The sequence below is a fragment of the Stegostoma tigrinum genome, chromosome 33 (assembly GCF_030684315.1).
Source record: "Stegostoma tigrinum isolate sSteTig4 chromosome 33, sSteTig4.hap1, whole genome shotgun sequence".
Taxonomy (NCBI): domain Eukaryota; kingdom Metazoa; phylum Chordata; class Chondrichthyes; order Orectolobiformes; family Stegostomatidae; genus Stegostoma; species Stegostoma tigrinum.
The window spans coordinates 11,031,535-11,103,623 of NC_081386.1; the positions used below are offsets into that span (position 1 = coordinate 11,031,535).

A 72,089-nucleotide genomic window follows, 5' to 3' on the forward strand; every position below is an offset into this window, starting at 1 on the left:
CATAATGTGTATGTGATGGCTTAACATACTAGAGCACTATTAATTGCTCCAATAATCAATAGAAGTTGTTGACAAGTGCCTTACTTATGGGGAATTGAAAGGTGCCTTTTGAATTACGCAATAAGTAAACATGCTACACAGCGCTGTATGTAAACCTTGGAGGCCAGCAGTATTAAATCTAGATTTTACCTTGATTTTAATTTCTAATACTGTAAGAAGTCACTGTAGCTCACATCAATATGGCACGGATCGTTCTTTTATTGACTACTTCTTGTTTAATCCTAAAAGTTTTAGGCAAGTTTCTATCTCCAATGCACAACATAGATACAAGGTGCGAGGATATCAAGCCACTTAATTTTGACTTCCTGTGACATTCCTAACTCAAAATGGCAATTTAGAAGGTTTGCAGTACTGTACAAGGCCCTTGGGATACTAGTTATAAAATTGTGATTGCTGCACTTAGGGAAGATCACCAGCCTCAGTATACTTCATCTAGACATTGTGTCTCCAATCCCATCTACGAAACTGATATTGTGCCTTGCGAACTGTTAGTTAAAGCATTGATTCAATTCATTTGGCCCTAACTGTACTAAATACAGCAAAATTACTGAACAAAAACTATACGCAAATAATTCAACTGATATTTATTTTAATATTTGACTTAATATTCATCAGTTTTAAAGATTTTGAATAGAAATACCATTCCTAAAGTGCATATTCAACATTCACTTCTGAACATGCTTTAACCACGGTGTTGCAATAAGGTTTTGGCGGAAATTAAATTTTACTTCTTGCAAAATTTCCAGCATTTTTTCATAATCTGTGGAGAATTTTAATAATATGGCTAAATTTTGCACCGCATGGGAGAGGAAATGTTTCCCTTAGGTATTTTCCAAGAATCTGCAGCTCTCCTGTATAGATAAGAAAGGAAAAGCAATTCATTATTCCAATGAATAAAATGTGAGGCTGGATGAACACAGCAGGCCAAGCAGCATCTCAGGAGCACAAAAGCTGACGTTTCGGGCCTAGACCCTTCATCAGAGAGGGGGATGGGGGGAGGGAACTGGAATAAATAGGGAGAGAGGGGGAGGCGGACCGAAGATGGAGAGTAAAGAAGATAGGTGGAGAGGGTGTAGGTGGGGAGGTAGGGAGGGGATAGGTCAGTCCAGGGAAGACGGACAGGTCAAGGAGGTGGGATGAGGTTAGTAGGTAGCTGGGGGTGCGGCTTGGGGTGGGAGGAAGGGATGGGTGAGAGGAAGAACCGGTTAGGGAGGCAGAGTGACTTCAGTTACACTTTTAAATGATCTTATACGTAGATTTGCTGTGAAATATGAGCACAGAACTTTTTTCTTTCGATCTTCAAGGAGTTTTTAACAAAATTTTGTACACATTAATCCAGTTCATACCCCGTTAATGTTCCTGTTATATATTTAATTCAAATATCAGCTATGCTCACTTGATACCACTCACATCTCTGAGCCAGGAATAAATCCTCTCTAGGACTTGAGTGCATATTCTAAACTATCACTCTAGTGCCTTTAGGAGGTATCCTGCATGCACTGGTGCCATCTCTCTGAAACTGTGCCCCAATCTGGTGGTTCAGGAATAATTAAACACAGAAGCATAGAAGATCAGAGCAGGATGATGCCCCTCAAGCCTGCTCCGCCATTCATCGGGACCATGGCTGATCATCCAACTCAATAGTCCAATCCTGCTTTCTTCCCATAACTTCTGATCCCATTCGCCACAAGTGTAATATCTAGTCGCCTCTTGAATACATTCAATGTTTTGACATCAACTGCTTCTTGTGGTAATGAATTCCACAGGCTCATCATTCTATGGGTGAAGAAATGACTCCCCATCTCCGCCCTAACTCGTCTACTCCAAATGCTCATACTGTACTCCTGGTTCTAGACACACCCACCATCTGGGACATCCTCCCTGCATCTACCTTGCTAGTCCTATTAGAATTTTACATCTGTCTTTGAGGTCCCCCCTCATTCATCTAAACTCCAGCAAAAACAATACCGACCTAGTCAATTTCTCCTCATATGTCCCACCATCCCCGGATTCAGCCTGGTAAGCCTTACACTATGCTCCCTCAAGAGCAACAGCACCCTTCCTCAAAAAAGAAGACCTAAACCATACACAGTATTGGAGGTGTGGCCTCACCGAGGCCCTGTACAACTGCAACAACATGTCCCTGCTCTTGTATTTGAAACCTCCCATAATGAAGGCCAACAAACCATTTGCCACCTTTACGGCCTGCTGCACTTCCATAATTACCTTCAGCGACTGGTGCACAAGGATACCAGGTCCTGCTGCACACTCCCCTCTCCCAACTTACAGCTATTCAGGTAGTAATTTGCCTTCTTGTTTTTGCTTCCAAAGTGAATAACCTCACATCTATCCAAATTATACTGCATCTGTCATCGATTTGCCCACTCACCCAACCTGCCAAGATCATGCTGAAGGATCTCTGCAAGCTCATCACAGTTCACCTTCCCACCCAACTTGGTATCATCTAAAAACTTGGATATTTTATATTTGTTCCCTCATCCAAATCATTAATATATATTATGAATAGCTGGGGTCCCATCCCTGATCCTGTGGCACTCCACTAGTTGCTGCCTGCCAATTTGAAAAGCAACTATTAATTCCTACTCTTTGTTTCTTCTCTGCCAACCAGTTTCCTATTCATCTCAATACACTTCCCCAAATCCCAAGCGCTTTAATCTTGCACATTAATCTCTTAAGTGGGACTTTGTCAAACACTTTCTGAAAGCCCAAATGTACTACATCGATTGTCTCCCCCTTGACAAAACTAATAATTATATCTTCATAGAATTCAAACAGGTTTGTCAAGCATGATTTCTCCTTCATAAATCCATGCTGACTCTGTCTGATCCCGCCATTGCTTTCTAAATACTCTGCTATAAAATCCTTGAAAATAGTTTTGAGAAATTTTCCCAATACTGATGTTAGGCTCAATGGTCTAAAATTCCATGTTTTCTCTCTCTACCTCCCTTTTTGAATATTGGAGTGACATTAGTCATGTACCAAGCTGCAAGGACTATTCCAGAGACAGTAGAATCCTGGAAGATCACCACCAATGCATCCACTATTTCTAGACCTACTCCCTTAAGTACTCTGGGATGTAGATTATCAGAACTTGGGAATTTATCGGCCTTCAATCCCAATAATTTTCCCAGCACCATTTCTCTAATAAAATTGATCTCCCTCAGTTCTTCCCTCTCACTAAATCTTACATCTTCCAACAATTCTGGTATCTGATTTGTGTCTTTTTTTTTGTGAATACAAAACCAAAGTATATACTCAGTTCGGCAGGTCTGGCAGCATCTATGAAGATAAAGTCACAGCTAGCATTTCCAGCCCAGTGACCCTTCCTCTAAGCTTCACTTCTAAGGAAGGGCCACCGGACCCGAAATGTTAACTTTGATTTTTTTTCTTCACAGGTGCTGCCAGACCACCTGAGCTTTTCCAGAAACTTTGTTTTTGTTCCTGACTTACAGCATCCACAGTTCTTTTAGTTTTTATTATGTATTTAGTTCCTTAACCACTTCTTTGTCCCCTATTTTACATTCTCTAGCTTCTGCATATAGGGGACCTACATTTGCTTTTACCAATCTTTTTGTCTTTGTGTACCTATTGAAACTCTTAGCATCAGTCTTTATGTTCCCGACAAGCTTACTTTCTTTCTCTATTTTAGACTTCTTAATCAATCCCTTGAGAGTTGGATTGAAAGATGTTATGCAATGCTTTGAACAAATTGGGATTTTAACCAGCTTTCTAGCTAAATGTTCTTTCTTCAACCAACTTCAACCAAAACAGAACAGTGGTGACCTCAATTACTGTTTGCAAGTACCAGCTGCATTTACCTATCTAACAGCAGTTACTGAAATTTGCAATAGTTATATTAGGCTATGAGTTCCCTGATTGGGGCTATTAACCGCTTTCAGTTAAGGAGCCCTGGCTAAAATTGTGATCAGAGGTCATGGGAACTGCAGATGCTGGAGAATCCAAGGTAACAAAGTGTGGAGCTGGATGAACACAGCAGGCCAAGCAGCATCTTAGGAGCACAAAAGCTGACGTTTCAGGCCTTGACCCTTCATCAGGAAGGGTCTTTCTGATGAAGGGTCTAGGCCTGAAACATCAGCTTTTGTGCTCCTAAGATGCTGTTTGGCCTGTTGTGTTCATCAAGCCCCACACTTTGTTATCAGGGAGCCCTGGCTGACAGGTATAAACAGGAATTTCAGACATTCTGTTCATGCTAGAAGCTGGCTCTGAGGAAGCTGGGCCAGTGTCAAGTCTGATGCACATGTAAATAAAAGGTGAGTTGGTGACTGGATACCAGCCTCTGTGGAGATATTTCACAAACAAAAACATTGCTAGAAAAGCTCAGCAGGTCTGGCAGTATCTGTGGAGATAATCAGAGTTAATGTTTCAGGTCAAGTGACCATTCTTCAAAACTAATGGAAAATGTCATCATTGGAAAATGTCAATTAATATGCAGAAGGTACATTGGGTGGAGGGAGTGAGGAATAATTGATAGGTCGGGGTAGAGCCCAAAGAGACAGAAGAACAGTGGAACAGACAAAGGAGTGGATAACGGTATTTCACCCTCATCTATGTTACTTAAACAGTGAAATTAGGTCCGACTGTCTCATTATGAAATCGCACAGTCGGATTAAACCTGATATATTACAGTGGTACCTGTTCTTGTTGAAGACGATAAACAGTAGCTGAATAAGTCAAAGAAAAGTATGCATTTGCATATGTGAGCACTTCCTCCCTCCCAGAAACCTACTGATGGCAGAAAAGCATGTCTGGCCTGAAGTTTCAACATCATATTTTTCTCAACAAGCAAATTTTGGTCACTTTTGGCACAATCCAAAAATATGTGCAAGACAACACTGATCACATAAAATGTTCTAAATGGTAGCTGATAGAGATTGGTGTTCTGAACTTACATAACAGAATCCACCCCTTAAAATCCAGATTAATCAAATAGTAATTGAATTTGACTGCAGAACCTCTTAGTTTAAGTGATGAAAGCTTCTGTAATATGAAAGAGATCCAACACCTCCACCAGGTTTCCAGTCTAAATGGTACTTACAAATTTTTTTAAATTTTATTTTTATGAAAGATTATTTAAGTCTTTCAGGCTTGAGTAATGAATCTTCTGCTGTTGCCAAAATTGGAGAACATTCTGCAAGGATGACATTACAGATCGGAAGATCACTGTATACAGGAAGTTAAGCTGAAGATCTGGTTCTGACCATATTAGTTTGTCCAGAATGCTACAGGTAAAGCCTTCTCCAGTTAAATGTCAAGGATAAACCTGGTAGGAATTACCTGTACCATGTCAAATAATGAAAACCTCCCCCAGCAGAAGCATAGGCTTGCTGTGCTTCTACATCGATCATTTGCAAATACAACATCAGTATTTTGTCATAGAAAAACAAGGAATCTTCTAGGTGTCTTCTGCAGTTTAACCACTGAACTCTTTGACTGAAAATAAACATTTAACTGGCTTTCAGATTATGCCATGATTGTTCTCCATGCAACATTGAACCAGCATCAGAAGTTTCCTTCTTCACTGTCAGCACATGCTCACTCACTTTCAGTTTTATTTCTATTGAATTATGTCAAAGTTTAGAAATCTTGGTAAGGAAGCAAGAAAGGATTTAATTTTACTAGATATCAGTGAAATATCAATTTTGGGAGTTCCGTGGAGCTCAGTGAGCTTCAGCAAGTTATTTTACACAGTTCTCCACTGCTGACCTCATTACGTATGCACCACACCTCTGTGCGACAGGTCTTGTGCTCACCTTCAGAGGATGTACGACACGGAAACAGACCTTTTGTTCCAATTTGCCCATGCCAACTAGATATCCTACATTAATCTATTCCCATTTGCCAGCATATGGCCCAAATCTCTCTAAACACATTCTACTCATGTAATCATTCAGATGCCTTTTATATGTTGGAATTGTACCCACCTCCACTACTTCTTCTGGTAGCTCATTTCGTACATGCAACACCCTCTGTGTGAAGAAGGTGCATCTTAGGTTCCGTTTATAATCTTCTCTCTCATCTTAAACCTATGCCCTCTAGTTTTAGACTCCCCTACCCCGGGAAGAAACATCTTGGTTATTCATTCTCTCTGAACCCCTCAAGATTTTATAAATCTCAATAAAGTCGCCCCTTTGTGTTTGACGTTCCATGAAAAAAAATATCTCCAGCCTATTCCGCCTCTCCCTATAGCTCAAACCTCCAACCCTTTTGCTACTCCTGGCTCCATACTTGTACCTCTGTTGTATACCAAGTTACTTGCTCAAGCCCTGAGTGATTTTATCACCAATTCAGTCCTTTTCGGAGGCTTTCAAACTGCATGCTTTGGCCACAAGGGCACAAGCTGGTACATTTTGAAAAGTTTGAATGTTTGTTGAAATGTGCATTGACTGGGGAATTGCTGGCTGGACTCAAATCTAGCACAAATAATTTTTCATTTTTAACATTCACTTTCTGTTATATCAGTGGTGGGTTAACAATGAATCATGGAATCATAGAATTTACAGCACACAAGGCGGCCATTCAACACATTATGTCATATCAGCTCCCAAAAGAGCTACCCAGCTAACCCCATTCTCCAGCCCTATCTGAGTAGCCCTCAAAATTTGTCACTTTCAAATATGTATCTAGCTCCCTTTGGAAGCCTTATTTGCAATCCACCTCCACCACTCTTCCAGGGTAATGCATTCCAAGTCCTAACAACTTACTTCGTAAAAATGTTTCTCTTTATGTCACTCCTAGCTTTCTTGCTCACAAACTTGAAATTGTGATCCCTACTTACTGACATACCAGAGTGAAAATAGCATATCTTTCTTTACCCATTATTATGATTCTGAACTTCTTAATCTTCATTGCTTCAAGGATAATAAGCTCAATTTCTCTCCTCCCGTGTCTAAAATTCCTCATTCCTGATATCGTTCTTGTAAATCTCCTTTGCACTGTCTCTGGGGTTTAACATCATTCTTTAAATAAGGTGCCCAGAACTGAACACAATGCTCCAATGATTTGTAGATGTGTAGAATCACCTCGTTGCTTTTATACTTGGACTGAAGGAGCCCATAAGCCTTCTTAACAACGATTTCAACTTGCCTGGCCACCTTCAGAGAATTATACACATGAACCCCAAGGTCCCTTTGTTTCTGTACTCCCCTCAAAGTTGTACCATTGAGCCTGTATTGTCTCTGTATTCTTCTACCAAAATGCATTACCTCACATTTCTTTGCATTGAAATTCATCTGTCAGGTGTCTGCCCATTTGGCCAACGTGTAAATGTTGGTCTAAAGTCGTTCAGTGGCAGCCACACAATTTGATATTTTCTTAGTATCACCTGTAAATATAATGGTGTTTCCTTTAATACCCATCTCCAAATCATTTCATCAAACCAGAAAAAGGGTTCCAAAGCTAATCCCTGGGGAACACCACTCTCATCGCGTCTCCAGACCGAGTAATGCCAATCTATACCTAGCCCATTTGCTATCTTGTCTAACAACTTGGGATAAATTCATTTTTAGCTGCATTAATTAAACTTTAACAAGCTACCAGTCAAATAAATCATGGTGTATCTTGCAAGTAAAAAAAAGTACATTTTAAAATGGTGTCCAATTGCAGATTTTAGTTTGGGTGAAAGGCAAATGAATTTTAGTAGAAACTTGTAGAGGCATTGAAGGGAGTTGGAGGTGGGCAGTGGTAAGTGGTTAACAAAATAGACATAATCCTAAGTGCAATTTGCCCAAATTTGCTGAATGTGCCTGATATAGAAAGTCTAAACAATAAAATATATACATTTCAGAAGTTTGAATGACAATCTATGCAAAGTTGTTTTTTAACCAGTACGTTGGTGTAGTGGGACTCCTCATTACTGATGAGGGATAAATGTACCTAATCTGTTATTATGTCTTTGTTACTTCCGAAAACTAATGACGTTCGGATATGGGACAGAATTGAGACAATTTCTGAAATATATACAGACGTCATTCCCAAACCTAGAGAATAAATCATTCCAGTGAATAAGAATACTGTTTATACTGTCCCCGGTGCCATCAGTGTTTAATCACACAGTCACTGACAAACTTTCTTATCCTATTACTCCTGCAATTTTTTGACTTTGCAGCAACATTCATTCTTTCACCCGAGTGAACGAACACCAAGAGAGCGAACGAGCAGCTCTGAGATGCAGCTTGGTCCAATCTGTGAGCTGAGTGCCTCTCCCTGAGTACAAAGTGATCTTACAGCACCCCTTTCAATGCTAATCACCAGTGCACCCTGCAGTGCAGGTCTGTCCATCCTAAGAAAATGAATCAGAGAGGTGTCATGATGGTTATGAGGGGCTAATGAATATAAGATGCCAGTGATTATGAATGAGGGGTGCATGCATTGGATGCCTATGGATCATGCCCCCAGATACTGTTTGATGCTGAGCAACGAGCAAGTTCCATTCAGCCAGTAGCAGTCTGAAGTTGCCATGTTCCCGTTCTGACTTCCACATTGAGAATTCTGTATGTCTAGCTCGTTCAACACATTTGATAAAGTGAGAACTTGAATATTAATAAGGCAGGTTGAAGTGTTAATAAGGCATTTAACAATCTATAATTGGTAACTCACAACTGCCTATTGGGAAACTCTCCTTGCCATTTGGCAAATGCATAAAAGATGCAGCAAGTTGCTCTCAACATCAAGATAGGCCTCGCTAGATATCTCGTCTGATTGTTATTGGCAATATCACTCAGGCAAGTATGAGGTCAAGTCTACCGAGTTTCTCTACCACTTTCTGTATTGTTTTCATTTTAGATTTGGAATACTATTGGCAATAATATGCTTCAATTGAATATATCCCTCAGATTTCCAAATGTACTTTTGTGTGAAGAAAATATTTCTAAATAATTCAGTGAAATTTATATGCTCTGATGGGCTATCAGATAGTAGATTTTGTTTGCGAAGGAGACCTAATAAGTGTGAGGCATAATTTGGTAGGATGGGAAACGCTGCAAGCTCCAGTCCTCATCAGAATACTTATCAACATAATTTGGATGTAGAAACATCATCAGAATATGTGCAGCCAGCCGCATCGATAATTACACAAGCCAATTATCTTTAAAGATGTTCCTGTTAGACTTTGCAACAAATGATGGAAAATTCAGTGTCAAAGGCCATCAAATTCATCTGCATGTGTATGAAAATATGACAGCAAAATGTAAATTATTTATGAATGGTAATGCTTGTTATTTTAGAAAAATGGTTTGATTTTACAGTTTTGGATCGAATTGTTTGTCTTGTCACATTTCTAGCGTCCTCTGTGTACATAAATACTGGAAAACCTCGCTGTAATCTTCCACAATGAAACTACTATGAAGACATGAGTGCTCTGTGTGGTTGAAGTTATACATGTTTTAAGTATGTGTTAAATGTGGCAACATTTATGTAGTTTCATGAGACACTGGCCAGGTATCATTTATTACTAACCTCCGGTTATCTCGAGGACATTAAGAATCAAGCACATAATGCTGGATGAGAATGTCATGTAGGACAGCTGGGAGGTCCTCTTCCTTAAAGGATATTTATGAATCAGTCAGGCTTTTATTGCAAAACAGATTTTTGTTATTGGTTTACAGGTAAATAATGAATTCTAAGACCTATTAAATCTTATTTCTCAATTAACACAGTCATATTTGAACTCACGACCCCTGGGTTGCTATCCAGGTATGATAGCCAACAGCTACTGCTCAATAATTAGTATTAATAGAAAGTTTTCTTAATTTTGTGCATATTCGTAAAGTTCCCTGGAATAATCCAGATCAACATATGTTAACACGCAGGCCCTTCTTTAACGTTTCTTTTGGCTTACTATGGCTTGTTGAACAGCAATTAATGATGAACATGCAAATTATCTCATGCTTGCCTTCCAGCACATATCATGTTAATGATGTTTGCTATAAAGGTGACATTAAGACATTGAAAAAAATTGGCAATGATCCAGTAAAAAGGAAAGTGAAAGTCGCAGTAAGGAGAAACTCAGCAGTTTTAGTCCACGAGTACAACAGGAAATTTCTCTTTACTGGAAATGTTGTAGGAACAAAAGTAGAACAAGTTTAGAGGAGTCAGGGAAGCGAAGCTTTGCTTAAGTTGCCAAGATTCAATTCTAACCCAGAGAACATGTGGTGGTCAGCAAAATAGCTGCCTCAACCTTACATTTTATAATACTAGATGTAAATGGATTTTTTTTGAATAATGCAATTTTTAGGAACCAGTCTTATAACCATAAAGCTATAATATAATGGTAGGAAAGACAATGGTAATTTTCACAATTGATTGTTTCTTCACAATATGAACCTTGTGATTGAGGCTTTTGACGAGCCCACAAATACAGAAAAATTTGAAGGTAAAAAGGGGTGCCTGTGAAATGTTTCTAAAGATAGTGGGCATTATTGCAATATAGTGTAAACATCCATGCAACACCCCATGGTATCTGTCTTTTTACAAAGAGCATCACATTTAACAGACTTCAATAGGATCTGTAACACACTGATGAGAATTAAACAAGTCATTGCAAGACCAAAACCTTCATGGAGCTGTAAGCTCTCTTTTGTGTTAGTTCTTGAATGTTTATACTGGCATGAGTGATGGTCAACTGAAATTTTGTTCTAAAATGAGTTCTCATGATCCATCTCCCATAGTTCATTGGAAGCTACAACTATGTTTTAACAGTGAAGGTTTCTGACAGATGTTTCAAGCGTATTCATTGCTCATGCGCTCCATGTTACCTGGATATAAAGCATGTTGCTAGCAGAATGCTTAAGAGTTAACAGAGTGAATTATATTCAAATGTCCATGTGATTAGTGGCTCTGACCTTCAGTTTTTCAACCCATTCTACTAGTTCTCAATCATCTTTATTACTTTCCTTGGCAGTGTATTTTCAGCAGGTCATTGAGTCAGTTCGCATTAAGCATAACCCAGAAATTCAAAAAAATATATCTGTTCCTTGTAACGGAAGTTGATTGGCACCAAAGGTGTCCTGGATATATACAAAGACAGAAGTTGCTGGAAAAGGTCAGCAGGTCAGACAGCATCTGTGAAGAAAAACATAGAGTTAATGTTTCAGGTCCAGTGACCCTTCTGCTGCCTAACCTAACAAGGTGTAGAGCTGGATGAACACAGTAGGCCAAGCAGCATCTTAGGAGCATTTGGCCTGCTGTGCTCAAACAGCTCTACACCTTGTTAACTCGGATTCTCCAGCATTTACAGCTCCTATTATCTCTGCTGCCTGACCTGCTGAGCTTATCCAGCAACTTCCGTTTTCTTGATATATGGTAGTCTCCCTATAAAGCTGCTTAACTTTATACAAGTTCAATCTCCCTCCAGCATTTCCAGTTAATGATCATACATTGTTTACTGCAGCAACAAACTCCCAATTCTATTCAGAGGAGGCTTCTAAGTTTAAAATTCTGTAAGAAAACTATAACAACACGTTCCTTCCTGACCTTTTCTTTATAAAAAGAGAAGGAAACACTTCTTAATATGATAACACTAAACCTGCAGTATAGATATTAATATAGTACATTAAATACCATTTGGGTCACATTTTCCCTTGCTTTGTACTGTCATTATTTCTCTCCCTCAATTTGACAGGTACACCATAAGTAGTTCATTCTGACACCAGGGAAGCACTGAGCTAAATTTCCAGCCTCCCTAACTCAAGTGCTGAATGCAGGCATCGAAATAGAAAATAAAATATGAACAGTAAGCTGTGATTTATCTGTTGAACAGATCTTCAAATAATGATTGTGAAAGGTATTTCCTAGTTAAGCCATAAGATTTAAAGTTTTGAAAAGGTTTGTAGCTCGGGTTGTGGATGAGGTTGTAGACTTGCTCGCTGAGCCAGTGAGTTTAAAGCAGACGTTTCGTCACCCTACTAGGTAACATCATCAGTGCACCTCTGGTGAAGTGTTGGTGTTCTGTCCTGGTTCTTATTTATATGCCTCGGTTTGTTGGGATGGTTGGCATCACTTCTGGTTCCGTTTTTCAGTGGTTTGCATATCAGTTCCACTTCAACGTGTTTGTTGATGGAGTTCCAGGTGCAATGCCAGGCCTCCAGAATTCCCTGGCATGTCCCTGTCTGGTTTATGCTACTATGGATGTATTGTCCCAGACGTATTTATGCCCCTCTTTGTCCGTGTGTATTAAGACCAGTGAGAATTGGTCGTGTGTCTTGGTGGCTAGTGGTACTCATGTATTCTTATTGCCAGTTTTCTTCCAGTTTGGCTGATGTAATGTTTCTCATGGTCCTTGCATAGTATGTTATGTGTTATGTTAGTGTTATTGGTCGTGGGTATGGGAATCTTTACATTCGCCAGTAGCTGTCACAGGGTGCTGGTTGGTTTGTGGGCTACTCTGATGCCTAGGGGTCTGAGAAGTCTTGTGGTCATCTCTGATATGTCTCTTAGGTGCAGTAATTGACTAGTTTGTCTGGCCATGTTCTATCTTCTTAAGGTTTATTGCAGAGGTAAAGGTGGATTGTGCTTTTTTGGGTATCCATTCCTTTTAAAAACTCCATATGAGCGCTCCTGTTGCAACCTTGAACTGTACTAAGCAGAACAGGACAGCAATTTTCTAACCTCTGACCTAGTCGTGTAGCCAATGTTTATATATAGCTAGTCTGATTCAGTTTCTGGTTAATGGGAGTCCCAGGATGTCGATAATGGGTGACTCAGTGATCACAATGCCATTGATTGTCAAAAGGCGATGGTTAGATTCTTGTTGATTGGAGATGCTCGTGACTGATACTTACATGGTGCGAATATTATTTGCTCCTTGTCAGTCCAAACCTGAATATTCTCTAGTATTTTTGGACTTGAACATGGGCTACTTCAATATCTGAGAAGTCATGAATGGGGCTGAACATTGTAAAGTCATCATTTGCAACTCATGAGATATTACTTGTCATGAGATGCTGTTGAAAATAAATAGTGCACACTATCCACATGAGAGAGGAGCTGTATGAGTTACATTTGGCTGTAACTAGAGGTTGCAACAGATTCGTTAAGGTGTAAGAGAGAGAAAGTGAACTTTCAGCAAATTCTGAAGTATTTCATAGTCAAAAGAATTGCTTTTCAAGTGTAATGCAGCTGTAATTGTGATTGTGGGTAAACAATCAGTCTAATATGCATAACAAGTTCCCCACACATGGAGTTAGTTTAGTCATTGGCTTTTTTTAGTGATGTTATTGGAGGGATAAACCGTCTTAAAAAAACACCAGATAAGATCTCATGAATTTTCGTGATAATATTGAATACAGTTTCAAACTACTCAACTGGCTATAAAGTACTTAGGAGTGCCCTCAGGTTGTAAAAAATCTTCACACAACTGCATGTTCTCTTTTCCAAGCATTGCCATAGGATTTTTTTAAAAAATCACCCAAAGCAGGCAGACCAGTCCTGAATTTAAAATCTCATCTAAAAAGCAACACCTGAAACAGTGCAACATCCTTCTGCCTAGATTATGTGGCTCAAATCTCTGAAGTGGGGCTTGAACCTGTGACTATCTGACTCAAAGGTGAGCATGCTATCACTGAGATTGAGTACTATAATACCATCAGCCTCATTACTGCAGCTTCATTGGAAAAAATATTTGTTTGTATCCCATGAACAGAATTTTTTTGCACACGTACTTGTTAATATTTGTGGTGGAGGTCCGAAACTGCAAATCAGCAGATCGACATAGGTGCTATCCAATTTGATGGACATTATAAGTAGTTACAACATTATATAGGCCATTGGGTTTAATGCTGATTAATTGATTCTGAAGATGCCAATCCAGGAAAGATTGATTACTAAACATTTCATAATAATGGCAACTTGATTTAACAAATCCAGTCTAAATCCCAGAAAAAAGGCTTTCAAAAATGTTCATTTGCAGTTATTTGCCAGTGGGCAATTTAATATGTCGTTATATTTTTAAAAATGACAAACATTTTAAGATATTTTACACCTTTTACCAGGGATCTTTTTTGATGTAGTTCTATATTCAATGTTGTATCTCCCAGATTTTGATTGAAATAATTGAGTTAAATATTAATAGGTTAAAACTTCACAGTTTCATTCTACATTTTAGATAGTGCAGGGCTCACAATGTGCAATTTAATCTTCCGAACACTTAGGAAACTAAGTTTGTTTATTATTTAAACTTATTTTAAATTATCAGAGTATAAGAGAAACTTCCATATGAGTGTGTCAAGCAGCATGGAATAGGACATTATAATTTCATCTTTATGTCAGTTGATTTTGAACTCTTTGGAACTAATGACCGGGAGATTTTCTTTTAACCTATTTTAGCAATTTTCTATTTGTGCGCAAGCAGATAACACTTCTGAATGCTTTTAATAACATTTCTCAAATTATTGAGGAAATCCCCTGTCAGAAAATTGTTTTGTCATAAAATTGACATTTATGCTATGGATTTTGAACAATGTGAGTTGTTCAGAGGAGGGATTATGCTTTTGCAGAGGTAGTTCACGAATTTTAAACAAAAAGGCCTATGACAATCTACCTATGATACTATGTTGTCCCTCCTAAAGGAACAGTGAGTTATATGAATATAAATGATGTAGCATTTCGATCAATTACCTGCTGTTGGCCAAGTTTACTTATCAAGTATGTCAACCACACAAAGCCCTAAGGAATAAACATATCGTACGTTCACTGGTATATCCCAGAAATATTAGATAGTTTGAGTCAAATGTAGTTGAGACAACAAGGGAAATTTTGGTCACAGCGTTCAAAGAAAACTCTCAGTTCAGCAAAGCGAATTCTGGATCTTTCCAGACCAATAACAGCCCATGCTTGCAAAATTTCAGAAGTGGCAAACATTAAGTGTGATTCAGTGATTGGGCACCATTCATTGAATAATCTTGAGTGTACCAAGAAGTGCACAGCCAATTTGGGATTACAGTGTAGCTCATTTTGCCTCCTGGAAGCAACATATATTCATAGCACAGGAGAAAGGGACACTATTCCCTATTGTTTTCCTCGTGGCATGTCTCAACCAATTACAATTCATGTCCCAAACAATCAGTAACATGCTTCTCATGCATATAAATTGTTGTTCACTTTGAAATTTGGTATTCTTGTATCTGTCCTGATGAGTACAAAATGAAAAGCTTCAACAATGTCTGTTTATTTCAACAAGTGATATCGTCACTTAATGCCTTCAAATGTATAGTCATTGTGTCCAATTATGCCTCGTTATAGAGTCAACAGCATTGGTTTAGTGAAAGCAATCTCGCTTTTGAGCCAAAAAGTTGTGGGTCCAGAGATGTCAGCACATTGTCTAAGCTTAAACTCTAATTTTCTAACACAGGAATGTGGCACTATCAGAGACACTGTCCTTCTAAGGTTAAGCTGTCTGCTCTGTCATTCTATTGGAAAACAGAGAAAGAAGGCATGATATATAGTATTATGTAAAGATTAGCAGGTGATTTTTGTGATGCTGTTTGTGGAAGCTTGCTGTGTGTAAATTAGTTGCTGTGTTTTAAAATGGTAGAGCAGAAATGACAATTCAAAAATACTTTATTAGCTGTGAAATGTTTTGTGACATTCTGATGTTCCTAAGAGTGTCATGACAATGCAAATTCTTTCTTTTAAAGATGAGAGTTGGCAAACAACAGTAGCAGGCCTACTGAAAATAGTGGACAAAAGGAATTAATCCAAACAATGTTTTAAGTTCTATTTTATTGGGGAAGCAGATGCAAGTGTAGAAAATACTCGACTAGGACCAAACAAATTCCAGCAAAGAGGTGTAGAGCTGGATGAACACAGCAGGCCAAGCAGGAAAGCTTTTTCTGAAGAAGAGTCCAGACCCGAAATGCCAGATTTCCTGCTCCTCTGATGCTGCTTGGCCTGCTGTGTTCATCTAGTTCTATACCTTGTTATCTCAGATTCTCCAGCGTCTGCAGTTCCTACTATCTCCAGCAAAGAGGAAAACTTTTTTACCAAATATATCTGTGCTGGCTCTTTCCTGAAGCAATTCAAAACTAATGTGCTCGCTGTTGTCCATTTTAAGCCCATGGCTTAAAACATTTGTCATTTTAAAGTAGTAAACAGCAGATATTTCAATAAAGTTATAAATATTGTGTTAATGCACATAAATAGTGTAAATACTCTAAAGTTCTGCATTGCCCTTTTGGACTGCAAAGCATAAAACTGTTTTATTTAACTTTTAAAACAAATGATTAGTCATTAATATTTGTGAAGAGCATTTAAATTGCAAATGTGTTTGAGCACTTGCAGGCTTGCTTGTCTCATTACAGCCGTGATGGTGGTGTAACCAAGCTTGATGGCTGACCCATTTAAAGGTAGACATCTGGCATGCCAGCACACAGAATTCCAGGAAATCTGTAATTCTGAATAGCTTAAAGATATGCAGCAGCCCCTCGAAGGAGGAGCAAAGCCTAACAGACAAACATTTAAAAGTAAAAGCTTTTTGTGGCCAATTTCAGCTCTGCTTCAAAAGAAAAAGTGAAAGAGCAAGGGGGGCACAACTCATTTTAAAGCAATGAGTGGAACCTTGCTGAAGCACATGAATCCAAGAAGGAGGCAGGATGACTCAAAATTTATGTATATTGCTGCCCAATCAACTAATTGCCATTGACCAAGCTCACCTATCAAATATATCAAGGACACAAAGCCCTAGAGAATAAACGTATTGTACATTCACTGGTATATTCCAGAAAGAATTAGATAGTTTGTGGCAAATGTACTTAGAATAGAGAGCATAGAACATTACAGCACAGCACAGGCCCTTGGGCCCTCGATGTTGTGCCAACTTGGCATATCGATCTGAAGCCCATCTAACCTACATTATTCCATGTACATCCATATTCTTGTCCAATGACTACTTAAATATACCTAAAGTTGGCAAATCTACTACCGTTGCAAGCAAAGCGTTCCAATCCCTTACTACTCTCTGAGTAAAGAAACTACCTCTGACATCCATCCTATATCTTTCACCCTCAAGTTAAAACTATGCCACCTCGTGCTCGCCGTTGCCATCCTAGGAAAAAGGCTCTCCCTATCCACCCTATCTAACCCTCTGATTATTTTATATGTCTCAATTAAGTCACCTCTCAACCTTCTTCTCTCTAATGAAAACAGCCTCAAGTCCCTCAGCCTTTCCTCGTAAGACCTTCCCTCCATACCAGGCAACATCCTAGTAAATCTCCTCTACACCCTTCCCAAAGCTTCCACATCCTGCTTATAATGCGGTGACCAGAACTGTACACAATACTCCAAGTGCGGCCACACCAGAGTTTTCTACAGCTGCAGCATAACCTTTTGGTTCCGGAACTCGATCCCTCTATTAATAAAAGCTAAAACACTTGTTCTTAACAGCCCTGTCAACTTGGGTGGCAACTTTCAAGGATCTGTGTACATGGACACCGAGATCTCTCTGCTCATCTACACTACCAAGAATCTTACCATTAGCCCAGTACTTTGCATTCCGGTTACTCCTACCAAAGTGCATCACCTCACATTTGTCCGCATTAAACTCCATTTGTCACTTCTCAGCCCAGCTCTGCAGCTTATCTATGTCTCTCTGTAGCCTACAGCATCCACAACTCCACCGACCTTAGTGTCGTCTGCAAATTTACTAACCCATCCTTCTACACCCTCATCCAGGTCATTTATAAAAATGACAAACAGCAGTGGACCCAACACCGACGCTTGCGGTACACCACTAGTAACTGGTCTCCAGGATGAACATTTCCCATCAACCACCACCCTCTGTCTTCTTTCAGTAAGTGAATTTCTGATCCAAAGTGCCATATCTCCCACAATCCCATTCTTCCGCATTTTGTACAGTGGGGAACCTAATTGAATGCCTTGCTGAAATCCATATACACCACATCAACCGGTTTAGTCTCATCTACCTGTTTGGTCACCTTCTCAAAGAGCTAGTAGTTGGGTCAACAAGGGAAATTTTGGTCACAGCAATCAGAGCCACTTCACAAGTAGGTACTGAGCATGAATCTAAACAGAAATATCTATGGGTAAACTTCCTGCTGTATCTGAGTACTTGAGACCCCAAAATGGTGAATTAATATACAGGAAGGCAGATTATATTCTGGATGAAAAGAGACTGGGAACGTGGGAGATGTGATGTGACCTGGGTGTCCTCATGCACCATAATGTTGGGAACATCAGAATGTCACAAAACACTTCACAGCCAATAAAGTATTTTTGAATTGTTATTTCTGCTACACCGTTTTTAAACACAGCAAATAATTTATGCAAATGCGCCAGTCACTGGAAGTGAGCATGAAGGTGCCGCAGGCAGTGGAGGAGGCAAATGGTATGCTGGTTTTCATAGCACGAGGATTTGAATACTTTCATTTGATTCATTAAGGGGATGTGAGTGCCATTAGCTAGACCAGCATTTATTGTCTAATTCAAATTGCCTGGGGGGTAGTTAAGAGGCAAACACATTGCTGGGGGTTTGGAGTCATGTATAGGCCAGACCTGGTAAGGATAGCAGATTTCTTTCCTTAAGAGACATGAGTGAACCAGAAAGGTGTTTACAACAATCAGCAGTTGCTATTAAACCATTTTCTTTTTCCAGATTTTAATTGCTTTCCAATATCCACACTGAGATACATACTAGCCTGCTTATTTGCCACATTACAACTATATTGTGCCTCAAAAGCAATTATTTTGAGAATGAATTACTTCAGAATTCATTGAAGGAATTAAAAGCATATATAAATGTAAGTTGTCTTCCTGTCTCGTAGATTCAAAATAAACCTGTTGCAGCATTTGTTTATAGACCATTATAAATTGTATAGGGCCTTGCTGAGACCACACCTGGGCTTTTGAGTGCAGTTTTGGTCTCTTTATCTGAGGAAGGATGTTGTGGCAGTAGAAGGAGTGCAACAATGATTTACCAGACTGATTCGTGGCAGGACTGGTATATGAGGAGGGTCCTCATCTCTATATTACTGAAGTTTAGAAGAACGAAGGGCAAACTTATTTAAACCTATAAACTGCAATGAGACTACACAGGGTAAAAGCAGGAATGATGTTCCTGAGGACTGAGTTGTCCATAACTAAGGGCCACAAACTAAGGTTAAGGGGTCGTTCATTGAGGACTGAGATCCGGTGAAATTTCTTCACCCAGAGAGTTATGAGCTTGAGCAATTCCCTGCCATGGAAAGAGATTGAGGCTAAAACATTGGGTATGTCAAGAAAGAAGCAGAAAGTGTTCTCAGGGCCAAAAATAATCAAAGGTATGGGAAGAAAATGGGACCAGGGTAGTATGTTGGCCGATCAGCCATGATCATATTAAATTTAAGAGCAAGCTTGATGGGCTGAATGGCCTACTGTTTCCGCTTTTTTAAAATGTTTCTGTATGAACAACTACTTATAGACCATTTAAGGGTCTGTAACAGCTGTGGTTGTCAGTTTCTCAGCTGTAGAGAGGACATATCAGAAGCATCTCACCTGACAGATAAATCTTCATGGCCTACATGGCTGTTGAAATGGAAGGATAACTTGATCTGTACTAGTTTGATCAAGGTCATATATACATCTATATGACCAGTGATAGCTGAACTCCCTGCCCTTGCTTCTGACCCACATGGTTCCCTTTCCCAACTACACTCATTATATGAGTCAAACCAGAATCTCCCCAAAACACCTCTTGGGTGGTCCCTGAATGCTTCATCCATCCTGGAAGATCAAGGGGTGCTGTATCAGCCATGTTCAAGGTGGCACCACATTCTAGAACTATCAGCATATGATTGACCCATAGCTCCAGGCTCTTGAGACATGCTTTCTGACGGTCCTCAAACACAGGGAAGGCCAGCAAACTGTCTGTTGGATACAGGCTTTGGTGAGTATTCTTTTTAAGAGTCAGTGTAGATTTCTTGGCTCTTCTGCAGGCAATGTGCTAGGCACAAAGTAGCACCACCTATATATTTATCAGGATATTCATGTGTAATGATTTTTCTTATTTGATGTCAGGTCTAACACCACACCTCTGACACGCAGGACATTGATGTCAGATGTCTTATATAATGCTAATTGACTCCAACATAAATCTTCACTGTGGTGTCAATGAAGTGAAGTAACTGCGTGACTTATATCCATCCAGTTTGGAACTGCTAATTCCCCCTACTGTCAGAACTGTGGTCTGAATGGCTTATTCCTACTGGTTTCTACTATTTGGTGGTAAAGTGTATATTGCACCTAGTATGTCCACACTGTGTGTTGCTTGTGGCAGAAAGCACAAAAGTACATCATTCTCATGACTGAAGTCAGCATTTTGCAGGCTTTATCCAATACAGGGTGGTGAGGACATAAATTTGTTAAAAAAAATCTACAGACAAACATATCTCCAATGACGCTGATACTCCACTGTTGGAATGCAATGCATCCGAGGCAATTCCACTCAATCTTTCTCTGTGAATTGAAATTACTGAAATAGGCTTAAGCAACACATCTCAGCCTAACAATCTGGCCGATTTCTTTGTAATTTCAAAACAAAAATACACTGGAGCCTGTAATTAAAAATACAACCAATTTCCCTGGTGGTTGAGTTGGACAGTTTTGATCAAGTTGCCTCAGGTACAGAAAACTTGCCAGAAGGGTTTCTTTTATCCTTTTGTTTAAGCGCACATCGTGATAATTCTCCAAATTAAAGCTGATGGATGAATGGATTGTTCAAAAGCCATCATGTTCTAGCTTCCAAGCAAAAGAATATGGCGTGAATGCAAATATTTGACTCTGGGGAGGGAATAGATCAGGACTGACAATTTTTTATTTTTTTTTATATTGCAGCAGTAAAAACATTGCATGGAAGTGGCAATAATATGTACAATGTCATTTTACAATATTATGCAGTATGTTCAATACTTGCATTCCAATGTGCAACCCTTTCTGCAGCATTAAATTTACTGATACAGATTATTGTGGCTTCCCTGATCTGCAGATTTCACACAAGAGTTTAAGATTGACAGACACTGGCTCCACGTGAGCGCAGTTGACTCTGCAGCTGTTTAAAAATTCCACTTTGAATTGTATGTTTCTCTTTGCAAGAAATGAGAGCTATCTGTGTACGCTTTCTGCATGAAATGAGATGATCAGACTATAGTACAGGGATTTATTGCTAAACATCCTCACAATGCATGGAAAGCAGAATATCTGTGATAATTGGACAATTCTATATTTAAAAATAAACTGTTATGACAATGCAAGAGATAATTACAGACTGCTGATTTAAAAAGTATATCATTTTATGCAACATTTTCTTGTACATAACAATAAAGTCATTTCAACAATTTTACCCAACACATTTTGGTTCATACACTAAAGGAGAACAATTCCATTCTTGAACTACATAACGTCTTAAAAAATTAAAACACCATTGTACAATATACAACGGGTATGGAAGTTCTCCCTTGCCTTTACATTTTTACAATTCATTATTTCTTTAAATTGTAAGTACAAATGGCTCTTTTGAAGTTTAATAAATCACCTTTTGATAACACTCCCTTCATTTAAGCATAGAGCCAGTTTTTGTGGGTAGTTCAAGTAGGAATTGCTGGCTCTCTGGATCTCAGTGAAAACTACACTAAATTGAGCAAAGCTGGATGCAGAACACTGGCAGATGAATGGTTACAAGTCCACCTTGTTTTCATGGAATGTCACCACAGTTGTCTCAGAAGCTGTTAAGCTCTCTTACTTTCACTACTCACATTCTCTCACCTCCACCCCCATTCATTCTCATACCATTCATGCCAACTCATTCCCCTCACTCACTTCTAATTGTACTGCATGGCATCCAAGTAACGTTTTTAACTTTTTACCTAGTATCTACAATGGCTGTATCTCAGGAGCTACATGAAGATAGGGGAAAAAATACTTCTAATTGTCTAATGCATTTCTCAAATTCACATTCTTGGTACTGAAATCTCCAATTCACGAAATGACTCAAATATTTTAGACTTTTGTTAGCTTCTACTCAGATCCAACATTAAAGACAGCTCTCTGATGAAGGGTCTAGGCCCGAAACGTCAGCTTTTGTGCTCCTGAGATGCTGCTTGGCCTGCTGTGTTCATCCAGCCTCACATTTTATTATCTTGGAATTCTCCAGCATCTGCAGTTCCCATTATCTCTAAACCTTTAAGGGCCCTTTTAAATCATCAATGAAACTGTGAACTCAGAACCCAATGCTGAGACAACTGGAGCTTTTGAATGTTACCACATGGAGAAATGTCAACAAAGAAACTCTCAAAGTCTTATGACGAGATGGTAATGTTTTATCTGTTTAGTGGTGGAAAACTGTCCATCAAAGCAGTCCTGAAGACATTTTATTTAAATCTCTGTGACAGCTGCAGTCTTTTTGTTTAAGTTTAAAGAGCAGGGGATTTTGAAATTTCATATCTTATTAGTTATACAACTGTTATCTTCCATTCAAGCATGTTAATGTTCACTCCACCAATCAACCTTTGAAACATTTTGTGAATTGGAGACTTCATTTTCAAGGATATATAATTGTTCTGACACTGTGTGTTAAGGTCTAGGCACCAAGCAAAATGTAGTCTGTTTGAGCTCAGCATTAAGTTCAGTGACCCGCTGAGTTTGGCTCTTCCTCCTGTGTGAATCACATTCCACTCCCTTTCTTCCAACAGAAAGTATGAGTCTGTGAGAAACAAGGGTGGGATATTCACATCTGAATCCCTTTGACATTTTAAAATATGTGTAGAAGCTTTCTGACTTTAAAAATGCTGCCTGTAGTCTCATCTCTTACAACAGATATTTTACTAAGTGGAAACACCTTTAAAGTTTTGTAAACATGTTGTAGCATGTTTTTCCAAATCATAACACTGGCACAATTTTTATATTTATCTTTTTTGTTATATTTGGTGCAGTGATGTGATTGCAATCCACCAAGGATTAATGAAGATCTCTATTTGATTTTACGGTGTTTACTGACAGTAAATTACAACTAAATCAAATAATATTGTATTCTAATTATCTTTATTTAATTCCGGGTTCAGTTTGTTCCTGTAAGTTTAAGTTTTATCTGAGATGAAAATAGTGGGTGTCTTGAAATAAAACAACAGCACAATATTTATGCACAGTGGCCCACACAAGTTTAGCTGAAATGCAATTTCATTTTATTTAAACATTCAGTGAGAAATACTTAATGTGAAAGCGTGCAGAAATATCAGAAAGGAAACTAGGTGAATAATCATTTATACAGGCTGAATTGCTATAGTGTTAACCATTATACAATGAAAATAAGATAATAAAATGTGAGGCTGGATGAACACAGCAGGCCCAGCAGCATCTCAGGAGCACAAAAGCTGTCGTTTTGGGCCTAGACCCTAAATAGGGAGAGAGGGGGAGGCGGACCGAAGATGGAAAGAAAAGAAGATAGGTGGAGAGGAGAGTATAGGTGGGGAGGTAGGGAGGGGATAGGTCAGTCCGAGGAAGACGGACAGGTCAAGGAGGTTGGATGAGGTTAGTAGGTAGGAGATGGAGGTGCGGCTTGGGGTGGGAGGAAGGGATGGGTGAGAGGAAGAACAGGTTAGGGAGGCAGAGACAGGTTGGACTGGTTTTGGGATGCAGTGGATGGAGGGGAAGAGCTGGGCTGGTTGTGTGGTGCAGTGGGTGGAGGGGACGAACTGGGCTGGTTTTGGGAGGCGGTGGGGGCAGGGGAGATTTTGAAGCTGGTGAAGTCCACATTGATACCATTGGGTTGCAGGGTTCCCAAGTGGAATATGAGTTGCTGTTCCTGCAACCTTCGGGTGGCATCATTGTGGCAGTGCAGGAGGCCCATGATGGACATGTCATCTAAAGAATGGGAGGGGGAGTGGAAATGGTTCGCGACTGGGAGGTGCAGTTGTTTATTGTGAACCGAGCGGAGGTGTTCTGCAAAGCGGTCCCCAAGCTTCCGCTTGGTTTCCCCAACGTAGAGGAAGCCACACCGGGTACAATGGATACAGTATACCACATTGGCAGACGTCAGATGCCTGCCCACCTTTACTCTCCTTTCTACCTATCTTCTTTTCTCTCCATCTTCGGTCGGCCTCCCCCTCTCTCCCTATTTATTCCAGAGCTCTCACCCCATCCCCCTCTCTGATGAAGGGTCTAGGCCCGAAATGTCAGCTTTTGTGCTCCTGAGATGCTGCTGGGCCTGCTGTGTTCATCCAGCCTCACATTTTATTATCTTGGATTCTCCAGCATCTGCAGTTCCCATTTTCACTGATACAATGAAAATAAGATGCTTTAAGAAAACTATTTTACCACATTTGCCTTGACAATATTATAGTACTGTGGAGCCATGAATGTGAAATTCCCGAGAAGTGTGTTCTGTCATAATCTCTTACGCTTGTAATATTGGCTTAGATCCTTCTGGCTAACAGGATTTTCTTATTTGTGGGTAAAGTTTAGTTCTCAGTGTTTTAGACCATCATGGAATAAACACTTAGGATGTACAACTGTTGTACGCACATTAGATGGTACCTATTTCTATATTAATTATATTTCTTAAGGCTCAATCTGACAGCGTTATATATTGCATGCTTTTACTGCGAGTGTCAATATTGATTCCATTCATCAATCACTTAGTGAGCACTCAGTTATGTAATCTGTTATCACAAAATATATGTCAAACACATGTTCATATCAGAATTACAAATGGACTGAAGTAGTGGGAAATGAAAAATATGCAGCTATTTTGACAAAAATACCTCTTGTTTGGGTAAAATCCAGTGAAACATAACAAGAAATAGAACAGAGAATAAACTTCATACTTTGCAGAAATGTCGCATGCTAAGAAGCTGTAGTCATTACTTTCAGAATTTTGTGTTAGTTCTGTCATAGCATTTCTGAAATGCTTACATTTCTTGGTGGCTGCAGTGTCACGCCAGTAGTTTGCTGATCAGTTCCTGGATCTCTTGTTGTGGTACTGAGAAACACCATTTCTGGTTGGTGGCATTGTGTACTTGCTTGATAAAAATCCTGTGGTTCAAGCCAGGGTGAAACATGCACTTCAGTCAACAACAGAGCTCTTTCTTTAATTTTTATGTCTCAGTTTCAATGTTAGATTTCTCAAAGTCCCATAGAATTATTAGCACTTAGGCAGTAATTGTTTCTGATTTTTTTTCTTGCTATTCATATTATATCATTTTAAGATTCCTGCCTCTTTCATTTCCCTTCAATTTTGAGTGTTACTTTGTCCCTGTAACTTGGCATATCTCAGTTAAGCTTGCTGACTGCTTTAGTCAATTTCCACCAGAAACTGACCTGGCCTGATATTTATTTTTGAACACCTGTATGCAAAGATGGCCCCACATGATGTGGAACGAGGGGTGGTGTCTAAACCCTCCCCCTCTCATGAACCGGGATGCACAGTGCCCTCCTATGGGATATGTATTTTGGTCTCAATAGCAGTAACAAAACAAAATGCTGAAAACTATATTACACGTAAAGGGGGGATGTTCTTCTTTAGCCCATAAGGCTAAATCGTTACACAACTAAAAGAAATCATGTAGGTGTGGATTGCAGTCCAGTAATGTCACCTTTTCTGTTCATTTAAATAAATGAAGAAAATAAAATGAGTTGGCTGCATGATGGATAGCCCATTCTTCCCAAATTGTCTCTTAAGTGCCATCCATCCAACACTTTCTGTCGAAGAACTAAAGAGGAAAATCTCCCCCAAAAATATCCAGTAGAAAGAAAAATCAGTCAGTCATGCCAATATATACAACACTCCCCTGAATAACGAACCATATGGTACAGTGTGACTTTTGCAGCAGATTTTGCAGTTCAGGACCGAACACCCATAGTGCAAAAGTTTGCAAAAAAAATTAGTGCTGTTGGTGGAAATGAACAAAAAATGTTAACTAGTGAGGGTGTCTGGACCTCTCCAACTAATACTGCGGCTGTAGCACAGTTACAAATTCCAATGGAAAAATGTCAAAAATGATTGTTTTAATTTTGCAATTCTTTTAGTACTCATGTAAGCACCTTGTTGGATTTTTATACTCAAAAGGTAGGACTGAAGCACTATCCATTAAAATTGAATTTTTTTTCTTAATGCAGTTAAACTGTAAAATGCTTGGAAAGAGACCATTGATGCTGGTAAAGTAATATATATTTATTTCATTATCAATACTGTGATAAAGGGTAAACCTTACATTTTAACAACATTTCTTGCACTGAATATCTAGGAGTTCATCAGCAGTGCAACATCATTACAGTAAGAGTTGACAATGGCAAAAAGAGAAGAGAGATGAAACGGATCTCCCAATAACCTTTCTTCTGTCCAAATCATTAATGGAAAAATTATCAATTCTGTGTTATGGGATAACAAAGATATGGATACCTAAATCAATACAGAATTGATTTTTCACAAGCAACACACTTCAACATAAGCTGATGACTTTATATTAGGTGACTGTAACTCACTGACCCTCAAATCTCCTTTGATGCAGTAGATAGCAGTGTGAACGAGGCAGAAAGGATCAGAAGGACGGGTGAACCACTCAGGCTCAGGACACCCTGCCCACCCTACCCCCGCCAACCCCTGATGAAGGTGTCATGTGACAAAAGTCCATGTATTATTCTCCCAAAGAAGAAAGAAGGGCCAATGTGCTGGTGCAGGCTGATAGAGATGTCAGAAGCGCTTGAGTAATCTCATGATGCCTCGGCCCAGTGAGGGGGCAGAGTGGGATTGCAGTTGGCGTGGTGTGACGGGAAAGACCACCCCGATCAAACCTGCAAGGGGCAGCCATTTGGACAAATCAAAGCAGAAGAAAGTAATTTTCAATAAATTAAAGAAATCTCCATGGAAATTAGCATGAAACACTTTATAATCTTCAGCTTTTCATTGCCGATAAGGGTCAGTGGTTTAAGTTCTTTCTTTCCTTCTTCTTAATTATTCCCTGGCAGTGTATAGACTTTTTCTCTCTCTCCTGCACTGCTTTTAATCTCATGTACCTTCTCACATTTTGCTCTGTGTTGAATGTCAGCAGTATTAAAAAAAAATCCACAGCCTTCTGTTTTACAAGCTGCTACTAGTTAACTAAGTATCATGTCTGCAGCAATGAGTGAGTTAGAGTGAACGAGACACCATTTTTGTGCTCAAAGTTCTTCTGAACTGTTAACTGATTTTTTAAGTGAAGCCAGTCAAATTTCTGTGAAGGCGAAGGGGCCAATGAAAGGGCTGGTAATATTGAACATATTTTGAATATAAAAACAATTACAAACCTCCCAGACTGTGCAGCTACTTTAACATTCAAACTCAAGGCTCTTTCTATTACGAACTGGGGTCCCAGTGGAATGTTTTCACAGGAGGCTCAATTTGACAGCCCAGCCTCCCTTCTACAATGAAGGGATCTAAAGCACTCACTCTTCTGCAGTGTTATCACACACACTGTAGGCCCAATGGTACTACATTCATAATGATACGAAATTACATCTCAGCAATCCTTCCCTTGTGGGCGGACTTTATTTTGTAGAGGCGAAGAAAGGACAGGAGCAGGAAGGTGATTTGAACTCTTTGTTAACTGACAATTTAGAACGCATTAGATTTCTTTAATTTCTGCAAAAAGGAATATTTAATTGTGGACTTCAAAAGCAATTGCTTAAATGGATATTGAGCATCTTAAGCCAAACCATCTGTTTAAATTCAGAGTATGCCTTGAACATTACCCAGGAATGGGCAATCTAAAGATATCTGTGCAGGAAACATTGATGCTTTCTTACGAATGGTTAGGAGTATTCAGTTATTTGCAATAGCTGAAGTCAAATGTAACAAGAAAATGAGTAGTTATATTCAAATCAATACTGAATAATAAATAAGAGTTAAAACACAACAAGCAATATTTATTGAAAATAGGTATTGACTGAACATCTTAGTAAGAGTAGGGTGCATTGTAAAATATGTCTTAATCTTGAGGCATCACCTAGGAATATGGTATAAGCATTGTCGTACATTTGAATTTCCCATGGACACAATCTTTTCAAATATTTTGTATTGAATGCTATTGACATTTGCACATTCTTAGTCATGCAACCAGAAACTGAGTTTGTGTACATGCCTGGCTCTCCATTACATCTCAGGTGCTGGCAATCAAATTAGCTTGCTAAAGTGAAGTTGTCAGTTGAAAACACTGTATTAAGTCGCAGGTAAGTGTTACCTAGTTAAACCTAATGAAATATCACAAGTACTTATGCTTAATCATGTACAAGTGTATATTCCTGAAAAGTTTGTTAAATGTTACTGTGAATAGGTTACTCATTAGCACTAATTAAGCCTGCCACAGACCCTCAGGTGTTTAATAAACTTGTTCAGTTACACTAACTTTATTTGAATATCCTTCTGCTCTCACTTTACGCTTTAGTGCCTTTAAGTACATCTGTGGAGCTGTTGTCGAAGGAAAGGAAACTGCTGTGTTTGGATTTGACGATGGTACAATAATAACAATCCGTTTTCTTAGGTATATTCCATAGATAACATGAATTTATATGTGTGGACTGTGCATAAAGTAGAGATTTAAAAAAAACAGAATGCCCCCATATTTACAATTTCAATTAGTTGGGAATAGTATTTGTTAATCAACTTGACTAATAGATTTTTCTAAAAAAATCAATTTCAATCACATAAATATTTACAAAATCAACATATGTGATATATGTGTTAATCAGGTAACAATTGATATTGTGTGAAGAAAATTGTTCAAGCATGAATTTATACTTCTGACTTTTTATTACTGGTAAGCATTTTTCTCAATTCAAAGGTATTCCAGTTACATGTCTTTGCAACATACAATATTGAAATGGTCTTAAATCTACTGTTTAATCAGTGATAATGCATCCAAGATTAAAATAAGAAATGTGTGAAGTATATTTTCCTTATTCTGTATCTCTTGGAAATGAAACAAATTTATTGAAGTCGCTTACGGCTTTCTATTCTTAATCCCCATCCGCAGCACCTAATATACTGATGCTGGGTGAACCCACATATGTGGAAAAATGTTTTGACCTCCAGCCAACATTCAGCTGTTTCATTGTTTTCAGCAGGACTGAACGATAGATCCTTAATTCTATTGACAACCTCAGGTTTCTGAAGCTTGAAAAGGTAAAATTATTTTTAATTTATTTACATTATACAAGGTATGAATGTCAAACAGGAACTCCTTGAAGCTGTCTCTCTTTTAATTATAACCCGACCATCTTCAGAAGTAAAGTTGATCCAAGCCACATGCTTGGTACAGCTTTAACAAAATTTTAATAATCCTGCAGCATTGGATTAATTGATGACAAAAGCATGTCAAAACTTGATCAGAATAGCAATCTTCTTTAAAAAAACTTGTAAAAATTGCATTTTTAATGAACCCATTCATTTTAAACCTCTATTTAGAGATATTAATTAACATAATATAATTGAATATTAATATTTAATTAATATTTACATTTTATTCTGATAATACCCAAATATTCTGCTTTTACTGTAACCTTTGATGGTGGATGACTGTACTGTGCAAAAAAAAACACATTTGAGGAACAATCTATAACAATTATTCTACAGGGCTTTTGAAGAGCATAGTCTAAACATCGTTTTCTGTAACAACATATATGCTTAGACCTTCTCCCTTTGATTAATTGTTTTTAATCATCAGTTAATAAGGAAGTATAGAATTTAATATCACTGTATATGTTTACACAAGTGTGTGTTTTAAGAATGTCAGCCACTATTGGGCCTTTGAAGATACTTACTGTTTCAAAAATACTACAGTTTGAGTCATATCAATGTCATACAATTTCAGTACAAACTACTTAAAAGCTAAGAAAATATTTAAAGCTTTTGAAGATAGCAACATTGAAGTTCGATAAAATCACACACTTACTAACGTGCTCACAATGAATTTATAAATTGCAATCGCTTTCCAAATTATATTTTAGTGTCCTTCGCAAAGAACTTTCATTGTGAAAATAAGGTCGGCAAAAAATATTGTTTTTATTCCATTTTATCTTTTGAAAAGTTCGCTTCGCAGTCATCCATAATACTGCAGTATCAGCCGAATAACAGTCGTTCCTTCCGCCCCGACATCCCTGTCTGCTTCATTATCCTTCAACCTATTTTACACTTATCCTACGATCAGGTTGGGCAAAAGTATGGCTGATTTAGTGAGAGAGAAAAAAAACAATTCAGTGGGCAGGTCAGTTCAAAGGCTATAATTCAAAGTGAAGTGCTGCGGCTGTCCAGGAACAGAGAACTTTCACTCTCTCTGGTTTGTGATGTCACAGCTGCTGGATTGAATTACAACCTTGTTACTCACTACCAGTTATCTATTAGCCCATATGTAAGACACCGAACTGATTGTTATGCAATGTTAGCTTTGCTTCCATTGTCATTGAAATATGTGGCAAAAGTGTGATAATGTCAGTTGCCAGTCATTCATCAAAGTGACCTAAAGTGGTTGCCTGCAACACACTTTTTTTAAAGAAACTTCTTTCAAATATTAGCTTCATATTTGGTAGCACAAAGCCGCCGGCTGCAGTTTGCTGGGTGCTGGGTAGATGGCACTACAGCCATTGTGGAGATCAGGCTGTCATTCCTCTGGGTCTTATTTCCATTATATGCTTGTAAATTAACCTGTCAATTTATCAATCAACACCATCTTGATTTTTTTTCATCCACGGTAGCAGTCGAAGTGAATTTGCCTCGTAAATAACTGGGAGCCTGTGTTTGTTAGTATTGTGAATGAGTTTATTATCACTTTGATGACTGCTATGAATCACAAATGCTGCCGGGAGGCTGATAAGGCAGCACAAGTTAACAGGGTTTAAGCCATTTTAGATGAGGAGGATAACCATGCATGCAAATAACATAAATGGAAAAAAAAAGGCAAGCATGTTCCTCTGTTAGTGAACAATTTTACAGCTAGACAGAAATGGTACAGTGGATGTACTGAAGAAGTTTTGTGTTGAATGTCGACTATGACTTTATGTTTTTTTTGGAATAACAGTGATTTAGAAGATCGTCGAGACTCTATAAAGTGGAGAGGCTGACCCCTACCTCTTGTTTCACACAGAAACTTTTTTTTCAAAAAAAGAGATCAGGACTCAATGGGGCCGAGGGAAACAACATTAAAAGTGAAAGCAGTTATTCAGCATTTCATCTTTAAACCGGCAGCTCCATGATAATCTGGCATTCTACACCCCCCCCCCCCCCCCCATTGGCAAAATGAGAAGGAGGGGACCTCAATTGCCCTGAATCATCCAGCCTTTCATTTTTAAGTCTGTTCATTTTCTCTCAGTTCACATTATTAGCCTACACATGAGTGCATAATAAAAAAAAGTGGTGCGAGATAGGCTTCCCTCAATAGCTGAAAAGCATTTCATTCCACTTGTTGTTATTTGCAAATGGTGTATTGTGAGAACGGTCGGCCCTTTGCAGTGAGCTTGGCGGTTGGTCTTTTACGTGAAGGGACAACAGCTGGTAATTAGTGTCAGCAAGCTTAGCCTAGCCTAACTATGTAAGCAGATTATTTCTGACTGGAAAAAAATACTACAGCTGAGCTACTCAATGGACTATTTATGGTTATTAGTCCTGTTTTTAGCACTGGAACATAATTAACTGATTCATTTTCTTTCAGGGGTTTCTTAAGATTTTTTTTCCCTGAGATGAGAAACGTGGGAGTTCTCACTCCTGTGGACTTTTGGTGGTCTGTACTTGTGCACTGCACATGCTGGGCCCCATATTTTCATCTGCACAGGGATGATTACCTTTACTGATTAGATTCTACCCCCTACCCCCTCCCTCACAGGAACATCTGGGGAGCCCCAGTGCTTCCAGTGAATCAGGATTCTCGGTATATTGCCTGCAGCAGCTGACTGATTAAAAAAAAACACATTGAAGGGTGGTGACTGCTGAAGATAATTTATGATTAACCTGTCAAGGAATTCGGAGATTTACTGTTTGCCTCTGGAAAATAAACACGAACAGATATTTATGAAAGTTCTGTTTCCCTGTATACTTCCTTAAAGCTGAACTAAAAAGAAGCTTCAGGTAGGCAAATTAGGCATTTTAAGCACTGCAGATATAAATACACGTTGTGAACAGGAACACATTATTTGTAAAATAAAAGCTTATTTTGAAGAAATGAGAATTTTTGCAGCTGATGATTATGTTTCTTTTCTGAATATTAGATCTGTGTTATAGCAGTGTCTCAAAATGTTATGCCCACAATAATAAAAATCCAAACTGACTTGTTTCATCCTGTTTAATTAAATGTCAATTGTACTCACTTCAGAAATCCTGTCTCTGCTACTACTTGGATGACCAAGTACTGTATAAACCCGCAATTTAACTATTTCACTCCTAATTATCATCTTATAGTTTATATCAGGCAGCCAACAATACTTGTAAGAATGCAAATGGAATGAAATTATGCCTTCTGATATTGGTACATAAACATATTAAGCTGTTTGTTTGAATGTGTTGTACTATTTGCATAAATTTCCTTCTGTTACAGCTTTCACGGACAAAGACATTTCAAACATGCAGTTATTACTTGATACATTTCTGGTTAATTCCCAAGTTAAAATTATGGCCAAGGCACTGAATATATTACCATCATATACTAACATGACAAAGTACAATTTCACTTCAAAGAGCTATGGAAAAGTTAACGTTGAATGTAAATTGACTTCACAAGTTGGCACTACAATGCAGGAACACTTTTAAACCATCATAGTTCTTAGTTATTTTGTTGTTTTTTATTTTTGTTATTATTTTCAAAAATATAATGTTGCCAATTGCTCATTGTTAACTCTGCTTGCTAAAGGGTGCATTTTTCCTTTGTAAGGTCTGAAAATTTGAGAGCATGTGCAAAACTCCTAAAGACTATGTTCAGGAGAAAGTAACGAAGAGTGAACAACTTCCACAAAAATGTGTTCTGAGTATTCTTTGTATATATTGTTATACACAATAACTGCCAACAGAGGTCAAAGGCTGCAAATGTATAGATGTGATTTTTGATAGTTTTGATTCAAACCTCTGTATATCGACAAAAGTAATACTGCAATCTTAATACTATACACACTGTTGGGAGAAACCATTTCATTCCATGCATTTAGGCATTTGTCTTGGAGTCGACCATATAATACACTTATTCAACGTGCTTGGAAGCAATAGGCAATTAAGGGGTTTGAAGGGGTGCTTTTCTGCCTGTGTGAAAGGTTTCAGGTGTGAAGGGCTTATTTTCAAGAGCACTGCAAATTTATAAAGCTTTCAGAGCCCCCTTGTTAAGGGGGGGAGGGGGTGGTAAGGGCGCTCAAGTGCAATTTTCTATTCAGTGCCTGAACACTGTGCACTGTTTCGTGTGTGGCTGGTAACGAGGGCTACGGTAATGGCACAGACAGGATCCTTTGGCACAAAGCCTGAGAGGAGAAAGAGATTACTTTTAAAAAAAAGTATAGGCAAATCTGAAGCAAGCATGACAAGTTGAAGAACTACTCAACAATTACAACAGCCAGCCACTGGACTGTGCATACAGATACCTACTTAGTCTGAACATGCACTTTGAAGGACAGTTCAGAGTATATCAAATGATCAATAATTTTGTGGTTTCCCTTTGAGAAATGTGATATGTATACAATATATATAATTGCTGATTATCAACTGTTACTTTTTGTTGCAATTTTGCCTTGAAATTCCAATGCAATATTCAATTTCACTCCATTCACGGTGTTAAATAAACAAGACGTAGTTAAACAATTTAAAATCGTACAAATAAACTTATCAATTAGTTTGTGCTTGTGATGTCATTCTTGCGTCTGTGGCAAAATCATTTTCAAGACTGTACTTTCTGAATATTTTAATTCAATGAATTATGTTCCTTAATGAATATCACTCCAAATGCTTGTACTCAATTTTATCTTCCTTTTTTGTAACACTAGTTATTCTCTGTATTTTACAGGCAGCACAGGCAATCCACTCAGAAAACACAGAAATGGTTCATCGGATAGTTTCCTGTCCTCCTGCCCAGTGTCTAATATTCCTGAGGGAACCTGTACTCAGTTCCTTTTGATATATACCATACATATAGCATATCCTTACCATCAATGTATAAAATATGTCAAATTCCACTGAAATAAAAGGGATGTATGATACAGTAAAGTGCCTAATCTGCCCAACCGGTCACTGGTAGAGTTTATACTTTAACCATGCTTGAGTAGATTCAGGATGTTTTGATTTCACACCTGAGTTTGTCTTTTTCTGTTTGAATGGATTTTTAATGAAAAGCATTGTTTCAACTTATTTAATACCATAAAATAGTAGTTGATGTCCCATTGTAATAAAAGGAATATATTGTTTTACAGTAGGGATATTATCATCAAAGTACAATAAAGGAAAGGTGTCACAGCAAGTTGGTGGCAAGCTATAAATCATGCCTGAAGTATAGTACCTTGCACAATTCTTGGCCATCATCATGCTATGCAAATAGAAAATTTTCATCATATTTGTATAAACAGGAGACTTGTTATAACAGAAGCTATGAGTAGTTGGATTAATACAAAACTTTCAAATTAGCATGTAACAACCAAGATAGAAAATTACAAATGCAAAGGAAAATTGACAGTTACCAGCAGCAACTAAAAAAGAACCATGGAATCCCTCAAATTTTTTTTGTTTTAGAAAAGACATTTGGTTTGCCATATTGCATTCACCACGAAGCTGCGCCCATACAAATGGAAATTAATTTGTGTTACATAATAAATAAAGAACAAGAAAAATCATTGACTGTGACTGTACAAAAGTTTGTAGACATCCAGGAGCCATTCCATTTTAGCTAAAGAGCCTTTGCAAATTGCCAGGCACCATTTCAGGTATTCAGTTATGCTTGAAATCATGTAGAATTTTCTTTCATGATTAATGCAACTCATCTTGTCACAAATCATGACAGCACTTGTTGATTTCATGCTTTCTATTGTTACTAAAAATAGAAAAAAAATCCTTGATGGAAATCATCATTAAAAGCAGCCACAATCTTTCGAATTTGCTTATAATTGGGAATAAAATATTAAACACACGATAAAGCACAGACTCTTAAATGCCACTGAGGTAACATTGAAAGCAAACATGCTCTATTATGCGTACCTTTTGACCTGCAGTTTTGGAGGGCAGAAAGAGCATGCATGCTAATCACAGCTAGACAAGCGTTTAGTTGACGAGTGAACTAAAATTCTGATGAGATTAATTCAAAGCCAGTCTTTATGTTTTGTAATGTGTTTGAAAGTAGTTACAGCAGCTGTCTTTCGTCATTCTTATTCTGAGAATTCCAAACAATCAAAATTTCATTGCAGCAAATGGTGTCAGCATTACTGTTCAAATTTGGAGTGATATTCTGCACATGACACTTTTTAGGCCACTTTTGGAATATTTCATTCGGTTCTGGTCTCCCTGCTATAGGAGGGATGTTGTGAAACTTGAAAGGGTTCAGAAAAGATTTACAAGGATCTTGCCAGGGTTGGAGGGTTAGAGCTATAGGGAGAGGCTAAACAAGCTGGGGCTATTTTCCCTGGAGTGTCAGAGGCTGAAGGGTGACTGTATAGAGGTTTATAAAATCATGAGAGGCATGGATAGGGTTAATCGCCAAGGTTTTTTTCCCCTGGGTCGGGGGAGTTGAAAACTAGACGGCAAAGTTTTAAGATGAGAGTGAAAATATTTAAATTGTGCCTATGGGGAAACTTTTTCACACATGGGTGGTACATGTATGGAATGAGCTGCCAGAAGAAGTGGTGAAGGCTGGTACAATTACAACATTTAAAAGACATTTGGACAGGTATATGAATAGGAAGGATTTAGAGGGATATGGGCTGAATGCTGGCAAATGGGGCTAGATTAATTTAGGATATGGATGGGCGAGTTGGACCGCATGGTCTGTTTCTGTGCTGTACACCTCTATGACTCTCTGAAATTATTTTGGTAACACCATGTGCTATTGTAGAGGTATGAGCATGGAATAGGAAGAAAATTATAATTAGCTTTATTTTTGTTTACTGTAATGAAAAATTAAAATGAGTTTTCATGCATTACAAGAAGCTGTGTTCGTTTAAGAATGTATTCATTGGTTTATCCATTTACAGTAGATGTGGTAAACATCATGTTTGTCCTAGAAATGATTTTTTTTCAAAAGAGCCCCTGAAGACATTTCTTACAAAGATCTTCCAAAGTGTCTTTGGTTGGAGATAAATATCCCTTTCTATGCAACATGAACTGTGATTCTTCATGATCTGTGGTTTGAGAGATTTGCCAGCGTATTACATTATTTAAAGCATATTCCAATGCTCGGAATCAGCTGAGTGACAAAGTCAAGGGTTCAAAACCCACTCCAGGGGCTAGAGCTTATGATTTTGTGGAGTGCCAAGGGTGTGCTGCATTGTTGACGATATTATATTTCTGTGGAGATGTTAAACCATCTGTCTGTTTAGATGGATGCAATTGCACAATTTGAAATGCAATTTTGTAGTATCAGCACAGGCTCAGTGCCACAGGATCTTTTACATCTATCTAAGAGGACAGATGGACCTCAGTTTAACATTTCATCCAAGAGGCATCACCCTTTCAGTACTGCAGGGAATGTCAGTATTGATTATTCTTTTTCTGCAACGGGGTTTCAGTTGATGATCCTCTGACTTAAAGGCAAGAAGAATTGGATAACTGAGGCAAGACTGATGCAACTTTTTTGTTAACCAACAGTGAGTGCATCTTCTAAAATTAAAGCACTGGTTCTACAATACTGTAGACTGTTCTGTGGAATTGAAATGTATGCTCCTATTATTTCCATTTATTATACGAAGCTGATCAACATAGTACAAATAATCAATTTCCTTAATCAATGCAGGCATATAAATTGAGTACAATGTGCAGAAAGGTCAGATCTACTCTCAGTTGAGTGATGTTATTGACAAGATCAAACCCCCTCAAAATATTTTAAGAAGGTAGCTTAGACCCTAAATTTTTCTTACTTTAAAGGTGGATGTGAAGTGCTGTTTCCAGATGCAATGTGACCGGTCAAGCTACTCAACGTTAAGCAAAATATAACTTATTTAAACACTGTGGAAAATACAAGCAAAAGAAAGAGTAATTTAGAATACTTTTGGAAAACTTACCAATAATAATCCATACAATACCTACTGCTAATTAATTGTTCCAATGTAGTGAATATGCCATGAACACACCCCTTGGCAAAAAGGCAAATTCAGATACATTCTCACATGCAGTTCTCCAAGCCAGGAGGAAAAAAAAATCAAGTGAAGATTCAGAGAAAGCAGCAGCCACGAGACATTACTGAGGTTTCTAACTCTATTGATACCCTAAAGGCTTCTGCTTAAAGCTAAACATGGAAACTGAAAAAGAAACTAGTAAAGATAACGAAGTGTGAGGCTGGATGAACACAGCAGGTCAAGCAGCATCTTAGGAGCACAAAAGCTGACATTTCAGGCCTAGACCCTTCATCAGAAAACCTTTTCTAATGAAGGGTCTAGGCCCAAAATGTCAGCTTTTGTGCTCCTAAGATGCTGCTTGTGTACATCCAGCACCACACTTTGTTATCTTGGATTCTCCAGCATCTGCAGTTCCCATTATCTCTGATTACAAGAAACTAATAAGCCTGGTCTGTGAGAGCTGACCACATCCAGGGTACTTCCATTGTTTGAACTTCAAAAAAAACCCCAGGGCCTCACAAATTGTTTATCCATTTGGAGACAGCTTGTGACTGCTGCCTTCAACCGCTCTTTGAAAAAAAAACTGGACAAAATAACCTCTTGAAGTGCAAGCATCTTCATAGTGAACATTAAAGGGCTGTATTGAACATAACAGTAAACAAAGACTGTGAAGAGAGCTAATCGTTGGTATCCTATGGATGCAGCTACAGGTTCTATGTGATTGGTTGTTACAGACATAGTTTCTTATGCACATGCTCAGTATCTCTTCTTGGACCAAAGATGTTCGAAGCCTTTGTTTCACAGCTCTGTCCATGTTCACTTTTGCCATGAACTGCTTGCTTCATAAAGTACTATAACTTTCTTTCAACTCCTACTTCAGACAACCCTGTGTCATTTTCATCTGAAGCATTGACTTCAGTGTTCTCAGCTCTCCTTTAAGTTATATGTGCCCCATTATAATTATTTTGAAGGGCCAGTACTATTGTTGGCAATCATACATTAATCAGCCCAATTATCTGCCTAGGGGCAAATTCCACGTCACTGGTATAGGTCTGTGGGTCCTAACATGGCTGAAGGGACCAATCCTAGAACCCCATCTCCAACCATACATCTGGCAGGTGTTTCTGTGTGGTGAAACCACTCATTGGCCTTGAGATCACGAGCATTCCTTTCTCAAGTTCCTTTTCCAGACTGCTTCTTGCTGACAGTGTTCTCAAAGGATTGACACAGGAGTTACCTCCAACTCAGTTTCTTCTGAGTGAGGGTCTGCTATACTTTGGTATCTATGTTGGATTTCTTGAGGAAAGCAATTGATTTCCCTAGCTCTTCTTTGTAACTCGGCCTCTGCTGCTTGATGAGATTTCCTCTTGACTCACTGGTGATATCATTTTGCCAGGGAATGAGAGCTTTGTTTTTCTTGTTGACGAGGACTTGGATGTTGTAGCCATTCTTGTTGAGCCAGTCTTGTTGTTTCCTGGTCTTGTAGCAAATGGCTTCTTCAGATATTCACAAATAAAACAACTTCGTTTGTGATTTTGATGAATGCATTGTTGGAAGATCATGAAATATTCATAGACAGCACCTTCCACACCCTGAAACACTGCCATCTACAAGGACAAGGGCAGCAAAAACATGGGAAAACTGCCACTTGCAAGTTCCCCTCCAAGCCACTCAGCATGCTATCTTGGAGATATTTTGCCGTTCCTTTACTGTCACTTGTCACTTGGTCAAAATCCTGGAATTCCCTCCCTAACATCATTGTGGATCGACCTACAACACGTGTTAAAAACTAGTCCCATGCAAGAAATAGCAAGAACTGCAAGTGCTGGAGTCAGAGATAATAAAATGAGTAGCTGGAGGAACACAGCAGGCCAGGCCACATCAGAGGAGCAGGAAACTTGATGTTTTGGGTCAGGACCCCGAAATGTCAACTTTCCTGCTCCTCTGATGCTGCCTGGCCTGCTGTGTTCCTCCAGCTACACATTTTATTATCTCAAATTCCATGCAACCAAGGTTAATCCTCAGGTGCGTAGATGGAGTTAAGTGAAACCTTCTGTTAACATCTCATTCATGAGCCATACAAAAACAGGGACTAGTCAAGGAAAAACTGATTGAAGAGGCAACCCTGTAGTATTACGACTTTCTGGAACACGAAGCTGCCAAACTGAAATTCTCCCTCCTACTTACATGTACGGTGCACTTTAAGGCCAGAGTGAAGATGAAAGTGAAGAACAGTTGAAAGACAATTCTAAAATGAAGAAATGAAGACTTTCTTGGTACTTTGAGAGTAAGAATTTTGCTTTCTATAGAAAGTGGTCTCAGTTCCAGACTTATTTCAGGAAGAGGTTGCTCCCCTGCAGAGAAGAACATCACTGGAATGCTATCAAGAAGTAAAAGCATGTCATCAGCATTAAGGAAATAAACGTCTGAACTAGAATCAACTAATTTCTGCATACATTTGTGGTCCACGGGCTGAGTGAAAATATTTGGACAATAGCCGAAGGGTCAGAACACATCACCTGTCTACGAGTCTCAATCTCAGCCAAATATTCTGCCTGGTTACGTATTGAGGATTTATGTCGTACAATTTCCTTCCCATTAATTTTTAATCCTTTTCTTCAAAAGGCTGCCATTATTCACAGATGTTCTCTATTACAAGTTCTGGTTGTTCTGCAACCGTCTTCTGCAAACTCACTTAAAGATTTTCATTTTCTCTCTCTCTCGAGTTTCTTTTTCGATATCAGCACTCATTGTCAATATCAGAATGTTTTCCTCAAATAATAGCTTAAATAATTTTCAAGTTCTAAATGTTTCAGTGAAATAGAGACCTTTTCAATCTTTACAGCAGCTCTTCTGTCACCTGCTCAAGAGCAATGGCTGCCTCTACATAGGACCTGTGGAAATTGTAAACGTTTCTTTCTCAAACTCTAAGGTTTGTTAGTAATGTATACCTACTAATAACTGGGTTTGTAGTCATATAGTCTCTCTTAGGTAGCTACAAGTCTTTTTTTTCATTTGATTTGTTCAAGTTTCTTTACGATGCTAAATTTTAGCTTTTCCAAGATATTCCTCAGATTTGGAAATTCGAGAGTTTGGTTCTCTTTTTACTGAAAAAAAAGCACTAGTGTTTCCATTGCTTGCCGTTGAGACTCAATTGCATACTGACACTGACTAATATTGGCATAATCCAGTCTGCAACTTTCTTTCCCTGGGTAGTTTTCATTCTCTGATTGCAATGTTTGAATGACGTCTCAGACTGTTTCCAAACTTTGAATTCTTTTTCTCAGAATGTGCTGTGTTCATCTTGATTATGTTTATGTATTTCTAGAAGGATATGTTACACACAATTATTTTGTGCTAATTGAGGTGAAGTACTGTCTTCCTGAAGCTTCACTGGTTCCAAATCTGGCAATGTCCTTCAAACTCTGTTATGTACCATTGGAAATGCCTTCAAAACTCCATATATGGTATCCACTTTGCTGACTGAAGACAAGTTTGAATCTTTACCCAAAACTAACCCTGAATGAATGACGAAGGCCATCTTCAGCTGCTGGCCCTATAAGTGTTAGAACAATAATGATTTGTGCCTGTTCACCATTGTTGATCTGCAACACTGTTAAGTCCTTTAGCTGCAGCTGTGTTTCAGCTTAGTCAAATTCACCTCTGGGGTTCAGCAGCTGAGACCTCAGGATTTCAGTTTCTTTCTGCTTCCTTTTAGTGTTCTGGCCTATGTTGCAATGAGGAATTTATTCATGTAATTATGATTGTTACAGATACCTGCCCTTGGTAGCACAGCCAAAATAAGTGGGCAAATTTACCTTTGTTACCTAATTCAGTAAAGGGATGATTATCCTCAAAAGAAGCAGCTGAGACTTTATGAACAGTTCCACCTGAATCCAAGAGTACAGGAAGGTCCCAGACCTCTGCTTCTAATAAATCAGCAACATAAGTGGTAGGTTCCATCTCTGTGTGAAAAATTCCTGAATCTAGAATCTTTTCGTTGGTTACCTTCAACTGTGGCACTCTTTCCCTCCTGCTGTTTATTGCCTCTCTTTTGAGAAAAATAAAAGATTTGCATTATCTTCCTGTAGGCCTAGTTTTTGCCATGAATTGATCCCTGAATAACTAAGTGAACTTTAGCATCTTTTGTGACTGCTAAATGAAGAATATTTAAAGCCACGTAGTATCTACGCTTAATAAAGAGGAGGTAGAATAACAATTTAAGTAATCTGCTCTCTTCTGTTGTAGTGAGTGTGGCATTCATCTGCACCCTCACTCCTTACTCTAGTTCCAATACCTCCTTTTAATTCCACAATTAAATGGAATATGATCTGAGAAACTGAGACATTAATCGTGGTACTGTATCTGAAAGAATAAATATGTATACCTTTGTTTACAACTTAAAATAACCATTATTGCCATTAACATGATATCTGCATTTCAGAGCACATTTTGTCGATTTGCAAGATTGGAGAAGCTGAAAGCCTACAGTAGGTTGATTATATCTCCTGTCTCTATCCTCATTGTTGAGGAGACCAGCACATTAGTGCAAAAGACAGCCATCAGCCAAAAATATGGAGTGGATGATCTACCTTCACGTTTTCCTGAATTTCCCAGCTATAGCAGCAAAAATCCTTCTCTTCAGCCAATTCCATTGACTCTAAGTGGTATCAATAGCACTGAATACTTGTGGTCCAGAACTAATCTTCTCTCAAACCAAGCTGATATAAAACGGCTGCAATACTGGCAGTTATCTGACAATGTGGAAAATTGCCCAGGTATATCCATACACAAAGTGCAGGAAACATCCAATCTGCCCAATTACATCTCTTACACTCTACTTTCTATCATCTGTAATGTGATGTAAGGAGTCATTGACAGTGCCATTAAGCAGCAAAGTGAAACTCACCATTACTCCAGAAAACTAGAAGCTGCTATCCTCATTAGAGAGGGAGACGACTGGCAGTACAATTACCCTGAGAGTCGCTATGTCTCAGGTAAGGCTAAGAAGGCTGGACCATCATAGTAACCTCAGCCATTGTTGGAAGTGAACTCACATTACTGGTGTCACTCCACATTGCAAACCCACCAAATGAGGTAACCAATGCCAAGTTGCAGTTAAAAAGGAAAAAAATCCTGCTTAAAGGATCGTAGTTTGTTTTCTACTTGAGCCATTTGTTTACAGACCTCATTACAGCTTTGATTCAAGCATAGGCAAAACAGCTGAACTTATGAGGTAAGGGTTACTGCCCTTGACATCAAGGCAGCATTCAACTGAAAAAGGCAAGAAGAAACTCCAACAAAACTAGAGCCAATGAGACTCTCAACTGATAGCAGTCATACCTGATGCAAATGAAGATGGGTGCAGTTGTTGGAGGTCTGTGGAGGCCATCTCCACCAGTAGCCTTATCTCCAAGGCAACATGTAATGACAAACATTGTCTTTCATTATTAACTGTCTTTTATAAAGGGGGTAATGTTTCTGCAACATAAATTGGATTGACATGATTGCAACGCTGACATTCTTTATGCTGCTGCATAATCCTTGATGATCACCTGGTCTGAATCCATGAGCTGCTAGAATGTGACTCGGGCAATTTCCTTCCTGAAGCAAATGACTGTAACATATGTATAACCCTACTGAAGTACTCAGCACAGAAGGCAGAGAACCTTCTTTTTCTTAACAAAGATTCACATATTCTTTGAATAGCTCAAGAACTCAACTCAAGAACTTCGTTCAAGAATTTTGAAGTCTTTACAACCTCAAAGCTGAACAATGATATACACTGTAAATGACAAGGGGTATGCTTACTTTTGTGTATTTAGTGCCCTGTAACCTACAGATTGAGTTAAAAACTTATCATCTTAACAATGAACACCACTCCAGGTACTCAGAGAAACATTGCAGTACATTTTGTTCAGGATCTCTTGTACTATATTTATCTGTAGGGAATGGGAGCCTTGAAATAGGGTATCAATCATTGACTAATGACATCAATCTCTATTGCTCAGAAAAAGCCTCGGAATCAAACTTAGTAGACCTAACAGCAGAGACTAAGAAACATGTAATGATCCAGTCTCCTGCCTCTGTTTAAAAGATAGTTGTTAAGTATCCAAACTGTGAAGTGTTATTCTTAAATAAATAATCTATGGCACTTCTCAGCTTTCGAGTTGTCAAGAGACCATGTTTTAGCAGTCAGTATCTGGTTTAAATCTGGTAACATGGTAAAGCAACAAATATACTGACATGATATTTTGACCAAGTGATTTATGTCATATCTTGCAAGTTCAAGGAAATACATAAAGAGGCAACAGTTTGTGTTCCTTTATTGGTAGGAGTGCAATTAAAGCTAGTGTGATACTCTTGTGTATGGCTGTTACAATCCTACTTGAATTTCTGGCAATCTTTCATACAATCTGAATTTCCTTAAACCTGTTCTATTCTTGTGGCCAAGTTAAATGTCTTGAGCACAAGCTCTACCATGTTCTTACCATTGCTAGGAAGTTTACTTGTCAAATCTTTTGTTATTTATGTACACTATGAATAGCTTCAAAAGCTTGTATGATGATTATATTTGCCTTCAAGGTAGAAAAGGTATCCTAAGGCGTTTTAATGATTGTCCTTAGCCACCTCACAGAAACACAAAAAAAAACTTCATTGTACAGGAGACCATTTGGTTCATCTAATCTGCATGGCCAAAAAAAAAACAGGTTTACCCAGCCTTATCCTAGTTTCCAGCTCTTGGTCTATAATCCTTTAGATCACAGCATTTGTGTATAATATTTTGTAAATGTAATGAGAGTTTCTAACCCGACCTAGCCCTTCAAGCAGAATCACACCATGATCCCAGTCAAAAGAAAACTCTCTAATCCAGCTGCCAATATATTTTTATGGTTGAAATATGGTCAAAAAAGCTCTCAACCGCATCTTTTGCATTTCCCGCACCTCTGCCCTCACATCCCCTCAGTACAACAAAGACAGAAACCCCCTTGTCCTCACATATCACACCACTAACCTTCGGATTCAACGTATCATTCTCTCCCATTTCCGTCGCCTGCAATCTGACCCCACAACCAAGGATCTATTTTCCTACCCACCACTATCTGTCTTCCATAAGAACTGTTCTCTCTACGACTCCAGTGTCTGTTCCACATTTCCAACCACCCTCAGCACCTTACCCTGCAACCACAGGAAGTGCTATACCTGCTCCAACACCTAACCCCCTCACCTCCATCCAAGGACCCAAAAATACTTTCCACATCAGACAGAGGCTCACCTGTACATCTACCAATGTGGTCGACTGCATCCACTGCTCCCAGTGTGGCCTCCTGTATATCAGTGAGACCTAGCGAAGGCTCGGAGACCACTTTGTGGAGCACCTATGCTCGATTTGTGACAAACGACAACACCTTCCTGTAGCAAGCCACTTTAACTCCCCCTTCCATTCCCTGGATGACATGTCCATCCCGGGCCTCCTCCAGTGTCACGATGATGACACCTGGAAGCTGGAGGAGCAGCACCTTATATTCCACATTGGGAGCCGACAACCCAATGGTCTCAATGTGGAGTTTACCAGTTTCAAAATCTCCCCACCCTCTGCCTCATCCCAAGTCCAATCCTCTCTCTCTACCCTGCCTCCTTGACCTGTCACAACCTGCCCGTCTTCTCTCCCACCTATCCCCTCCTCGCATCTCATTGACCAGCCCCCACCACTGCCTTCCTGCACTCACCTATCACCATCCCACCAACTTTCCCCAGACCCACTCCTCCTCTGTCTATTTATTTCAGAGCTCCCTGCTCGCTCCCCTATCTCTGAAAAAGGGTCCCGATCCGAAATGTCAACTTTCCTGTTCCTCTGATGCTGCCTGGCCTGCTGTGTTCCTCCAGCTCCACACTGTGTTATTTTTGACTCCAGCATCAGCAGTTCTTACTGTATCTGAATGTATTTTTATGAATATTTTTCATACTAATTAAAACCAGCTTTTAAAATATGCACCTGCACTTGATTTCCCATTTTTCCTTGTACAACAGCCAGATCAATCCACACGGATTGTTTTACAATCATTTTAAGAGGCTTTACGATGTATTAAGTGGAAATACAACAGGTTGTGTGTGGGCATCACTGGAAAGATCGTCATTTGATGCCCATCCTTAATTGTTCTGAGAAGGTGGTGTGGGTTTGGGTGGGAAGGTGGTGAGGGGGCTTTCTGTTTAATTGTTGCCAAAAATACAAGGCAGGAATTCCTGGTTTTGGCTGAGTGACAGTGGAAATATGAGCAAGCTAGGCTGTGTATGATCTGAAGAAAAACTTTCACATGCAATTGCTGTCCTCATCCTTCAAGGTGTTGGCTATATTAGGTTTGTGAAGCTTTGAGAACCTTTGTAAGTTACTGCAGTGATCCATGTTAATAATCCACTGTTGTACCTTTCAACGATTAAAGGAATTGTTTGATAACCTGACCATAGACATAGCATAAGATGACACCTCTTGTTCTTGTGTCTCCTGTTATAAAATCTCTGACCCCACCTTGAATGCTACCTCCTCACCACACCCTGGAGTGTCGCAATCTTATTGATTTACCAGGTGTAAAGTCTGTAAAGGCTTAAAGCCTCTGAAAAATCTAGGCTATATTTTCAAAACCAAATCATCTCCTTAAAAGAGACACAAGAGATATGCTCTTCTGAAGTGAATGAATTCTGGCGTTTTCCTTTACCAATTGCACCTTCAATCCTCCTGGTCACCAAAGTAGAAACAACGGATCATGCCACAGTATGTCTTCTCACCAGAGGAGGTCTTAACAACAGTGTGAGTGTTGTGAAGCTGCCAGTGGCCGTGAAATAAAGGGATCTATCAAATTTCGAAATCAGTGAGCTTGTGCCAAAAGTACTGGCCAGTATTTATACCAACAAAATTAGATTGCTAGCTCTGTGCTACTTGTTTAATTCCTAAAAGAGTTAATAAATTTGCAAACCCAATGATCTCAACGATAATGAACAATTTGCACATGCAGAGAACTTTCATGCATTTTATAAACAGATTTCTAAATATCAAAAACAGTAAATTAATGAATTTAAAAGCTACCCACTTTATCTAATTAATCCAGGTATAACATTATAATTCTGTGCAACATAACCATAGTCAACAATGGGCTGCTGAAATAATTAAAGAGGAAATATTATGTGGTCATAAATCATTGCAGATGAAATTTTCAAATGAAATTTTGCTCATGCATTGAAAAGCTTCTAATAACCATTGTTTCAGCTTTCAAATGATCGATTACTACCTCTAGTTGTAAAAGTCACTGATGGATAAAGGGCAGCCTTTAATAGGATTACCATCTGCGGGATCTGTTCTGGTGGTAATTGAAGGATCTGGTGCCAATATCATCGCAAAGTATTGTTGATCACTATTTCCAATTAATATTCCTCGCACTTTTGACTTTTATTTGCCTGTTATCTTTTCCCATTCCTGTTTGTGGGGCCATGAGTGCAAATTGGTTGCTGACAAGAATGTAACAGCACTTTAAGCATAATCTGTTGATTTTTGATTTGGGCAATCAAAGGGTCAAACATAAAGGAAGAGTGGTGGACTGGGGTCTGCCTTGGTACATTTTTACTCCTATCAACATAGTAACAATGCACCTATTCTCCTTGGACAGGAGTGTAAACCTGACACTTGGACAAATAAATATTGTCTAACAGTGAGATTGTGAGTTAAAGAAAGGGAGTCCTGAATTTATATAATGTTGTTCCGAACACAAGATGTCCCAAAGCACTTTGTGCACAATTAATTACTCTTAAATATGTAGTTACTGTTGTTAGGATGAGTCATTTACATGTGACAAGGCCTCACAAATATCAATTAGACAAATAATTCAATAAATAAAAACCCAAAATGCTGGAAATACTCTCAAGTCTAGCAAATCTGTTGGAACAGGAGGAAAGATAACATTTCGGATTATTAGTTTTCATCAGACCTGATCAGATAGTCCATTTTATGTTTTAGTTTTAGATGCTAGTTTTAATGTATAAGTTTGTAATGTGCTTTTGCACTGTAAGGATCATTGGCAGGGCCTTGTATTAACCTTTTTAAAAACTATACCCCAAGCATTGTAAAAATTAGGTTACATTATGGGTTAATTTTTCTGTTTAAATTATTTGTACATTAGGTAGTTAGCAAACTACTTAGGGTTAAACATTGGAATGTGCAAAGCAATTTGTATGTGCTCACTTTTAATAAAATGTACACTCATGAATGGTAAAAAAAGTAACTTCAGGTGATAATGGAGCTGATACATTGTAAATATTACCACACTGCTGAGCAGACCTCCATAAACGCTTCTTCAGAACAATTTTATTGAGATTAGCATTGCACTGATTACACAAGTATAATCGATTAAAAATTGAACACAGCAGGAAATTAATCACCTAATTGTCTTGTCAACATGCCACCTGGTAGGAGCACAGTACAGGAGTTAACACAGGTTGGATCCAGTTGCTTCAATCCTGTTTTGTGTATGATTTCTGGCAATTTTTCAGTCATGAATCAAGCCACTGAAATACATGTTTGGGTAGTAGTTCAGTAGCTGGGTAATTGACAGGAAATAGGATTGTGCAATATGAACCAACTTCTGTCCAATTTTATTATGTCACTCACTGATTCTCAAAACACATATTTAACTAGAAAACTCCATAATTTTTTCTTGCACATTAATTTACTGTTTTAGATATAATGAAACAAATGACATTTTTAATTGCTTGCTGATTTTAATTATTTGTATTTTTTATTACATATTTCATCATTGATTTGTTTTATAACCCTATTGTTAATCCCTAACAGAATACACCTCTATTTCATTCTCACTCTTAATTCACCACCCTCTTGGCTGAAGCAGACACCTTAGTTCACTTCCACCAAAGGCATTATTAAGAGCATGGCTTCACTTATTTGGACTCTCAGCTGCTTGGGCTAAATCATCTTTAACCCTTTAAAATCTTGAGTTGCATATTTACAGGTAGTCACACATGTTTCTTCATTAATGAGTTAGGTTGGAACCTTGTTCATACAGAGTTAGCAATATCAGAAAGTTAGCCCTGCTCACTTTAAACCAGAATGGAAGAGGATGTATATTATTGTTTAATTAGTGCCCCCGGCTTACATTTAATCAGCTAAGAAAAAATTAACACACAATTCCCTTGATGAGTTAATTCCAAAATTTGGCCTAATTCATGCAGAATCCAAATTGAGGGAACACATAATTCCCTTTAGTTAAAATGTCTGGAAGATTAGCATTGCTACTTTGCTGTATATGGTCAATCTCGGAGGTCAGGATGGAATAATCTCTTCATTAAGGTCTTCTCAATCAAAGTAGACAAGACCTGTCATATGATGGTTCATGTAACCTTTAAAAGTCTTTAATATTTCTTGTACTTAAGTGTAAGTTCAATGTTTAAAGATACTAAGCCAGTGCTAGAACATTTTTTTACAACCTCATTGTGAAGCCTAAAGGCTGAGCCATCACACGGCTAACATAAGGCTGGAAAGTGGGTGCTGTAAACCTCCTGCTGGTAGAGTGGCTGGCTTGGTTAACTTTCCCTGAGACAGCCTCTTAACTGACTGCCGCTATTGCTGCTATCCAACTAAAGATGGCAGACTGATGCCTGATGCTACATGGCTAATCAGTGCTCAGGAAATTCTGAAGTCAACAGTGCCACAGGGAGAGGTGAATGCATCTGAGGTAGTTCGATGGGCACAAAGATATTTAAAAATAACCTTTTTTTGCAGGCTGAGGGTCAAAGAGAGAAACTCTTTTGTCGATTCTTTGGAATCATAGGGGCTTGCTTCCTGGTCTGCAGGGTGCTCGTCGGACAATGGAGCCTTTGGTTCAAATGAGCCCCCATTCTTGCCCACCCATCTCCAGGTTGTCAAAGAGAAACCAGGAAACTGGAGGCTTTCAAAAAGAATAAGACAGCATCCCGTTCTTGGCAAAAAGCTAGCACTTCTGCTGTATGAATAATAATTGGGACCTTAGTTATATAAAATTCTTTCCCACTGCTGAGGATTTGCCTTCTGGCCCACCACCTACCCAATCAATATTTCCCATTGCGAGGTGGTGTTTGCTGGTATTTTAAAGATCCCTCAACTCTATTCTCACTATTCAGGTGCCAGTAAATACATGTTTCATTTTCTCGTGCTTGTCAGTAATACTCTGACTCCCACATCTGGCTTCACTGAATAGCCCTGAACATCAATTTTTGACAAATGTAGCCTTTGGAAATTCACACCCAACTCACACCCCTTTTCTAAAGAAAAGAATTGAGGGTGTTCAGAAAGCTGGATTATCCCTTTCAGGATTTGCAATTGCGTATTGTTGTGTGAGGTAGTGCTTGTGAAAGAATTAATATGGAGGTTTTATTCTACAAGGGAATGTGTATTTGTAGTGCATCACAGATTACACTTTTAAATGTTTGTCATTGCTTATTGTTACAAAAAACACCTCAGAACTGACAGCAAGACTAATCAGACCACTAGGAATCATGACAGCACACAAACTGGCAGCCACGCTAAGACAGCAACTGACCAGGGTTAAAGACCCAATAGATACCATGGACAGGACGAATGCGGTTTACAAGGTAACATGCAGAGACTGCACAAAACACTATGTGGGACAAACAGGCAGAGAGCTAGCAACCTGCATTCACAAACACCAGCTAGCAACTAAACAACACGAGCAGATGTCCTTGGTTTCAATCCATAACAGGCAAGAAAAACCACACTTTCAACTGGGACAACACTAGTATCATTGAACAAGCCAAACAGAGAATGGCCAGGGAATTCTTGGAGGCTTGGCATTCAACTACAGACACCATCAATAAACACATTGAATTCGACCTGATATACTGAGCATTACAATGCACAGCAGCACCAACTGGAGGCAGCAAAAAACTAGACCATATAAATTTGAACCGGAACAGGATAACAGTGTTTCACAGGAGGCTCCACTGCACTGAGGATGTCGCCTAGTTAGGGGACAGAACAAATGCGATCAAAGCTCCCAACACACCAACATCTACATCTTATTGTTGCCAAAGAAAATGCTTCTGAAAGAGTTAGTGTTGACATTACTTTGAGCTCCACCCAATCTAACAATGTCATACAGTTTTTGGGGTAAGATACAGCCAGTCTTCTATAAGTTTCAATGAAATTACAAGTGCTAACACTGGTTCCTTATAGTCTTAAGTAACTATGTTTAACTATTCAACATAATTTGTATCTACTGCCATTGTGCAACAAACTACCTTGATTATGCAAGACAAATGCATCTTCTTAAGATTTTCCATGATTATCTTCCAACATTGACATTTAGATAAGCTCTTGGACTCACCTCTGTTTTCTCCTCACATAGAATAAATCATTCACCTTTTGGAAAGGAAATGGAAAGGAAATCTCCAAGTTTTAGTTTAATTTTTTGTAGCTCTGCTTTTATGGAGAGCAGTCTCTTTTGGTTCAGTGGTCTTATTCCTATGTCTGAGCCAGAAGGCCCAGGTTCAAGTCCCATCAGTTTTAGAGATAATCGGAACTGCACATGCTGGGGAATCTGAGATAACAAGATGTAGAGCTGGATGAACACAGCAGGCCAAGCAGCATCATAGAACAGGAATAGAAAAGCTGACATTTCGGGCCTAGACCCTTCATCAGTTTCAGAGGTGTGTAATAAATTCTCTGAGAAAGTTGGTTCAAAAATATCTAGAAAGGAGGATTGGAGTCAGCATTATACCTCAACTACACCAAACCCAATACAGCACATTTATGATCATGTTGTTAAATCATCTTTCCTAATCTATCTCAACCAATTCTCCTGTTATATGTTTATAGAATATTTTGTTTAAATTTAAGCCCTTAGTTTTGAACTTAACCAAATCACTCTCAAATATGATGTGAAATTTTAATGTATTATGGCTACTTTTCCCCAGAGAGTTCTGTACCACTAGGTTATTAATTAAGCCTGTCTCATTGTACAATGCTAGATCTAAATTGACCTATTTCCTAATAGATTTGTCAACATACTGACCTAGAAAATCATCCCTTTCCCACACAATTATCACATATTTGATTTGCCCGGTCCATATGGAAATGCAGCCCGACCATGATTATTGTCTTACCTTTTTCACATATATTTCTGATTTCTTGAATTAAACTCTGTTGAGGGTTTGTAAACTGCTATCAACAGTGTTTCCTGCATTTTGGTTGAGTAGCTTAATCCCGTAGAGATCGCATGAGGGAAAGAGTAAGTGGCGGGGGAGAAAGTATGAGACATGACACTGCATGAAATTGGTAGCAACATATGAATGGAATAACATAGGTGTGGCATTGCAGTTGCTTAGACATCTGTCAGATTAGTTCAGTACATTACATCCTGTGGCAGAAGATACAGGCTCCAGCTGTACAATGACGTGTGAATTTACCATGTAGGCTGTATTTCTGGTCTGCTGACAGCAGTACTATCTTTCCAAATGCCAATGGTTCAAATGGTTCTAATGGTGCCACAGTTCTATTTGAAGCATGTTAATTTCTCTCTCTGATGCAGAATGCAATTAACAATTAAAATTATTAACTGTTCACGCCAATATCAAAAATTAGACCAGTTTGGTTAATAAACTGACCAGGTAATCAACGCCTTATTATCATCCAGGATGGAGGTAATAAAAACAGAAGGAATAAACATGGGCATAATGTATATGGAAAACTTGTAACTGCCAGTTCTAGTCATCACATTTGACAAGAGTAATGACTAGCACTTACAAAATAGTTCCAAATTTAATTCCCAAAACAAATTGCAGCATTCTAGCAATCAAATTATTTAATATGTAAAAAAAAGCTTAATTTGCTCAGTTCAGCACAATAACAAATTGCATTTACATTTTTGCTTCAAAGTATAATGCCAACCATGTCCTACTGCTCAGAAGAAGTGAAAAATGATTCCTGATCCTTTGGAAACTGCCCAAGGATTTTTCAAACATAGGGTGAACTTTAAGAAGACCATTGAAAATGGGTAGAGAAGGTGGAGCAGTTTTTGGGTGGAGGGGATGGGGCATGCAGGAGTACATGGACCAGCGAGAGGGTTAAACGGCTGGTGAGAGGTACAGTGCCATGATATACATAGGTCAGACTCTGTGTGACAATAGGCACAAGAGGGATATGCAGTTAGATAAACTTGTTAAATGGAACCAGCATAAATTCATCATTATAGGGTGATGGATAAATGAGATCATGTCAGCAGGTTAGTAGATGACAAATTTGGGACTTACGCAGGATGGCTTGGGAAGTTTGCAAGTGGATGTATAGAGTTAGGAGAATTTCTGGCTCCATACGCCTCCCTTTTAAAAATGGCTGCCCAGACATTGGATTTTCAGTCCAGCGGTGCAGGCTATAATAGAACTTAGGGCTGGTAAACAGGAGGGTGCAAGTTGCTGAGGTGGACTTGGTTGATGGCCTGCCTAATGGCACTTGCTCCACATTGAAGTTTTCTTTTAAGAACAAAGCATAAAGCTACCTTTCAGTCTTTAAATCCAGCACACTTTCCATACTGCATGTATGCCAACTCATTCCAAGTCTTGCCTTCTACCACCTCAACTGTTTGTCATTCCATCTATAAGAACCAGATTTCTGTATCCACTCCTTGGTCTGTTATACCTCCTATGACATTCTAGCACCAACTCATGTTAATCAGTGCTAACAACCACCATTTGCCATTACACTTACCATTTCAACTCACTTTGTACTCACCATGGGCAGAATTGTGGACCCATTTAGCTCTGAGTTAATGAATATTCTCATTATAATGCAGATTTCAGTATATTAAAAAAAACTGTCTTTGATGGTAACCCGTTTACATTTCTACATTTGCATTCCTTCAAGTAAATAATGCCCTATAAGAACATCCATTTCAATGCAAGTATTCAATCCCTTATAAAAACAAACGTTAGAATTTATTTATTGTCCCAATTTAAATAATCTGTAACAAACTGAGGTTTCCAATTGAACTGTGGAATTGCGGGCACTCTATTGTGATAACGGATGGTCTGAAATCAATCATGCAGCAATAATTCATAAAGGAAATTTCATGCTTATTCCACATCCAGAATGAAATAGCAAACAGTATTTCTTTTTTAATGCTCCAGTCAATTTTGCAAAGATTTAAAAGGCAGGGCTTTTAAATGGTAACAGCTTGGCGACCTTCTTTAGACAGCTGTTTGTGACAGGTTCTCTTGACAGATCCCTTTGATAGTTGACTTTGCCAAGCCTGTGTGTAGTTCCAATGAGCTTGACAGTTAATATATTTATGCATTTTTGTAGACCTTTGTTTTTGCTTTTACCCTTTCAAGGAACATTTTACTATCCTCAGAGGAAACGTTATTGCTCACAAAGGTGCCATGGAGCCATATCCAAAAGGGTACCTTACTTTTCCAAAGACTTGCCAAGGAAATGTACTGGAATACAGATTTGTTGTAACCATGTCTACTCTGAACAGTTTGGGTTTCATACTCCTGGACCTTGAAGTTCTGCTTTGAGTGGATGCGGTGGGTCGTTTGAATGGCTAGCATCCTTCATGAATCCTGGGTGCATGAATCGCAAATGAACCCTGACCCGTGAAATTGGATAGTGCCGCATTGGGGTGGGTGTTGTCCTTTCTAGGTTTGTCCACTACAAACAGAGGGACTCTCAATTGTGGTGAAAATCCAGGCTGGTGAGTATATCATTGGAAACGACAGAGCTAGAGGTAGGGAAACAATGGCTTTAGCTCATGTTTAATTGAATATGGGTGGAAGCAGGCAATGTTGCCAAGATGTAAAGAACGAGGTCTTAGTGATAACTGGGATATGATGCTTCAAGATCTGGTCTGCTATAACGGAACGTATTCAGTTTAATTCAGTCTGAGAGGAAGTAGAGTAAGTAACAAGGGGGAAAATACAGATTGTCAACAAGCATTAAAGCCAATTTATGAATTAATAGTTTAATTGCTAACTGAAAGATTATAAAACAAATTAAAGTAGTATTGATCATAACTAGAATCCATAAATGAAGTCACCCCATTTGAAAATGGAATTGCACAGTTGTAACCACAAAGCCAAGGTGGTGTAAATGAGCAATGTTAATGATGGGGAGACCCTTCCAAAGAGATTAATCTTCCCAGAATCATGTATCATCAAACTGTCAGGTACAAATGTAAATAAATGGCCCATGTTTATCTGAGTCTGGCTGTGTGGTTTACCAAGCATTTACTTTAGTCAGATTTGACTTAATAAATAGGGGAAAGGACGCACTAGGCAGATAATGATCCTTGCAAGCAACTACCTATAACTGTCTTTGCAGCTTTTGGATGTAGCATAGCTCTATTTATCTCAACTGATTGGGCCAGCCACTCTTTTAGACAGTGTGTGTAGAAAGTAAAATAAATGGATGCCATTAAAACTAGTGATGCGTTGATCATTTGATTAAGTGATTAATAATTGCCAGAGTTTGTGATCGATTATGTTTTTTAATCAAAGAGACAGATAGATTCAGCACTGAAAAGTTAAAATGGCTACTTAAAGATGTAAGTATATAAAATATTTAACATTTAACTTTGATTTTACAAATATAACTATGTTAAGGGCTCAGAGATATAAACATCTTTATTAGTTGCTGAAACATTTATCAATCACAATTTGGAACCAATCGCTTAGAAATTCTTTTACGCTTCAACTTCATCCTACATTCAGTGTTTGGCCCCCAGTCGAAGGCTTTTTTAAATGAATGAATATTTAAGAAAATATTGTTTCACGCTATCTTTTATTGTTACATGTTTACAACATATTTTGGAATACCTGAGAATAAGTGCTGAGGCTTAGGTTTCATTTTCAGAATTATGAGTTAATGATAAAGTGGACCAGAGTGATAATTTGTGTCCTCGGGAACATTCTACAACAAACAAATTGCTTTTGAAGCGTCAGCGTTGTTGCCATCTTGACATGGGTGGCTCCTGTGACTCTGGTTAGGTCTCTTGCCTGTGAGTTGTGTATTTATGAGCCATTATAGAGACTTGGCCATAAACTGAGGCTTCCTCACGGATGGCTATGTTTCCCAAATTACCACACTGTTCACACTTCAGAACAGGGCTTCATAGATTGTAAAATGTCTTTGGAAATTCTAAGGTGCTTAAGGGGATCACACATATGTGAGTTTATTTTTTTTTAAATCAGAATTATCTCCACATTGGTATTGTCATTATATCTATCCACCTAATCAAAGTGCCAGATGAACCAATGGTTCAGCTTGCAACAAAACACACCCTTTTGAGTACTAAATGCAAGTTTCACTGAAATGTTTTATGGTTTTGGCAGCAACTAAATGATAACTGTGTACATACCACCCACGCATTAAAGTGTCAATTTCAAAGTAACACCATACTGATTTGCCATTAACAATGAATGAAACAGTCTATTGGAAAGTTCAGTGAAAATACATGTATTAATACAGGAAATGTATTTCTAAAACCTTGGTCATTAATGAATGAGGTTTGTGTATCTAAACTCCTGGTCTGTAATTGGCTAACAAACTAAGCAATAACATATTGACCTAGAAGCCAAAATCCAACCTAAAACCTGAAGTACAGGCAAACGAAAAGAAACCAAAGATTCCACTTTGTCATCATGGGAGATACCATTCATAATAATTCTGTTAAGACATTTTCTGTAAAAAGTTACTGCCAATTACTAAACAAACGAACACACTGACTGATCTGAAATGCATGCTGACCCCATTGCAAACACAGAACGTTCTGCCAAGCATCAGCGTGATATTGACAACAAAAACTTTGCTTTTAGTAGTGTTCCAAGGATGAATGGGAGGTTTTGCAGCATAACGGTAGTATTGCTACCTGTGGGCCAGAACTTGTGAGTTTCAATCCTGCAATACAACTTGGTGGTATTGCAGATGCATTTGTAATGTGCCAAATAAGTTGACTATCAGCCTGAAAATCTTTTCAATCTGCCTGATGGAAGACAAGTGAGAAGGAGAGTGTCTGCTGGTTAAAAATCGTGCAGAGGTCAGTAGTGACCCACCACAATTCTTTGTCCAAAGATCTTCATCCAAACCAATGAAAATCCATGACCCCTAAGCTTGTGAAACATTTACATTAAAAAAAGACAGAGAGAGAAGGGTGAATATTGGTAAATACAAGGGAGAAGTTTGCTACTCATTTTCAAAATTAAAAGTTAAGCCACCATAGAGAAAGACAGCTGGTACTGATTTTAACCTGAGGGTCACCATGCCTCAAGTGAGGGATAAGATTGAGTAGGAGGGATTTTAGTGGAACCTTGGCTGGCACAGGAATTGACGCTATGCTGTTGGTGTCACTCTGCATTGCAAACTAATTATTCCCCTACTTTTTCAAAATAAAGCTTTTCCATCCAGTTAATTGGGCAGACATATCCTTGGTTTAATATTTTATTTGAAAGATAATATTTTTAGAAGTGAAACAATAGAAGTGTTAATCAAAATTTTTATGCTCATGTGTCAGAATTGGGGCTTGAAACTACATTATAATAGCCTTTAATTTTTGCTAAGTTATTTAACTTTTACTGTATGTAAGGTATTATTATGATGCATCTGTATCCATCTCTACTTCTGAAATAAACCTGTAAACACAAACAAAACCTTCCAGATTGTTAGATGTTTCTGTTTCGGCAGTGTGCTTTCAGTACAGGTTCTCATTCTCTCTTATCCTCCAATACTCAGTCTGTAAACATACAACACTTCTTTTGTTGTGGTGTAAATTATAAGTACAGCTGCCGAGAGTGCAATTTCCACTGGTGTCGTATTCGAAGCAGTCAGTTCAAGACTACCCACAACATTAGAGGGTATTTAGCAGATGTTGTACGCTTCATAAAAATAGTTCATGATAATGTAATCTGACACTTTTAGGACTGAAAGTAAATTGGTCTATTCCATGAAAATTATAGGTTATTTGGCAAAGTGTTTAAGTAGAGCACACAGTGGTATTAAAACTTACTTACAGTATAATGCAGTACACAATAACAAGCTGTAATTGTGTTGGTTATAAATGCCATTGTGTGTAATTTATCACATTTTCTACATCTAGCCAGTGAAGTCTTCTTCAAAGTAACTTCTCAGTCAGTTGTATTTGAAGCTTTTGTCTATTTCTGAGGGAAATGGGGAAGAACAAGGTCAGTGAAAGGAACCAACATGCTACAGGACAGCTAATCAGAAAGAAAACATTGTAGATGCTGGAAATTTGAAGTAAAACAAAGTGTTTAAAATGCTCAGCACGTCAGATAATGTTTGTGGAGTGAAATAGAGTTGACATGTTTTAGACCTATGATCTACCATCAGAACAGATGGGAAGATTAGAAGGCAAGGGGGAATCTTTGTGCAGCTGTCAGGTAAGATATTTAAATGTTATGTTATAATAAAGCTGCCAAGATTAGTTTTAACCAAGGATTTGCCAATTAATGGGCAGCAGATCAATTTATGGAGGTATGTAGTGCTGTCCAGGGTCACCAAAGTGCCTGCATAGCAGCATGTGCAACTTCAGTGAAACTTACAGGTTGAGAAGGGTTGGACGAGTTAAACTGAAGAGCTGTGGCCATGGTCAGGTAAGAAGCCGCTTGTTGTAGGATTTCTTCTTGGATAGTTGGTTCTCCTTGGATAGGTGATTCTCAACTTCTTGGAAGTCACTTGCACACTTTAAACTGCTTGGCCCTGCTGCCAGTCCTCAGCATAGTGTGGGAAGCAATGCATTGAGTGTGTGTTCTACCTTTCCGATAAAGGGAGAGAGGAACAGCAACACACATAGAGCTAGTAGAAGCTCACATATTGCTCCACAAGTTGGGAGATCCGTTGCAGAGATCTAACTTCAGATCACAAAGCAGGTCCACAAGCGTGGGATCAGATCTCTGGACATGTCTGACCTTTAGTGACTCAGTGCGATCATGTTTTTGCCCAGACCAGTGCTTACATCTGCAGCCTCTTAGAATACAGCCTCCTTCCCTGTGGAACAGGTTGACATGCATTACCATTAGCTGACCAAATGCTGCTGTGGGGGCAGCAACATTCATCCACTACCCAACCCCTCCCTATTTCCTCTTCTTGTCAAATGGCACATTTTCTTCTGCCAAGACAGAAAGCAGAGGTGTGTGAGTGCTTATAATTCTTGTGCAGGCAATTGAACGAAGAACATCATCTGTGAATCATGGGTTTGAGGGGACAATGGGCTGAGGGCCAGCGTGATTACTCGACAGTTGGATTACAATGTGAGATTCCTGAAGACAAAGCAGTGTGTAGAATTGCTTGACATGTTGAACTGAGGAAGGTGCTGGGAAAGCCAGTACATGCTGTTTGACATCTCAATTTCTTGTGCTACTCACTTTTCCCTTGAAATACAGAATTTTCTTAGCGCACTATTTTCCCGTTGGAGAGACCACCCTCCCAATGTTGTCTTCCTTGGCCACTTTCATCCAATGTTACCTGGTTAGAGAGATTACTCCCATCTTTAGGACAGTCCCTCAGCCGTACCTCCAGATAAGGATAAGAAGACCTTCTCTGGCCACTGTAGCCTGAGAAATCATATGCTAGTGAGTTTTTCCGAAATATTTCATGCTTCCTTGAATTTAACAGAATTGATGTATCATCCCTCCTGACTCCCTGACTGCCAGCAACACACAAAATTTCAAAGTTCTAATGGCATCGCTCGGTTAAAGATCCTTAGCAAAGTTGACTGAATAGTTCAATGGGTTCTGCATCCACTGGTATTTCCGATATTTCTGCAGGTGCTGAGGGAAGAAAGTTTTTTCCAGTAGCTCATTTGCACCTGGTTGATGTAAACATCATGGTAATACAAAAACAACCAATCTAATTGACTAGTTCTGTCAAAATTTGGAAGGAATTGAGTTATTTTCTATTTTCTGCTGATATCGGTAGAGATACTAACTGGAGTTTACATCCAGATGTCAGTCTGGAGCCAAAGTTCTCTGAGCAGAGTTTAATTAATAATTCACCTCCACACCAGCTCTATTTCATGCATTTCTCCAGTAAGAGTATGTTTTGTGCTTTTAAAGGGACTGGTTGTTTTAAACACAGTTTAACCCCTAGTAGCCTCTCCCTTCTATATGGTATTTTCTGAAGAGGATCTCAAGATATAAACAGTTTCATTGTATAAAATATGGCTTGTGATACAACACTTTTGTTATAAATGTGCATTTCCCTTTTTCAAGTAAGGAGATAGTCATAGTCACAGAGGCATACAACACAGAAACAGGCCATTTGGTCCAATGAGTCCATGTTGAACATAATCCCAAACTAAACTAATCCCATTTACCTGCTCCTGGACCATATCCCTCCAAACCTTTTCTATTCAAGTACTTGTCCAAGTGTCTTTCAAATGTTATCATTGTACTCAATCCGCCACTTCCTCAGGAAGTTCATTTCCATGTGCCCTGATAGAGAGAAGAATAATGCTTCTTTCAAAGCTCGTTATGAGAAATTGTATCGTTTTGGAGTGATAAACTTTGTATCACTGCTAATTTTTATCAACTTAGCAAGAGCAATGGGAGAAATATCATAGAAACAGATCAATGTTGTTCTTATTAAATGGAAAGAATCTTATGTCAATTATCCACCCAACTATAGAATTTATGAAGTTGGCCATTGCTTTTTTCTCATCAACAGGGGAAAGAAAAACCAACCGACACAACCATGAGGAAGAATTTAAGTGCTACATTATAATGTCCCTCATTAAAAGTAAATTAGAAAATGATGTAAATTTCATATAAATCATGCATAAACAGAACACACAATGGGAAATTGTGACAAAGCTTTTGATAAAGAACAGAGTCTTCCTACTTGCAACACTGTTACTCATGAGTCAATAAATCCAACTCTCATGCAGAATAAACTCTTGAGATTTGAGAGAGAATAGGTTCAGAATTTGAAGGTTTAGCTTGAATTTAGGAGTCTCTGCAAAAAAAAAAGTAGTTGAAGTCATAGCCGTTTTATAAGTGTTTTGTTAAATTGTAAGTTGTGTCATATTACCTTTGGACTGATGCCCCTTTAAGATCTCAACAGGTAAATGACCCAAGTATGCAGAGGTTATCACATGGCCACACGCTCTCTGAACTGTAGCACATGGAGCATAGGCTAAGCCATGAGATTTCTCTGTGCAGTACATAGTTGTTTAGCTATAAGCAACCGTAGCCCTGTCCTTAAGTTAACCAGAGTTCTTCAAGTAAGTGTTACCTCATCTGTGTTGCACTTAGTATGGAAGAACATTATTACATTAAATATTGATTAGGAAACAACAGTTGAAACATAATTAAGCTAAAAAGACAGGAAACGCATGATCCAGGAATAATGTTATTTTCGAACAATGTTAAAATGATAAACCAGATAAGTTTGACTTATTTAAGAAGATACAATAAGTTTTATTTAATCATGCTTGTAGTTAATACTCATATACACTTATAGTCATAAAATTAGGTTTTCATGCAAATGAGGCATAGAACCGATTTAAGGGCATATACCAAGAGCTAGGAGGAGAGGGAGACTATCTTTTTATTAGTGTTTATTAGACATGAAGAGAATGTGGAACAATTCCTGTTTTACTGTCAAAACCTTTTTTAAATTCATTCACAGGACAAAGATGTCACTGCCTAGGCCAGCATTTATTGCCCATCCAGAATTACCTAGAGGGCAATTAAGAGTCAACCACGTTACTGTGGTTTTGGAGTCACATGTAGGTCAGACCAGGTAAAGACAGCAGCATTCTTCCCTGAAGGGAATTAATGAACCAGATGGGTTTTCTGCCAATCGACAACAGTTTTATGGTCATCACTAGACTCTTAATTGAAAATTTTTAACTGATTTCAAATCCTACCATCTGCCATGGTGGGATTTGAGCCCAGGTTCGTGTGTCTCTGGATTTGGTTTGGATCAATAATATCACTATGTTATCGCTTTCCCGAGGCAGTGCTGGCAGCAGAATGTCAAGCACCATGAATCCTGCTGTCTCTTTATTCCATATTCTAAAATATAATAATTTCTTCACCTCAGTTGGGTGAACACTGCTGGGAATCAAACTCTTAATATTCTGTTGCTGAATTGATTAAGCACCTTCCACAAGTTTTAGCCTAATCTGTGTGTGGGCTATTAAGGTTTGAGGATTTTATTTTATTTCACAATCTGGCGGGCACATGCAGACAAAGTTAGTTCAATAACAGCAGCCTGAAGCTCAGTCTCGGTTGGTCTCAATCAATGCAACCCCAATACACTAGGGAACAAGCAATTCTAGACTGGGTGATTTGTAATGAGGCAGACTTGTTACATGAAGGAACCTCTAGAGGGTAGTGCCATAATATGGTAGAATTCACCCTACAGTGTGAGAGGGAGAAGCTGGAATCAGATGAAGCAATATTACAGTTGAGTAAAGATAACAAGAAAGACATAAGGGAAGAGTTGGCCACAGTTGATTGGAAGATGAGCCTAGAAAGAAAGGCAGTGGAGCAGCAATGGCTGGAATTTCTGGGGCTAATTCAGGAGACAAAGCAAAAATTCATTCCAAGGTCAAAAAACTTACTAAGATAGGATGAAGCAACCATGGCTAAGAAGAGAAGTTAGGGACAGCATAAAAGAAAAGAAAAAAGCATAAAACGTGGTGAAGATTAGTAGGAAGCCAGAGTCCTGGGAAGCCTTTTAAAAACCGGCAAAAGATAACAATAAAAGGAATGAGGAGGAGAGGATGAAATATGATGGTAAGGTAGTAAGTAGTATGTAAGAAGATGGCAAGAATTTTTGATAGATATAGAAGAGGTAATTGAGAGATAAGAGCAGACATTGGGCTGCTGTAAGATGAGGCAGGAGAAGTAGTAGTAGGGAGCAAAGATATGGCAGAGGAGCTGATTGGGTATTTGCATCCATTTTCACACCAGAACTTTGAGACAGTTAGATGGGGCAGAGATGAGTGCAGCCATCACTGTGGGGAAGGTGCTGAGGAAGCTGAAAGGTCCGAAGGTGGATAGGTAAACTGGATGGACTACACCCAGAGTTCTGAAGAAAATAGCTGAGGAGATTGTACAGGCATTGGTGGAGATTTTTCAGGAATCACTGGAGTCAAGAAGAGTGCCAGAGGACTGGAAAACGGCTGATATAACACTACTGCTTAAGAAAAGAGGTAGGCAAAAGACTGAAAACTACAGGTCAATTAGCCTGACCTTGATCGTGGTAAAATTTTAGAGTACATTGTTGAGGATGAGATTGTGGAGTATTTAGAATTCATAGCAAAACGGGGCCAAGTCACTTTGTCATGGGGAAGACATGCTTTTCAATTCTTAAATTCTTTGAGGAGGTAATGAGCAGTTGGACAAAGCAGAGCCAGATGTAATCTATTTAGATGTTCAGAAGGCCTGTGACAAGGTACTGCACAGCAGGCTGCTAAATTCATGCTGTTAAAGGCCTGCTACTAGCATGATTAACATTTAGCTGACTGGCAGATGGCAGAGAGCGTAAATAAAGGAGTCTCTGTCAGAATGGCAGCCGGTGACTAGCGGAGTTCACAGGAGTCCATGTTGGGACAACTATCCATGTTACACATTCATACTTGGACGACAAAACCGAGAGGGTTATTGCTAAATTTGCAGAAACACACAAAGGTAGTGGATGGACAGGTAGTGTTGATGAAGTGGGGAGGCTGTAGATACACTTGGACAAGCTAGGAGGTGGGCAGGTCAAATGTAATGTGTGAAAATATGAGGTTATTAACATTTCTAGAAACAATAGAGGTGTAGACTATTCTCTAAATGAGGAAAGGCTTCAGAATCTGAAGCATCAAGGGACTTAGGTGTTCTAATTCAGGACTCTGTTAAAGTTAACATGCAAGTTAAGTTAGCATTTAAGAGGGCAAATGCAATGTTAGCATTCACTTCAAGAAGGCTTGAATACAAGAGCGGCGATGTACTGCTGAGACTGTATAAGGCACTGATCAGACCATATTTGGAATATCGTGAGCAGTTTTCGGCCCCATTTTCGGACAGCATATATTGATATTGAAACAAGTCCAGAACAGATTAACAAAACTGATCCTGAGGGTGATGTGCTTGTCAAACAAGAAGTAGTGGAAAGTTCTGAGTCTGAACTCAATGAAACTTAGAAGGATAATAGGGTATCTGATTGAAACTTACAGAATACCCAGAGGCCTAGACAGAGTGGATGCGGAGAAGGTGAAATGAGGAACTGAGGGCTTGGCCTCAGAGTGAAGGGATGGCCCTTTAGAGCTGAGATGAGGAAAAATTTCTTCAGCCAGAGGGTGGTTAAACTGTGGAACTTATTGTCTGAGAGGGCTGTGGAGGCCAAGTCATTGAGGTACTTAAGACAAAGATAGTTAGTTAGTTTCTTAATTAGTAAGGAGGCCAAGAGTTACATGGAATTCATACCTTGACAGAGTCATACAGCACTTCGGTCCAACCAGTCCATGCTGAACATAATGCCAAACTTTACGCAGGAAAATAGGGTCGAGGAACTTTTTAAATATGATTAAATGCAGAGCAGTCTCTCTCAGCCTTAATTCTTAATTCTGTTCCTATGTCTTATGGTCTTATTATAGCATTCCCAACTCATACCTTGTCGTCTCAATCTTGATCCTTAATCTATGGGGTCTTTGGGTGGCACGGTGGCTTAGTGGTTAGCATTGTTGCCTCAGAGTGCCAGAGACCCAGGCTCGATTCCACCCTTGTGCAACTGTCTGTGTAGAGTTTGTATTTCTCCCTGTGTGTGCGTGGATTTCCTCTGGATGCCCTGGCTTTCTCTCACCATCCAAAGATGTGCAAGTTAGGTGGATTAGCCATGCTAAATTGCCCTGTAGTGGCCAGGGATGTAAAGGTTATCTTAGATTCTCCAGCATCGGCAGTTCCTACTATCTCTGAAGGTTAGATGTGTTAGCCATGGGAAATATTGGGTGGGCGATGGTTCTACGAATGATGCCCTTCTGGTTTACATTCCATTTAACTTAAACTCTATTCTCTGATTTGCTGATATCTGCTGTTTGATGTGCTCTGCTGCTGTTTGACCATACTTTGTCAACTCAAACGTAATTCATATTAATTCTGGATGTTACAGTACAATCTTTATATGTATAAAATATACAGGAGTTTAATTTCTTCAACTAGTTTTGTTCAAGACTATGGAAACTTGTAGCTTTATTTTTAGTAGGTACCTCATATCTCAAACCTTGTTTAGTATAAATGAAGCCAAATGTATTGTAACATAATGTGGTGATCTCATCTGGGCTTGTAGCAAATATTCATAAAATTATCAAATGTAACTATGTTTATTCATATGAATAAACCACATTGGCCTCTGTGTGATTATGCCATTTAGTTAGTCGAGCAAATAGAAGCAATCAGCTCTACCCTTTGTTTGCAAATTGAATAACCATGGAATCATACAGTATGGAAGAAGGGCATTGTGCCTGCACTGGCTGTTTCGGAAATCTAATTAGGCCCACTCCTCTATTTTTCCATAGCCATGCATTTTCATTTTGGTTTTCAAATATATCTGAAAGTAATTATTGAAAAATAACATAAAAATAAACATGAGAACTGGGAGAATAACATGCTGTCGAAACTGCTCTGCCATTCAGTAAATATGTGGCTGATCTTTGATGCCTTCCCACATGATCCCGGTATTCCTTGATTGCCTCAATGTTCTAAAAGATCTTTCAAGCTTATTATTGAATATACCCAACAACTGGGTACCCAAAGCTCTGAGCAGCTGAGAATTCCAAATTTTGATGAAGGGTGTAATCTTACAATCAGTACAGTTCTACTTTTCAGTTTACATTGAGTAGTATCGTTGAGGTTTTGAGAAACCGAGCACAAGTTGCACCATATTCTTTCAACCATGGACCAAGTCGATAGTTTTTGCAATGGGACTTAACAGAGGTTAATTAATTTAATTCAAAATATTGACTGCAGCAAGTCTTGCTCCAATTTTCTCTTTCACGGCTGAGGGTCACATGGATACACTACCATGTATCATTCTTACTTTCCAAAAATCCTCAAACTCCAGAAAATAAATAATGCTTTAACCATTGGCATCATCATATACCTTACTTGGAGACTTATTCTGATACGAAATGACCACAAGTCCTATGATCACAGATCTTGTCTGAAAGATCTTTTTGATGCTATCACTTGTAGTGAAATGACAAAGAAAATTTTATTGAACACATTCGTAAATACACTGCAACTACATCACACAAAGATGTATCTGATTTAAAGAGAATACTCCTTCATATGCCAAACATTTCAGCCATTTTCCAGAGGAATCCCAGGGCATAAATGATGATGTTGTAACTGGAGCAATAATGGTTAAAAATTCTGAAAGTGAAGATTTTTTCAGTGTATTTTTAGGATATCAGTGGAGCTGACTGACCAACATTTACAGCCCATCCCTAGTTATAGAGTTATCGAGTCATACAGCATAGAAACAGACCCTTTGGTCCAGCTCGTCCATGCCGACCTTGTTCTCAAAATAAACTTGTTCCAGTTACCTAAATTTGGCCCAAATCCCTCTAAATCTTTCCTATTCATGCACTTATCCAAATGTCTTTTAAACATTGTAACTGTACCTACATCTACCATTTTCCTCTGGCAGTTCATTTTGTGTGAAAAAGCTGCCCCTCATGGCCTTTTTAAAACTTTCTCCTCTCATCTTTAAAATACGGCACCTAGTTTTAAACGCCCCACCCTCAGGAAAAAAAGCACTTGCAATTCATGTTATCTATGCCCCTCATGATTTTATAAATCTCTAAGGTCACATCCAACCTCCAATGCACCAGTGAAAGAAAGGCCCAGCCTAGCAAGCCTATTTTTATTACTCAAACACTCCATTCCCATCAACATCCCGGTAAATCTTTTCCAAACCTTCTCCAATTTAATAATATCCTTCCTAAAGCAGGGCGATTGGAACTGCCACTGTTGATAGCCCACAGTTCCTCATGGTACTCCAGAAGAGGCCTCATCAACCTCCTATACAACCTTAACATAACATCTCATCTCCTATACTTAAAGGTCTGAACAATGAGGTGAGTGTGTTAAATTTCTTCTTCACCAACCAGACTACCTGTTGTGCAAATTTCAAAGAATTATGTTCCTGAACCACAAGGTCTCTGTTCTATTACACTACCCAGGACTCTACTATTAGTTGTATAAGCCCTGCCTTTGTTTGTTTTACCAAAATGCAACACCTTACATTTATCCAAATTAACCTCCTGCCACTCCTCAGTCCATTGACCCAATTGATTGAGACCTTTCTGTGATGTTAGATAACCTTCTTCATTTTCCACTATACCACTGATTTTGGTTGCCCTTGAGAAGGTGGTAATGAGCTGCCTTCTTGAGCTGCTGCAGTCCACCTGCTGTGGATTGAGCCACAATGCCATTCCAGGATTTTGACCCAGAAACAGTGATGGAACAGAGATATATTTCCAAGTCACAATAGTAAGTGGCTTGGAGGAGAACTTGCTAAAGATGGTGTTCCCCTGTATATGCTACCCTTTTCCTTCTAGGTGTAAGTAAGTGGTCATGGATTTGGAAGGTGCAGTCTGAGGATCTTTGGTGAATTTCTGCAGTGCATCTTGAGGATAGTAGCAGCAATGTCTATTGAGCATCGGTGCTGAAGGGAATGGATGATTATGGATGTGCTGCCAATCAGGCGGGCTGCTTGTCTCGGATAGTTTCAAGCTTTTTGAGTGTTGTTGGAGCTGAACTCAATCAGGCAAATAAGTAGTTTTCGATCACACTCCCAAATTGTGACTTATAGATGATGAACAGGCTTTGGAGATTCAGGAGATGAATTACTTGTTTCAGTATCCCTAGTCTGCGACCTATTCTTATAGCTATTGTGTTTACGTGGCATTTCCAGTTCAGTTTCTAGTCAAATGTAACCCCAAGAATATTGACAGGGGGTTCAGTGATGTTAACACCAACACTTGCAAAGATGTCCTGGAGCTGATAATGGGAACTGCAGATGCTGAAGAATCCAAGATAATAAAATGTGAGGCTGGATGAACACAGCAGGCCCAGCAGCATCTCAGGAGCACAAAAGCTGACGTTTCGCGCCTAGACCCTTCATCAGAGAGGGGGATGGGGTGAGGGTTCTGGAATAAATAGGGAGAGAGGGGGAGGCGGACCGAAGATGGAGAGAAAAGAAGATAGCTGGAGAGGAGAGTATAGGTGGGGAGGTAGGGAGGGGATAGTTCAGTCCAGGGAAGACGGACAGGTCAAGGAGGTGGGATGAGGTTAGTAGGTAGATGGGGGTGCGGCTTGGGGTGGGAGGAAGGGATGGGTGAGAGGAAGAACAGGTTAGGGAGGCAGAGACAGGTTGGACTGGTTTTGGGATGCAGTGGGTGGAGGGGAAGAGCTGGGCTGGTTGTGTGGTGCAATGGGGGGAGGGGACGAACTGGGCTGGTTTTGGGATGCGGTGGGGGAAGGGGAGATTTTGAAGCTGGTGAAGTCCACATTGATACCATTGGGCTGCAGGGCTCCCAAGCGGAATATGAGTTGCTGTTCCTGCAACCTTCGGGTGGCATCATTGTGGCACTGCAGGAGGCCCATGATGGACATGTCATCTAAAGAATGGGAGGGGGAGTGGAAATGGTTTCCGACTGGGAGGTGCAGTTGTTTACATTGGGGAAATCAAGCAGGGGCTTGGGGACCGCTTTGCAGAACACCTCCGCTCGGTTCACAATAAACAACTGCACCTCCCAGTCGCAAACCATTTCCACTCCCCCTCCCATTCTTTAGATGACATGTCCATCATGGGCCTCCTGCACTGCCACAATGATGCCACCCGAAGGTTGCAGGAACAGCAACTCATATTCCGCTTGGGAGCCCTGCAGCCCAATGGTATCAATGTGGACTTCACCAGCTTCAAAATCTCTCCTTCCCCCACCGCATCCCAAAACCAGCTCAGTTCGTCCCCTCCCCCCACTGCACCACACAACCAGCCCAGCTCTTCCCCTCCACCCACTGCATCCCAAAACCAGTCCAAACCTGTCTCTGCCTCCCTAACCTGTTCTTCCTCTCACCCCAAGCCGCACCTCCATCTCCTACCTACTAACCTCATCCCACCTCCTTGACCTGTCCGTCTTCCCTGGATTGACCTACCACCTCCCTACCTCCCCACCTCTACTCTCCTCTCCACCTATCTTCTTTTCTCTCCATCTTCGGTCCGCCTCCCCCTCTCTCCCTATTTATTCCAGAACCCTCACCCCATCCCCCTCTCTGATGAAGGGTCTAGGCGCGAAATGTCAGCTTTTGTGCTCCTGAGGTGCTGCTGGGCCTGCTGTGTTCATCCAGCCTCACATTTTATTGTCCTGGAGCTGAGATGGCTGACCTCCAACAACCACAACCACCTTCCTATGACTCCAATCAGTGGACATCCCCTCCCCCCCCACCCCCCACCCCGCCCCTGGTACCCATTGATTCGAGTTTTGCTAGGGCACCTTGATGCCACACTTGGTCAATGCAGCCTTGATATCAAGGGCTGTCACTTTCATCTCAGCTCTGATGTCTACATTTGAACCAAGGCTGTAATGAGGTCAGGGGCTGAGTGGCACTGGCGGAACCCAAACTGGGCATCACTGAGCAAGTTATTACTGTGTAGGTGCTGCTTGATAACACTGTTGTTGGCACCATCCATTACTGATCATTGAGGGTAGACTGATGGGGCAATTGGCCAAGTTGGATTTGTCCTGCGTTTTATGCACAGGTCTTACCTAGACAATTTCCCACATTGATTCCACAAAATTGCTGTGACTGCTTCAGCCTTATCTTTTGCATTGTTGTACTAGGCTCTCCCATCATTAAGGGTAGGGGTATTTGTGGAGCCTCCTCCTCCAGTGAGTTGTTTAATTATTCACCACCATTCCTGACAGGATGTGGCAGGACTGCAGAGCTTAGATATGATCTGTTGGTTCTGGAATCGTCTACCTCTGTCTATCACTTGGTGCTTAAGATGTTTTGTATGCAAGTAATCCTGTTTGGTGGCTTCACATGGTTGACACCTCATTTTTAGATGTTCTTGGTGGTGCTTCCAGCATGCCCTCCTGTACTTCCCATTGAACCAGGGTTGATCCCCTGGCTTGATCCCTTGGCTCAGGTTGAAGTGATGGCAAAGTGGCATTATCACTGGACTATTAATCCAGAAACATAGATAACATTCTGATGACCAGGGTTCAAGCCCCTCCATGGCAGATGGTGAAATTTAAATTCAATAAAAATTATCTGGAATTAAGAATCTAATGATGACCATGAATCCATTGCCAATTGTCAGGAAAAAAAACATCTGATTCACTAATGTCCTTTAGGGAAGTAAACTGCCATCCTTACCAGGTCTTGCTATATATGATTGCAGACCCATTGATGAATAAATGCGTAAAGGAATGGTTGAGTGGGAGATATGCCAGGCCTTAAGATTGCAGATTGTGCTGGAGTACAATTCTGCCACCGTTGATAGCCCACAGATCGTCATGGATGCACAGTGTTGACTTGCTCGATCTGTTCAAAGTAACGATGATTATACCATACTGTATGATGGAGGGTATTCCGAATATGAAAAGGCGACTTTGTCTACAGAAGAACTGTGCAATGGTCACTTTTACTGAAGAGGTCATAGGTACATGTATCTGCCATTGGAAGATTGCTAAGGATGAGCTAAAGTGTGGTTTTCCATTATGTTGGTTCACTCACCACTTGCCGCAGACCCAGTCTAGCAGCTATGTCTTTTAGGACTCAATCAGATTGATCAGTGGTGCTGTTGTCAAGCTCCTCTTGATGAAGGACATTGAAATGCCCCACCCAGAGAATGCTACTCCTGGTGATTCCTCGAAGTGTTGTTGAACATAGAGGAATACTGGTTTACATGTGGAGGATGGATGGTATGTGGCAATCATCAGGAAATTTCCTTGCCCATTTTTAACTTGAAGCCATAAGACATCATTGCATCTGAAGTCAATGTTGAGGACTCCCAAAGCTACTCCCTCCTGACTGTACACCACTGTGCCACCACCTCTGTCCTTCCAGTAGGACACGACATACATAAAGATGGTGATGGTGGTGTCTGGGAAATTGTACCTTACAGACAATGTCAGGTTGTTGCTTGACTAGTCTGTCAGACAGCTCTCCCAATTTTTCAACTAGGCCCTAGATAATAATAAGAAGGACTTTGCAGGGTCATCAGGACAGTTTCTGCCTTCGTCTTTTCGGGTGCCAGGTGATCGATCCGGTTTCATTTCTTTGATACTTTGAGCCACCAACCGTATCCCACCCATCAACCAACCATGTTGGTTATGTCTACCACCAGTGTCCATCTATCACCACTGTTCTGCTTCCACTCATTCCCCCCCCCTCCCCCTTTATCTGCAGCTCCCTCCCTACCCCCACATCCAGTCCTGAAGAAGGATAATACCCAAAACATTGATTGCTCCTTTCCTCCAGATGCTGCCTGGCTTGCTGTGTTCTTCCAGCTTCCTGTTTGTCTGTTGGGCAATAACATGGTATCGTGTGGCTTTCAACTGACTTGATATTGTTGCATGTTTAAAGTGACTGGAAATAGAAAGCAACATTCACAGTGTAGTGTGTAACTTTATACCAACGATCACATCCTTTTCTTGCAGAAGTCATTCATCGGTTGGTGGCTGGAAGGGAGGAGGTGGGGCTGGAAGGGGAGATGACACATCTTCCCACCCTGTGTCCTAAAAAAAATTCATCTTGTTTTCCGGTGGATATTTATCATGTCAGAATCAGTCGTTTTACAGGCACTGATTTAATTTCATATGAAATATTGTTTTGTTTGTGTGAAACTTTGCAACGGCCTGACACTCAGAAATACTGGCGCTGCACAGCTCAGTGTTTTTCACCACCAGGGTTGAGGCTCTCAATCTTTGACAACTGCTTCTCCTGTTAGATTAGGACTAGTGAAGTTATTGGAAAAACACCAAGGAAGCTCATCAGGTTTAGAATGGTTGCAACGAAGGTAGGTCACATTCCACTTTCTGCATAGTTAAATCTATAGCTGAAAGTTTTAGTTCAATGAGGACAAAACTCAGCAATGCAGATCTTCCTCCTGTCATGGCATCATCAACCTGTCAGGCATGAAGTAAAAGGGAGAAAATTAAACCTGAGAGAGAGGCTCGATCTAAAGGGCTGTAATACGATATGGCATTCTCAAAGCAGCAGTGCCAAAAAGAGTTAAGACTCTTCATGATTTCAATTACAGAATTGTGTCAAATGCTAGTCGAAGATTTGAAGATCTCCTTTGTGACTGGACCTGGCCTGTTTACAGTTTTGAAGGTTACAGCTACCTTGAACCATTTTTTTTGTCACAAGATAATTTCATTCACCTGCAAAGGGTATCTCGGCCAACAGCTGAAGGGCCATGCTGATCAATATTCAAGATATTGCCTGTTGCCTGTTTCAGAGGGATATTAAACTTGTCAATCTACTCAGAAGTTTGCAGCAATAGTCTCAGAGACAGCTTTAATTCATCAGCTCTGCAGGCTTTCCTAATACCCTGGGCATCATTTATTGCCTGCTCACGGAAGGTAGGTTATTCATAGTCAATCCCAAGGCCTCACTTCCCTGCCATTCCATCAATATACAGATGGTCTGTGACGTAGTAACTGACAATGCATAAGTCCTGGGATCAA

General features: G+C 39.3%; 1 long non-coding RNA gene across 1 annotated transcript; it reads left to right on the forward strand.

Moving 5' to 3' along the window:
* Window positions 1-27,533: 27,533 nt before the first annotated feature.
* LOC132206180 (uncharacterized) lies at window positions 27,534-34,382 on the forward strand. The gene is made up of 3 exons (XR_009442892.1): window positions 27,534-27,638; window positions 29,176-29,233; window positions 34,080-34,382. It is a non-coding gene; the product is annotated as an uncharacterized LOC132206180 (long non-coding RNA).
* Window positions 34,383-72,089: the final 37,707 nt, after the last annotated feature.